This window comes from Coturnix japonica, chromosome 1, assembly GCF_001577835.2.
Source record: "Coturnix japonica isolate 7356 chromosome 1, Coturnix japonica 2.1, whole genome shotgun sequence".
NCBI lineage: Eukaryota > Metazoa > Chordata > Aves > Galliformes > Phasianidae > Coturnix > Coturnix japonica.
In genome coordinates, this window is record NC_029516.1 from 150281929 (window position 1) to 150354017 (window position 72089).

General features: G+C 42.9%; 2 protein-coding genes across 11 annotated transcripts in view; both read right to left on the reverse strand.

Annotated features, from left to right (window-relative positions):
* Window positions 1–479: 479 nt before the first annotated feature.
* Window positions 480–32754, reverse strand: SIAH3 (siah E3 ubiquitin protein ligase family member 3). The gene is made up of 2 exons (XM_015851761.2): window positions 32041–32754; window positions 480–1279 (listed from the first exon to the last, which is right to left on the reverse strand). Exons 1-2 carry the CDS (start codon window positions 32173–32175, stop codon window positions 686–688), a joined length of 729 nt encoding a protein of 242 aa, XP_015707247.1. The 5' UTR covers window positions 32176–32754; the 3' UTR covers window positions 480–685.
* Window positions 32755–54286: 21532 nt separating this feature from the next.
* ZC3H13 (zinc finger CCCH-type containing 13) overlaps window positions 54287–72089 on the reverse strand; it is a 45079-nt gene continuing 27276 nt past the window's right edge. For 7 of the 10 annotated variants that reach the window (XM_015851766.2, XM_015851765.2, XM_015851767.2 and 4 more), the window contains 11 exons: window positions 69841–70151; window positions 67905–68369; window positions 67138–67317; window positions 64873–65416; window positions 63674–63780; window positions 62323–63336; window positions 60778–61293; window positions 58211–58366; window positions 57091–57291; window positions 55362–55525; window positions 54287–54772 (listed from right to left, as the gene is read on the reverse strand). In XM_015851766.2, coding sequence (XP_015707252.1) covers window positions 54602–54772; window positions 55362–55525; window positions 57091–57291; window positions 58211–58366; window positions 60778–61293; window positions 62323–63336; window positions 63674–63780; window positions 64873–65416; window positions 67138–67317; window positions 67905–68369; window positions 69841–70151 — 3829 coding nt within the window. In that variant the 3' untranslated portion in view covers window positions 54287–54601. The remainder of the gene's footprint in view (window positions 54773–55361; window positions 55526–57090; window positions 57292–58210; window positions 58367–60777; window positions 61294–62322; window positions 63337–63673; window positions 63781–64872; window positions 65417–67137; window positions 67318–67904; window positions 68370–69840; window positions 70152–72089) is intronic. The other 3 variants (XM_015851771.2, XM_015851763.2, XM_015851764.2) reach the window with 3 other exon arrangements.

The window sequence follows — 72089 nt, forward strand, 5'->3', positions numbered from 1 at the left end:
GAGCTGAAGGAAGCTATGAAACCACAGACTCCCTGGGGTTTGGTTGTGACCACAATATAAAAGTTAAATCTCTGTTGCTGATGAGGAAAATAACACAGAGAGTTAAGTAAACATTTCAAAAGAAAGGTGGGAGGGAAGGCACAGGCTTCCTCTGTTAGTCTGAAGCCTTCTGCAAACCAGCCCACTTGCAGCCAGCTCACTGCAGCCCATCAGTTTCTCTGAAGCTGCTCTTGAATCAGTGATAAAGGAATCTGTTGCAAATTGAGTGGTCTTGTACCTTAGCAGAATACTTTACTTTTACCAGACATGCAGGCCTCCTTAATACCTGGTAATCAGGCAAGCAATGGGGAAAGCATGTTTTCATGGCATTCTCAAACCAAAGGATTTTGTGAGTCATCCCTGGTGCACTTTCCAGGAGAGCAGTATCATGCCAAAAGGTGCCAGTGTTGCTGAAAGGCGACAATAAATTGATCAGCCTCTTTAAAATTTCTCATAAAATTGTATTAACAAAACAGTAAATACATAACACAGAGACCGTAACCACGGGATGTTTACATAATGCCCACTGTGGACCAGTACTAAATACCATAAAAGACCTGAGACCCCCCCAGAAAGTCTGCAAGTTCTGGCTCTCACAAAGCAGTTAGAGCACCATTATTCCTCCTCCTTCTCTTCCTCGTCGCCCTCAGATTTCAGCTTCGCTGTTGTGAACTTTGCTGGTGGTTATTGCAATTCCTATTGCTAGGCTCCCATTATCAGCAAAGAGCTGAGCCAGGGAAGTGTTCAGCACAAGGCAGTCCCCATCTGAAATGACAGAGTCAATGCACTCCAACACCGATCTTGGAGTAGCCTCCCACTTGAGGCGCCTCTGGTTCCTGTTGAGCTCGAGCCGATAGGTAAAGTTTTCAGCCTGGGTTTGCGTGCCGATCAGCATCATGGTGGCAAAGAACTGGGGATGGCCTTTGTACTTCTCCTGCTTCCTGAGAACCAGCAAAAACTGGTGGCCAAGGCAAGAGTGCATGATGATCCAGTCCGTGGGTGCGGGCAGGTGCATGTCCGTGGCCAGGAAGACAATCTCTGCCCCCTGAAGGATGTTGATGCGGTGAGTTTGCCTTAGGTGAGACACCACCACCTCCAGGTGCCCTTCCCATGGGCAGGAGAAGAGTGGACACGTGCAGGGCACCAGCTGGGGGTCGTGCACTGCTTCATGGTGTTGGCAGGGAGGGAGGCCGCCTTGCTCCGTGGATGTCTGTGCAACTGCACAACGGGTTGGTGCATACTACAAAAAGGGAGAAATCATAGAATCAGTAAGACTGGAAAAGACCTCTAAGATCACCTTGTTTGACCATCAACCCATTACCCTATGCCCACTGACCCCTGTCCCTCTGTGACACATCTACGTGCTTTTTTGAGCACCTCCAGGGACAGTGACTCTACCACCTCCCTGGGCAGCCTGTGCCAGTGTCTCACCACTCTTTCTCAGAAGTTTTGCCTAATGTCCAACTTGAACCTCCCCTCGTACAACTTAAGGCCATTCACTATCATCCTATCGGTAGTCACCTGGGAAAAGAGACTGACTTCAACCTCATTACAAGCTCATTTCAAGGAGTTGCAGAGAGTGATAAACTGTAAACAATAGTAGGTGGACAAGGAACCATTGCAGATATGTAAGGTGCAGACCCCACAAACACCAATCACCTGATATCCCAACTGAAACAGCATCAGAGGGAGCCCCAAGAACTCAACACTACTGAAACCAGATTGAGATCAGAGGTGATACAAGCCTGGATTTGCACAGCAAAATATGCTGGCAGATGCCTTGTTCTCCAGGAGAAGAGAGAAACCATTCAAGCCCTGATAAGTCACCTTAAATGAAAGTGATGTATGTGTTTAAAGAGCAATTTCATTAGTTCAGGGGGGGGGGAAATCTGATTAAAAAGAAAAAAAAGCCCAACGAAACAAGGACAGCATGGGGCATTTTATATGGTTACAGCTCTTGCAGCCCAGAACAAGGAAATGAAATATGTATGGCTTTATTATGCTTTAATGAAACACACTGGCAAATACAGGCATTTCTTCTGAAATGATATGCTTTATAACACCCATAATTCGTGAAATAAAAGTCAGTTTTTATTGTATACGGTTCCTTCATTTTTTTTTCCTGGTCAGTGTATTTGTGCTTAACTGATGCACTTTCCTCCATAAATCCTAAACGGCTCTCAAGGGTGGATAGATGGTAAATTTAGAACACTTCCATGCTAAAGTTAATTTGAATTAAAGTACGACAGCTAACTGGGAAGGCAGAGGCTCTAGCAGAATGACAGCACGTGACAACTATGAAGCAAACTGCACTGCTTCTGTCAAGCAGACATTGGTGAATAGAAATGAGTAAGTTTTGTCCAACCAAAAGTGTGTCCACATGTAATGGTATTTGGGAAGAGTAATGGCTCTGCTGCAATAACTCCATGCATAGGCAAACCCTCAGGCATCTGTGTGATGGTCATGATTCACCCAGCCTAATTTTAAGCATTTACTTCATCCTTCTGAGACAGAAACCTGGTTACCTTAGACTGTCTCTTCAGTCAATAGAGGGATGCAGCCCCTTCCACCAGCTGATTCAGACCTTAGCTGGAGTAATTCACCTCTTAAATGTGGCAGTGGCTGCTGCCAGAGAGACTAAGGCTGAGATCCAGTTTGCCTGGTCAGACCTCAATTTTAGATGCTTCCCTGTAGAGGGGAGATTGTCTCCTGAGCTGTTTTGGAGATGCTTGTAAGGTGCATAAGAATTAAGAGTGTATATATAAATGCATAAATTTTGTTTCAGTGTATGTTTTCTAAAGGTTCTTATAATTCCCAATACTCGAGTCACAGTGACAACAGTCTGCTATGGGTTTATAACTTAGCGTGGTTAGGTGGGATAAGTCAAGGTTTCTATTGCCCATGCATACGTTCTACTGCTTGAAACTCTGTAATTTTGCCACCATCTTTCTTTAAAAACTAAAGAGGTTTTCTACACAGGGACAGGTGAGGGAAAGCTTAGAAATACAAAGAAATACATCTGAGGCTGGCAGGGCCCTCTGGGTCTCTCTGCTCCAAACCATGCTACAGCAGGAACTCTCAGAGCAGGATACCCAGGGCCACGTCTGGATAGTGCATAGCTCTTCTCGAGACCCTGAGCATCACAGCGAGGCGTTTCTACATGCTCTGACATCTGATATGAAGAATGATGTACTATTTAAATTCTATTATTGAACTTTCCAGCTTTTTTCTTTGGAGAGTTATTACTTTAATAGCACTGTTCTACTTTCTTCTTTCCTCATTTTTTATTTGTTTTGCTGTATAAAATTCAGGAATATAAACTTTTCAACAAGATAATGAATTGAGGACAGATAAATGACTATCATTGTCTGGGAAATAAAGCAGGTCATTATAAACTAATCGAGGTTTGTGGCTTTAGCTGCCTACTTATCGCTCTGGGATTGCTGCAGAGGACTGGTTCACACTTAATTCTACATTAATTTTTGCATCCCATTAAGATGAAAGTTATGGTTAATTTAAACTCTTTTGGTGAAGGAAGCTCTGCAATGGCAGATCGTAAGAGCCTTTTAAAAAATCCCTGAAATGCTAATTGCCTCATAAAATGAATTCTAATCTCCCAATCTAATACAGTGGGTGTGAGCAATTACTTTCTCTCACCAAACTGTTAATGCAACATTAGTGATTATACTAATTAAAACTAATGAACTCATACTCACATGCTGATAAACCTCTCAACCACTCAACAAGTTCCAGCCTTCTATCAGTTTTATTTAACTCCTCTTTTGGAAGATGAATCTTAAATTAACCTCTTGAATAACATTCAAAATTGGGTTTTGAAATGTGAAGCTTTATAGACTGTGTATAATTCCTCTCCAAAGACTACCAGAGTCAGAGAAACCATTTCCACTGAGGCTGTAATTGAATTTAGAAATGCATTCTCCTAATTTGATAAGCATGGAGTGCATTGGTAGCTCATTGGTCTAAACTGTATGCAAGGTAAGAAAGTTGAGGTCTCTCCAAAATCATGCTGTGGCAGTCAGGTTTTTATGACACAGGAACAAGAAAAATACATTTCAGTGAGGAATTTATTCATTGTATATTGCTCCTTTCCTTCATTTATGATTTCTTGATGTGAAAATAAATGAGAATTCCCTTCAGCATGTTCCATTCCTGATAAGTTCTTACAAATGTTTTCTGCAGTTCATTTGTTGGTCCAGCCTCATTCAGCTCAAGTTTGTTGAAAAGTCTAGAATTCCTGTGCCAACCACACAATCTGCTTTTATTCCCTGACTGCGCTGAGAAGAATCTTCAATATCTGATTTTTGAATTATTCAACGTTCTTGCTTCTAACTTGTGAGTTCTGTAATATTTTGATGGAAATCTTAAAAAAATAAATCCAGTCTGTGAAAAACATTTCACAGAAAAACTGGTTTTTAATGTACATTTTTGGGGATAGAACTGTAACTGCAGGGGTGTCTCTGCACTTGTTTGTCTTTCATATGGCTGTGAATTGAGCCTCTAAAACTAAAAGGTGGAACAGACATAAAACGTCTTAAAAATCTCATTGTAAATAAATAGTCTTTTATCTTCCTGGTCAATTCCAGACAAATTTAACCATGAAGTTCAAGGACTGATTTTTCACTACCTTTCTGGGCAGGTTGAGAGGTATAACCCTTTCACGTCCCCATAGAAGAGTATTTTGCCACATGGACAAGTAACATTTTCAGATAGGAGAACCTAAAGAACTGCAGTTTGAGTCCAAATATAATATCAGGCACCAGAAAGTCCACATGAGAGATTGTCTTTAGGAACAGGAGAAAAGCCTTTAGTCAGAGTGCTCTTCATTAGACAGGAGATAATCCAGTCATGAAATGCAAGCCACAGGAAAGCAGGCTCTGCTACTTACAGAACAATGTCTTTTTAATGATGTGGCTTATTACTGTGTAATTCTCTGTACATTTGGCAAAGAGCAATTTACAAATACATGGTGCTTTTCTGTTCATGGAAAATACATAAATCTGAAACTGAGACACAGTGTTTCTGAGTCCTGTCCCAGCATTTCTATAGACTTTCTGCTAAAAATTCAACAAGTCGCTCCTGGTATGACTCATCTGTTCTAACTTTGACATATGAGGAGTAGGTGTCTAAGTCTGGAGTGTATCAGCTCCTTTTACAACCCAAGGAGAACTCAGGAGCGCCATTCACTTCATCTTGAGAGAGACTAAAGCAATGCTTTATACATAAAAGTGGGATCATCCATCCTTAGGGCAAATTTGTATGGTTTTTTCCTTTTGATGCAGCCCAGGATACAACTGGCCTTTTGGGCTGCAAAAGCACACTGCTGGCTCATGTCCAGTTTTTCATCCACCAGGACCCCCAAGTCCTTCTCTGCAGAGTGGTTCTCAAGTTCTTCTCCCAGTCTGGAATTGCTTCAACCCAAGGGCAAACTGGCCTTGTTGAAGCTTATTAGGTTCTTATGGGCCCACTTTTCAAGCCTGTCCAGGTCCCTTTGGAAGGCATCCTTTCCTTCTGTTGTGTCAACTGTATCGCTCAGACCGGTGTCATCAGCAGCTTTGCTGAGGGTGTTCTCAATGCCACTGTCTGCATGCCCGTGTCATTGATAAAGATGTTGAAGAGCATCAGCCCCAAGATGGAATCCTGGGGACCCCACTCATCAGGGGCCTTCACCTGGGCACAGTGCCATTTACCACTTCCCTCTGGCTATGACCATCCAATCAGTTCTTTACCCACTGAATACTCCAGCCTTCAAACTCACATCTTGGGTATGCAGATTTTTGGGGATTGTGTCCAAGAAAGGGATGTAGCTCCCCTAGCTCTCCATGCTCTTAACCACAGCAAATGCTCTTGGTGGGAGCTTCATGATTCTCTTGCAACAAATTAGTAGCGAAATGTACTATTTCTTCAATTTTCTTACCATCTTCCTTATTTTCCCTAGCTTCTGGGGGCTCTGTCTCTTCTTCTCATCTGTATGGAAAATGCTTCAATAACTTCCTAGCTCTCAGCTTCTTTCTGCCTCATAAAAGCTTCGCCACCCACTAATATCCACCTCCATGCTACTTACACCCACCACGAAGGACAGATGTTCCAAAGAACTATAAAGGTGACATGAAGAGACCAGTCAGCCTTTAATCCTCATCTTCATTTAATTTCTCTTTTGCTGGTGTTTTTTTTTTTTTATTATGCTAATGAGATTTTGTAAATCTCCCAGATGAAAGAAAAGAGAAGGAAGGAAAAAAGCCCCTCAACCTATTTTGTAAAAAGCTCTACTTCTATATCTGAAATTAAGAAGCCCAAACCAGGGCTCATGTTGAGGATTTATTTAAAATTTTAATTACATAAAATCCTATTAATTATGAATGCATCAGTTGAATTTCTTAAGCGCTGAATATTAGTTGCGGCTTTGGCAGTGGATATAGCTGTTTTCCCCTCTATCAAATGGCAGCGAGAAGACAACTTCAAGCTCATTCTGCTAATCTCACTTCACAACATTACCAAGCATGACTTGGTGACACGGCAAATGGTATGTGCTAATGGCTCTTCTCATGCTAATGACACACCTCTGAACATGCAGAAGATGCTGCTTTAGTCCACATCTGCTCTGCAGCACCACAATTCCTGGCATCAGAGGACCCTGAATTTTAGACAAAGTCACACATCTTCAGAGGTATTTTGTAAAAAAATAAAATAAAATAAAACAAAATAAATTGCTTTTAGTGGTCGTTATATATGTACAAAAAGGAATTACAGCATTTTAAATGTGTCCTGGATGTAAAGACAGACTGTTGGCTTCTTTTTCAAAAATCAAGGTTTTCAGAATAAACTATCTGGCAGTTTTGAAGTGTAAGCAAAATAAATAAATGTCATTATAATGTCATTATAATGAAATAGAGACAGGATCCAGTAAAGCTTCTTAGCTGAGTATACACTTTTTTAGGGACATCTAAGCATAGACATGAGCCAGGTGGAACGAGGTCATGATCTCCACCTCTCCTGCTTCAAAAAACAACTTCGGTGAACCACTCATGTGGGATGATAACAAAATTTCCCATGTTTCAGGGTGAAGAGAGATGAACCACCTCACTAGCCCTTAGCCAGGCTGCAAATGGGTTGTGGCCATACAGATGAATGATACCAATTTAGTTCATTTTCTGGTTGGTTCTTATTCTGCATCTACTCTGAGATCATCTTCTGTGCTTTCTTTGAGGAATAAAATATCTTCAGTACATACAAGAACAATCAGGCATGAGTGATTCCTATGGAGTATCTGTCACAGATATTTGCTAACCAAAATATATGAAAAACGTGGAGATGAAAAAGAAGCATCTTGAGCTGTGGATGTCCGGAAGGTTGGCCAGTTCATGGAATCATAGAATCATTAAAGTTGGGGAAGACTTCTAAGATCATCTAGTCCGACCATCAACTCATCCCCACCATGACCACTAACCATGTCCCTCAGTGCTACAGCTACACATTCTTGAATGCCTTCAGGAACAGTCACTCCACCATCTCCTTGGGCAACCTGTCCCANGATGCTGACTCCATCACCTCCCTGGGCAGCCAGTTCCAATGCATTGCCACTCCTAAGAATAAATTTTTCCTAATATCCAACCTGACCCTTCCCTGGTGCAACTTAAGGCCATTACCCCATGTCCTATCACTGTTATCTGAGATAACTCGTAGGTATATATCACCTGCTTTGGAGTAATTGTGTTGTGCAGACTCTAAGGGCTTAATAAAGCATCAGTCTTAGATTTAAGATCTGTAATAACATAGGCATCCTGGCTTTGAATTGAAGAAAGGACCAGATGTGCTCACAGCATCCATATAGCTGCTCTCTTCTTACACTCTGTTACTTGTGTTTAGGAACCCTTCAGAGAAACCCTTGAGAGCAGTTTCCTGAAAATTCTGAAGAGTTTTTGAAACTAAGAGGAAAACTGCTCTTGTTCCTCAAGAAAGAGCCAGCAAGGCCATATGGCCTGTACCATCTAAGCCTTTTAGAAAGGTATCCATGCAAGGAGCTGAGATGTTGTTTTGGTCAAGAGCACTCTTCTGCAGGAGCTGCTCTAACATTGTGAGCATGCAAGGAGTGGGGAAAGGCTCTGACTCCAGGCTGGGGAACTTCCCTCAGCTGCAGTTGGCTTCTCATAGAATCATAGAATTGCTCAGGTTGGAAAAGACCTTAAAGATCATCAAGTCCAAACACAACCTGGCCATACTACCCTAACAACCCTCCACTAAATCATGTCCCTGAGCACCACATCCAAATGGTTTTTAAAAATGTTCAAGGATAGTGACTCAACTACCTCCATGGGGAGCCTGTTCCAGTGCTTAACAACCCTTTCCGTAAATAAGTTTTTCTGGATATCCAAACTTGGTTCAAATTGAGGCCATCTGATCCTCGTCCTTTCATCTGTCACCAGTAAGAAGTGACCAACCCCACTCTCGCTGTGATCACTTTTCAGGCATTTGAAGAGAGAAATAAGGTATCTCCTTTGAGAGCTCCTCCCACTTAAATTCCCATTGTGGTATTTTAGGACTTGTACACAATGTTGGGACAATGGAACCACAGTACAGAGTACTTGATGTTGCATTGCAGTGCTACTGGATTGGGCCACGGGGTTACCTACCCTCCTCTCTGTGGACTTGATGAATATTTTATACCTTGTTCAAAGTAGAAGTGATGCACCTAAACACTATCCCACTGGCCAGACAGGAAAAGAATTAGAAGCCAAGGCAGGTGTTATCAGCTCTTGCTCCAAAAAAGTGGCTTGTAACTGCTTCTTATTACTAGATTTCTCACAATGCAGTGCTGTGTGTGTCTGTGGGTGATGTAGTGAGTGGTCTGCATATATAAGAAGAGATAATCCAAAATGTACCATATCTGAAGATTCAATTCATCCTTTATCCACTTTGCATTTTGTATAATGCCTGTTAACAAAGTGCAAAACCATTAAAGGCTTTAATTAAAAGCAGAGTGATAAAGTAGTTCTGGGCTGCATCTGCTGTGTCTGATAGGGAAAGCAGAGTTCACAGAAGCCCTATATATGACCTGTTGATTTTTTGTTTTACATTTGCACTGAGAAAGATATTAATATGGAAAAGAGTATTAGAAAAAAGAAGAAATGATTGCCCACTGTGCTCATAAACTTGCCAGTTCAGACTGGCTCTATTAACTCATCATCCAATATTCATTTACAAGTTACTACAGTAACAGCAGGTCTCCAAGAAGAGCAGATTTGCTGCTGTCATCTTAGATAATTAGACCAAATCTACCCCTAGACAATCAAAATGCTTCCCTTCCATCAGACAACCTCCAGCTTTCACAATTATATGACATTTAAATTCACTCAATTCTCTCTCAGCAACACAGCCAAGAGCACCAAAGGATGGCACATACATTGCTGGTCTGCTGTAAGGAGATGAGGGGCAGTTGCTGAGCAAACATGCAGCCCCTCATGGTTGGGTGGGAGGGATGTGTCCAAGCCCATCCCATCCACAGAGATATGCTGGCTGAGGATTTACTCTATGGACCAAGTCACACTGTTGATGGGATCGTGCACAAAATGCCTAGACCAGGTTGGTCACGGTTGGGTTCAGACCCTTCCCATTTGCAGTAAGGAAAGAGACATTTCTGTGGGAACATTTGGTTTTATATCACACATACTTCTTTTAATTTTGCACAAATCGAAGCCTGTTCCTTCTTCTTCCTCCCCCTCTAATTCTCAGATAATTGTTCTAGAAGTTTTCTTTACACAGAGAGAACGCAGGTGGAGAGAAAGAACAGAAAGGGAGGCTCAGCTCAGCCAGAAAAGACAATGTTCCACCTACAGAAAGAAAATTATCTCTATTAATAGATCAGTTTAAAGGGTTTTGAGATAATCTTAATAAAAAATCCTTCTAAAATAACATGCATGCTTAATGAAAAGGTACCAGCTCAACATCTCTTGGATTTGGAATGCTTTGCCTACAGAAGTAGCAGAGCAGAGAAGAACTGTGCTTGGTTCTTTTCACCTTGCCCTGTCAAAATGCCTCAAATCTGAGACAAAAATTCTCCCCTGGCTTTGTGTTTCTCCTCCTGAAGCACTGTCTTTTTGTAGAATGAAACCCCTGGTATCCCTTTGATTCACCAGCACCTCAGCTCTGGCCTCTGTTGTTCACAGGGAAATTGTGAATGACCTAGATGTGAGAAACCCATCACTCATCAGGGCTACAGCTCTTGGAGGCTCCTTAATTTTTGTTGATGGAAATCCCATGGCGTAGCCTGTCCAGTCTACCCTCCCTTTCTTGGCTTTTGTCTCTTTGGTTCTCCATCCTATACTTAATGTCTTCAACAATTTGAAGTTGCGCTAGTCAGTGAGTGGCCAGAGGTGCCCCAACAACAGCACTGGGCTGGGTTAGAGAAATAGTAGGGCAGGCAGAATTCATTTGCTTTAGTGAAGGCTGTTGTGCACCAACAAGTCTTTGTGCTCTGTCTTCACAGCTTGCATCTGTCCTTAAAACTCTTTATTTCCCTCCTTTTGCCCTAAGGGCATGCAGTGATAACTCATCCTGCAGTTCCCAAATTCACAGTAAATCCATGCTAACTCAGTGTAGCATCTTTTATACACACCAGACTTCCAAGTCCTTCAAGAAGGACAGCATTTCTTATCAGAAGAAACAACGGTAACAAGACACATTTTTATATGGGATTTATCTTACCTAAATGTATATGCATAATGTGAAGTAATTAATCATCCCTGTGTCGAACACCCACATCTTCAGGAAAAGATGAAACTTCTGTGTGGTACCTATAGAAGGCACTCACTTCTTTTCCTTGTCCTGAAGCAGAGCTGGGGTCATGGCCATGAAGTTGGACATTAGCCTCAGAAAGTTTCACCAAATTCAGCACAGCAGGAACACCATGAATAGGAGCTTCAGTGGTGGCAGGAGACAGCCACAGTGACTGTTTAATGGGTGATTACGAGCTGCCTATTTGCCTAATGCAGAAAATCCCTTGAGAAGACACATTTTCTTCCCGGCTAAAGGCTGAGAATCCTAATTTTCAGGCTTCTAGATTTAACAGTGAAATAAAATTAATTTATAGCTCTTGCCATTAGGAGGACAAATTTTCATCTCCATCCTCTGGGTGAGAGGCACTATAACAAATGAATGATTACTGACCCATGATACCTATTAGAGATTACAGTTGGGTCATCTCATTTGTTGTTTTAACACAAGAAATTAAGAGCCCTAGCAGAGTTGTCACGAAAATTGAATCAATAATGAGATGAGCACAGCCTTTACCAGAGGCTATGCCTGGAATTACCTGCGGGAAAAGCTCAGAGGTAACAGGACCTTGAGTTGCGGGTCTGAATTGCAGGAGCCCAGCAGGACATTCCATTTTCACTGTCTTCTTTCCATTACTACCTAGAAGTGCAATCTACCCACCATGAATTACAGTTCATACGGACAAAGGAGCAGTTAACCACGTCCTTGCTTGGCTCTTTTGCCTCCATCACTACCTGTGGTTAAATTGCCCACCAAAGAGATTTTGAATCAAAAGGAGGTAAATAGATAGGCCTAACACCAGCTGCCTCGCTAGAACCTGCACACTTAGCATGATGCTGATTGCAGACTGGCTCCTGCTACCGGGTAAGGTAGCTGATCTGCTTCAAATGCATCCTCAGTGCTGGGAAACTGTTTCAAGTTTTAAGGGAAATACCTGTACATCATACACATAGTTTGCGCTCTCATCGTCTGAGACTTGGCTCCAGCTGTACCATGGACCCTGCAGCCTGCTGGCCAGCTCTGATCCAGCAGCATCACTCCTCCCTGCAACATAGCCCAGCGCACCAGGCATCTCTCAGTGTGAAACACTGTGCCCTGGCACTGCCCCTTGTATCAAAGAAAAAAGAAGTTGTCAGAATTGTCAGAATTAGTGTCAACTTAATCAAATACTAGCTAGTCATTTGCTATTTGTTTTATTTCTAATCTAACATTACACAAAAAACCTGTCCAAATGCCCCTAATTCATAGATGTCTCATTAGTACTTCAATGGACAATCATAGAATCACAGGATTGTATAACATCCAAATTGGAAAGGACCCACATCATTGAGTCCAACCCCTGGCTCCTCACTGGACCACCCGGAATTCATGCCCTATGTCTGAAAGCATAGTCCAAAAGCTCATTGATTTCAAGGTGTCTGGGGCTGTGCCCACTACCCTGGGCAACCTGTCCCATGCCCACCCCCCTCTGATGAAGGAGCTTTTCCTGATATCCAGCACTCAGAACAATATTCTATCCTTACTTTGTAGTGCTGGGTTATACCTTCCTCTCTCTGCTGAGGTTTCATCTTAGCTCTGTGATGGAAGAAAATCAGTGCTATAACCTTGCGCTGGTTTGCCTTTCTTCTGTAGAAGATCAGTAAATCTGCCTGTTCTGTCTTCATGGGTTCAGGAAAGCACAAACAAAAGACTCTGAAAGGCTGCAATGTGAAGTTGTGTGGCAAGATCAGATTCAGATTTAATCATAATCTGGATATTAAGCGATCAGTGCCTTAAGGAGTTTGTATCCCCACTGTTTCCTCCATGCATAGCTTCTTAGGCCAGTGTACTCCAGCACATAGGAACACAACTTCTCTGCTACTGTAAACTGGAGCAGCCCCAGTTGTTACCAGCTTAGGATGTAGATTGCTAACCTCACACCTGGTTGGACTCATGTCAACACTTGCGTGAGCAGTTAACTTCAGGGCAGGCAATGGAGAACCTGATTTCACAGCAAATGCTGATGCAGTTACAAAAGGAAACTTCCCACTCCCTTCTTGCAGTCCCTGCAGTCTTGTCTCATCCATCACAAAACACTGTTTCCCCAGAGCTGCTTTGTCTCTCTGGAGGACTCAAGACTGTGAGGTCAGCATTGCAAAATCAGACTAGCAAGTCACATCTCCATTTTGCTTCCCACATGCGATTTCTCTTAATTTATTCTCTCTTTATTTAGTTATTTATTTATTTTTACATGAAGATCTGCTTGAGTTTTTGGGTTAGCTCCAGCACCATTCACTGAGATTATACAACATATTGACTGATAACAAATACATTAAATGGGCAATGCTATTGAGAATACATTAAGTAAATGAGGAACAAACCCATGCTGTTTATTCCTTTTGCTCTGTTGCTGTTTATCAGAATGGCAATGAGCTGCAGAAGGGATGTACAAGATCTAAGCCAGCCATGACTCAAACTGGCCAGACATCATCTAAATTAGTAGGTTATGGAGAAGTCTTGTGTCAAATAGTCGTGGGTCTGGTAGTGCCCTGGGTTGTACAGTGGTTGTATAGATGACCTTGTGAGTGGGGAATGGTTTGAGGGAAAAACCCTTGTAATCTAAGAACCTCAACATTGTGTTCATCTGCCATACTGCTCTGTGTTTCATTTTCATATATCCTTACACAGGTCACTGTAATTAGTGTGTGCTAGAAAGTTAGAGATACATGAAATAATACCAGGATTAAGTTAGATCATTGGAAGCTGTAAAGTGATAGAGTCATAGTTAAACCTTTCTCCCACTTCAGCATGGCATCACCTGGATATTTCTCTCCACTGACTGTGATAGGTGCTGAGTGAGACTAAGAGCTCAGATGTAGACAGCTGGCTCAGAGCTTATGTGTAAGGCCTAAAATGCCAAAGAAAAGAGACCTAGGGACAGATCTCTCAAGCTTGGGTGACACATCCTGACTTAGGTCCTTTCCCTGGATGGAACACAGAGCAGACCAAACATGATCAAGTGGTGTAGGGGTTAAAGTCCAGACCTCAACCTAAGATCTTATCTCTGATTTATGAGACTGGCTAGCTGGCCACTGTGCATGATGGAATGGCCTGCTCCAGTTTGATGCGTATTGTCATATCCAAATTTCCTGCACTCAGAGGAGGCTCTGATTTGCACAAGCATATCAGGAGAGTTCATGTGCTATTTGAGGGCTATTCAGGGTTGTATTCTGACACCTTTCCTAAGCACTTAGTCATTTGAAAAGGAAAAATTTTAAAACCTTTCCTATATTTCCTTTGGCATCTCACATCAAGATGCATCTACTTGTCAGATACATGTGTGTTTTTATAAGAACCTATGCAAAAAACATCCCATCCTTTAAGCATACAATGTCAACAGCTCTTCTGGAACAGTCTCAGCTCCTCAGCCATACCACAGCTCTTCTGCAGCTGGAGAAGGGCACTCAGGCATTACCTTCCCTGTCAGCTGAAGAGCACTGCTCTGCAAACTGCCCTTGAAATCAATGTGGCTGCTATATTAGAAATACTTAGCACATAAATTGTAGGACATGGAGGCAGTGCACGTTGTAAGGCATGATGAGCATGCGGTGAACCTGCTGTACAAGCTCATTTCAAAACCCAGCATGGACTCTTCTCTCACCCTCTGACTTGGTTCAGAGCTTTAAGGGTGGATGTGCTTGTGAAGGTAGATGGCTAACCCCATACAAACTCTACCTGGGCAGAAATGGGGCTGAACTTCCTCATGCATCATATGATCATGTACCCATACTGTAGATTTAACATCAAAATGAGTTTTAGCTTTAATCTGAGGATGTCAGTGGGTGTGCAGTACTGGGAGAATAATAAAACAAGAATGAAAACACAGTAACTATATGTGGGCACTTTACTGTGGAATATTCGGATGGGTTGGAAAAAATGAGAGTTATCTGGGCAGGTTTTCATATGTTAGAGCATCTGAAAACCAAAGAGAGCACTGTAAGGTTGTATTCAGATGCCCACTGAGGAGAGCTATGTGTGTAACTGTTAGAGCCATATCCTCTGTGTTCGCAAACCTGAGCCTATAAAAAGACAAGCTCATTTACCAAGGAAAGGATTTCTCTGAAAAACCTAGAGGCTCTTTCGATGTGCCAAATTGATTTCTTTGTCTTCTCTTCAAGCACGAACATAAATTAAGCTGAGGTTATGTCCTAGCTTAAAAGCAGGGTGAAATTTGTGTTAACGATCAGTTTCAGTTACAGGGAATTAATCTTAAGTGTATAGTACAGGCATAGGAGTGCATTACTTTCCTTTTATGTCATTTGTTTCCTGATACTGGCACTTGGGAGCAAGGGTATCTCATGTTAAATTGGCTTCTCATTATACATCCAAATCCCACCAGGACAACTACAGACACCTGGCAGAAGGGTCACATTCAGCTGAACATGTTGTATGTGGGGGACGTCATACTTCACTAGAGGCACCTCAAGGTTTTGTAGACATTGCTGGGGAAGGAGCTGCATCTCTGGGGGAAAACAGCAGATGCTGAGCAGCCAGAACAGGTCTCCTTTGCACTGGAGTGGTACATTTTTCACATGGCTGCACTACTGTTGTGCCACATTCATTAATGCCGTTATTATTACTCTGAGCAGAAGAGATGCCTTGTAAAAGGATTGTTCAGAAAGGGTGAACCACCACAAACCCAAATTCTTGGCTGAACAAAGAAAGCTACCTCTGAAACTATTGCTTCTACTCTAACTGTGCTGCTATGAGCTCATGACCATGAAGGCTTTCACAGTTTGGGTGCTCATGTGAGAGGAGATAAATTTGGGACCCAGCTGTAATTTCTGTGGATTGTGTTTTACAGGAGACAGTGAGAATCTAAAAAATTCAGGTGGCGGCGCACTGTTTCTACAAGAGACATAGACATGGACTCTCATCTCTTCTAGCCTCAGGATGGCTCTGTTTTAGGCAGTCTGTTGGTCTCTCTTCAACAGGAATGATCCCTCCCATGTTCAAGGCCCTACTATGGCATGCAGGAGGTGTGGTGTCCTTCCCATGAGAGGGGCTTCAAGATTTCTCTGTAAGTGGTGAATGGGAACACGGAATGCTGTTGCCAGATCAACAGCACTGACAGGACCTGTCACAGCTGTAGCAGAAACAAACCCTGGCTCATCTGATAGCCCACTGTCTGGACATTGAGGGCACTTCACATGTCTTTTGGGGGACACAGAGCATAGTAATGTTTAGTCTGGTAGCACATAAAATCCCTGCTGTCTCTTGTCTGTATTAGCCAGTAAATACTTCAAAGTTTTGTGCATCCTGCTTTTAGAGTCTCTTTATGCCTAGCAAGACATGAAAGATGACCTAGAAAAGAAGGGTTACATCTTCTTTCCAGCATAGAAAGTCAGCATGACCAGTAGATGAAAATGCAATTGCATTGTTCATGGGTTCCTTCTTCATCTTCATCCTCCCTCAAGCCAATGAAAAGACTTGTGTTGTGATTGCTGGAGTATGGGGTTAACCAGAAAGACAAAGGTGTACAAAATGCAGTTAGGGTTGTATTTCTGTTTGCACACAAGTGGCAAGTGCTGCATAGTCTGGTGCTGACAATTTTTAAGTAGGGCAAAATTCAGATTTTACTAAGAGAGTCACAGAGTAAAATACCTTTGAAGACCTAGACCATGTTGTTAGCAGAATGTGACAGTCTGCTGAGCTGGAGTATCTACAATCTCAAAAAGAGAGATCTGGTTAAATTTTTATGCTTTATGTTTCAAAGTTAGGAGATCACAGAAAGGTTTCCAAAACAACTCAAAGAAAAAGCATGATTCATCTTACTTAACATCACCAGTTCACAGATGTCTGCATATGAGCTAGTCAGTATAGGCACTCCTATAGAAGTAATTGAAATTACAGTCCTCTGGGAGTCACTTCTGATCTGCTTTCACTTAGGTGTGTCCACTTGGTAAAATGGGACCCTGTGTTTAATGGAATCATAGAGTCTTAAAATTGCTTGGATTGGAAGGATCCTTAAAGCCCAGCTCCAGCTCCCTACTGTAGGACATGCCACACACTGGATCAGGCTGCCCAGGGCCCATCCAACCTTAACCCCATTTAACCAGATATTTCACATAAGAAAAGAGCAGTAGGCAAGAAAAGAGGAGTCACCAAGACTGTGGAGTAAAATCACAGTAAGTGTACACTGGTTCCAGCTGGAAATGAATTAGTTTTCTTCACAGTAGGCTCTATGGTGCTGCACTTGGAATTTATGACCAACACACGGCATCAAGGCTTTCTCTGTTCCTCACTCAGCCCTGCAGCAAGTGGGCTGTGGGTGGGCAAGGACACAGCTGGGCACAGTGACCCCAGCTGAGCAAAGGGATGTTCCTTGCCATGGGTATTTCATACTCAGAAATACAACTGGGGTAAATCTTGCTAAAGCAGCCTTTGCTTGGGGTGTGGCTGCATGTGAATAAGTGCTCCCACTGCATGTAAAGTCTCAGCAACATTTCTATCTTAAACCTGAAAATCCTCTGTGAACTGTGCTGGCTGTGGGGGCTCTCACATTCACTGGAAGAGCAATCTGGCAAACAATGCTGCAACATGACCCAAAGCTAAGACTGAAAAGTGAAGAATGTGATCATTTTTGAAATGCTGAGAATGACATGTTTGGAAACAAACTCATGTTTGAACCATTTATGGAAGAGACAGCTAAGAGCGCTAAGACATTTCTGCACTCAGCTCAGTGGAGGGAACAGACCTTGCCATACAACACTGACACAAGGCAGAAATGACAAACAGCAAATGAGACAATCCCCTCTATCCACCACCATGGCATGGAGACGATACCAGGTGTGCAGTCAGCCCAATCCCAGACCTACAGTGGAAACGCCTACAGGGAAAAGATAGTAGGAAATGTGAAGAGTTGATGCACACCAATGGACTGCAGCAGAGGAAAGAAATGAGCAGCAAGTGGTGTTGAACACCAACAGCTGGAACTGCCAGGCTTGCAAATCAAGAAGGAATGGCTAACTTAGTTCAGTTACCCCTGCTTTTGGATGTACGGAAGGAGGCTGTACTTAGAAGTCCCCTGGCCACAGTGTTAGCATCTATGAGCATGCATGCATTCACTGGTACCCTCAGTGCCTCCTTTCCCTGCCTTCTCTGGGACAAATTGACCCTGCCTAAGTAATAAATGACTTTCCCAATCACATTAGGATCAGCTTGGATGATGGAGAGGGTAACAGAATTAGAGCTTTTAAACCATTATCTCTTCTCCATAAATGTCTGCATTGATACAACGTCCACAGAGAGGTAAGGGAAGCTGAGATATGACTGATCTTGTTATAGCTTTCTAAAGAAAACAAACTATGTGATGGAAAGCTGGTCTACGGCTGTAAGAAAACCCTCAGACTTTCTGTAGGAGTCAAGAAAGGGCTGAGGATAGTTATATTCTGATTCTTGATTTAAAAAACAAAATAACATTCCATCTCTCATATATTTTCTTAAGCCCCTTATATAAACTACTATATACACATATACTGAGGCAGTGTGCCTCTGATTTCATATTATATGTGTCATGCCCTGGTGTTTTAATCCTGTTGTCTGCATCCTGCTTAATGCAATAATTTATTGTAATATTTTACATAACCACAGTTGATATATCGTATAGAGAAGCCAGGGAGCGTGTCTGATCTCCTTGCTATGACAGGCAATAACTGAAGTGACATGGTTATTGTACTCGGAGAGAAACATGAACTCTGCAGAAAAACTGGACTGGATTGAAGTAGCAGAAAGGGTTTTTGGATATTGCAAAACAGACACAGTATGGCTGGTGATATTGTGCTCAGGAATTAAATTTATCATTCAACTGGTTTTTTTCTTTCCCTAAACGCACTGATTTCTTACATAGGAACTGCTCACATATTTATTAACATAAATGAGGAAAAGCTTATAATCAGGCTTCACTGTTGGCACATTCAAAGTGTAACTTACTACAGAAAAAAAACCCACCACTTTATTTATTTATAAATTTCAATGAAATTAAGGTCAAAAGCAAAATCAAAATATTCTGAAAATTTCTGTCAAATTCTAGAATCATTGAATCATTAAGATTGGAAAAGAATCTAGTCCATGAAGACTGGAATCATCTAGTGCAACCACCAACCCATCACTACCATGTCCACCACCAATGTCCCTCAGTGCCACTTCTACCCTTCTGATTGGCTTGATTATATCACCTATGGGCCGAAAGCCGGCACTTAAAGCTCTGCATGTTCAGTGCAGAGGGTTATATGTCTATGTGCAGCAAAAGAAGACCCGTGGGGTCCTGATCATCCATGTGACTGAGTCTCTCAGACATAGGGTTTGAATTTTGAGTGGTCCTGTGTGGGGCCAGCTTGGGATATCCTATGGATCTGTGGTTCAATGAAGTTCCTACAGCAGAAGTTATCTCTAACCAGGTGAAAAAGTCAGTGATATTCAGCTTAAGGCAAGAGATTGCTCCCTGCCCCTCTTTTAATTAGCTTCTCAGGCATAACCAGTGAATCTTGGACTTCAGCGCTGCACTTCCTATGTGCAAGCATCACTTCTGCATTGCATCTACAGAGATGTGAATGAATGCACACGTGCACACTCGACACATACACAGCTTCATCACTCCAGCTTGGCAGGAACCTGAGCCTACTCTTGAAATGCCACAGCTCAAATATAATCTCCTGAAAGAGTTTGCAATGCAAATCATTCCATCAATCTGGTTTACAGCACAGCTGCCAGCACGGTAGTACTGGTAACAGACTGCAACACAGTGGTAGGAGTTCCTAAGCCAACCTTACCACTTGAAGTCTATTATGAAAACTACCCTCTCTATCTACAGAGATTTAATTGCTACCTGACTTTTGGCCTCATTAAATTCCAGAAAATTAATCCCCAAGTGCTAGGTTTTCACTCTGCCCCAAGACACTTCAACAGGTTTGCTTTGCAGTGGCCCTGAAATGATCGTTTCCTGCTCTTGGCTCTGAACATGCTGTGGCAAGCAGTTTAATGCATGCCCATTAATAGCACTTTGCTGTATTATTGGGGGGGGGGGGGAGGTAAAAAGTACAAGACCTGCACTGTTGTCAGTTTTGTTGTGAATTTGAATGATCAGAATAATGCAGATTTGACCACCTGTAGGAGCATCACTCTATTGCTTTGCATGGAGCTCAGTATGCAAGAGGGCTGACAGAAGCAGAGGCAGAGCTGTAAGGCAGCATCCTGCAGGTGATGCCCAGGCACTTGCCTCAGGGACAAACAGAAGGCATCTTGCATGAAATTTGCACTTTTGCTCCTGGAGACACAACAGCATCTCTATTTTCTCTATGAGCCGAGTCACAAGTTCAATGTACTGCTGGGGGCAGTGCCACAAAGACATGGAAGTAACTTTCACATTTATTCTCCGGTCTTTTAGGTCTGGCAGGAGCTCTCCATCATGAAATGACCTTACACAGCTCACAGTTTGTACACTTTGATGTGGGATAGAGAGTAGGGTTTTTCTTCCAGTACTACCAGCTTGTATTTATTTGTCATTTACTTTAGCACAGCATCTCAGCTTGTTGTATGTAGCAGGTGTCTGGACTGATTATCTCACAAAACAGCATAATTAATGGGTTTCTGTTCCTTCAAAATCAAATCTATTTTGAGCAGCCTCAAGAAAAACCTTCTTTCTTCTCACACGAGATGTGAACCTGCAAGTGTGGAGCCCCTGAGACTTTCCTTGACATCAGAAGAGGTTTCTTGGCTCATTCCACAGAATTACTGAGGACGCTTCCTTCATTAAAAGGGAGGAGAACAAGACCTTCTCCTCTTTGCAGAGCAGACCTTGCTTTAATCTCTGAAAGGCTTTGGATTTCCCATCGCTAAAAGGAAGGCAACAGTATTTATAAGTGGTCTGGGAATTTCTACTTGATGAAGATTTTATGAAAACCGGGAAGTTCACCAAAGACAAGCAGGATATTTTCCAGACCAATGAACCATGGCCTCCCTTCTGCAGAATTAAACGTAAAAATAAAATAAAATAAAATAAAATAAAATAAAATAAAATAAAATAAAATAATAAAATAAAATAAAATAAAATAAAATAAAATAAAATAAATAAAATAAAATAAAATAAAAGCACAAGGGGAACCAGGCCCTGGATCAGGGCTCTGATACTCAATGTGAAGTGGGGTACTAAGGCTGGCAGCAGGCTGATACCCCCAGATGTGGAAGCAGAGAGCTCACAGCTAACCCCACTGGTGGTCCCAAGGAGCAGCACCAAGGATGCTCCAGGAGCTGATATTCTACAGTGAGACGTGCTCTCTGCCTGGAGAAACTAGGCAGGAATCTACCGGAGTGAAAAGTGACAAAATGTGCATAAGACTGGGATGCTGGTGTACAGGTGGGGTAAGGGGTGACTTTCAGACTTTGCTGCCTTTTACAGAGTGATAAAGCACTGCTGAAGATGATGGTTTTGCAAGCCAGGGGTGACATTCACAAAGCCTCAGAGGACAAGAAGTGCTGATCCAGCAGCTGAAATGGGCTGTAGCTGCACCTGCAGAGCTGGAAGGGAGAGGGGCACAGGGACAGCCTCTGGGGAGGGAGGAGGTTGATGTGGTGAGCTCAGAGGGAACATAAGACTGTTGCAAGTTATCCCTATGAAGGGAAATCTCATGGAATCAATACAAACCTCTACTGCCTATCAGCTGTGATTGATTTTCTTTTTCTTCCCTGGCGTTATTTCATTGCTTCACCCCACTCCTAGCAAAGTTACTTTGGGTTCTATGACAGACACAGCATTTTGGGATACTGAAGTGTGTGTGTGGATGGCTGGAATGCAGCTTGTCTTTCATGTTGCTGTTGCCATTGCTGAAACACACCACCCACTGCCTCACTGTGCTCATATCCACTAGCTGGTCTCCATAAATGTTCAGCAAGTGTTGACAAATATCAATGGGTGCCATTTATTCATCATGGAGGAATTCAGTAACACACCTTTGCTCCATCTACACTTCCATGTCAGATGCCATTCTGTCAGAGTGCCCCTCTGCTGCCATCTGTCACATGGCAACAAAACATAATGGGATATTGGTGGGAAGGCTCAACTGCTACTGCCATGTCAACATCCTGATGCATTTTGGGCTGCGTGGAAATGTGTTGCTCCTGATAACAGTGCCCTCTTCTTTGGCCATGACAATTCAGGAACTTTATGAAAGTCATTGGTATCTACTGAATCAACATAAGGGCTGATTTATGGTCTACTTAACGAACGTTGTTCTATTGCATATTGATATGCTACTTGATTAATAGCTGAACTTTAAAACGATGTGATGGCCACGACTATGTTAGGACTACATGAGTAGCAGAACGCCTCAACATAATAAAGCAAAACAATGTTACTGGCCTGCAGCTGATGCATCCTTTTCCTCAGACCTTGCAAAGCACCGTAGCTAAAGCATTCTCTGAGGTAATTTCTCTCAGAGGTGAGCTCATAAACTAGCTAATTAAATACCAAATTGGTTATTGTGGGTGCATTTACTGAGCTTGAGAAAATGATGCATTTCTGACATTCCCCTCCGTAAATATATTTTAAATAAGTTTTTGGTAGTTAATTACCATGCTGTAAAATTAAGGCAAATAGAAGCATTTCAGATATATAAGGCAGCTGCTTCGTGGTAATTAAACAACATCGATGGATTATGCTTAGATAAAAAATCCTGGAAGATCAGGAGTCTCGTATCATGGCATGGCATTTATTGCTTCCCAAGGCATTTCTTCTGGCTTAGAAGTGGAAGGATATGCCCTCTGCACTGTCAGCTGGTCCCTGGGATCCAAGTACCAGATCACTCATCGCTGAGAGCAGCCCAGGTTGCTGAGCTTGGTTTTATCCAGGATTCAGGAATATGGTGGGAGGATCTTGGAGGAGTCTGGTGATGAGACCATCCCAAAGAGGTAAAGACACCCACCAAGAGAATCAGAATCATAGAACCATTAAGGTTGGAAAAGATCTACGATCAACTATTCCAATCATCATCTCATCCCAACCATGCCCACTATCCATGTCCCTCAGTGACACATCTACATGGTTCTTGATCATATCCAGGGATGGTGACTCCATCGTCTGGGTTAGGGTTGAGGTAAAAGCAGTTTGTCTGCAAGACTGGATTTATGCCTTGCCCTTTTGCATGAAAGCCAACACAGAAGCTACCTGACCTACAAGTTTCTTTTGTGCTGTATAAGTCGCAGAGCAAAAGTTACAACCACAAAAAATGCTGAAAGGCAGCTTTCAGCATCAATCAGTTTTCCCTTTGAGTGAGTAAATAAAAGGTCTTCCATTCTTCAGCATCTGCTTCATCAGAGCAAGTTCTCGTTGCTATAGGCTGTTGATTGGTCTCTGGCAAATTAAAGTTGCTTCAATTAAAGCAGCAAAATATCAAAATACCCAAATTACAGTCCAGATTTGTTTGTAAACTGGGATCATTTTTCCTAATCACTGATTTATTATTAAAAAAAAACCCCACAACATTAAAAGTTTAAAAATTATTAGGAGACCTCCCTAGTAAGCTCATGTGTACCTGCAACACTAAATTATCTCCAACTGCCTTGTGAAGCAACTAGAGATTAAGCTAGCTTCAGATCTGTCTTCTGATAGTGCTTTCATCTTCTACCAACAGCCTGAAAGGAAATTCAGCCTGTATAATCAGTTATTTACAAGCCATCGGTTACATTTGCCCAACCTTGCATGACCTCAGTATTTTTGAGTCTCCCTTCTGAAATATTTTCTGTGACAGAAGAAACCCAGGAAAAGCTTTGCTTATTTTTAAAGTTTCATCATTTCCTGTATGGATTGGACCCCTGAGATTCAGTGGAGGGACTGCATCTGGAATAAAGATTCCTGTATGTGTCTTAGGAAAGCTACTTACATAGGATACTGTTTGATGCACTGGGAGTAGAGCTGTCCCCCAAAAGTATTTGCCAGAAGGATGGCAGAGAGGAAATTCGATGAGCCAGATAAGCCTCTGGGCACAGCATGGATACACTGTAGGAATTTGCAGGGAGGAAGTGAAGTACAAACATTTCCCCTTGGCCACCAAGCCTTAAGAATCAGCAAAGCATGACTGAAGGAGAGATGCTTTGGGCTTGTGTCAGATACCCTTTGATGAAGCTTGCTGCAGTGGCCTGAGATATTTCCCATCCCATTGCCTTCACCACTGAAAGCTCCATTCCTACAGCAAGAAAAGGAAACACGAGTCCTCATTACAGCTGCCTCTGCAATCTGGCATACCAGTGCCAGCAATTTTATTCAACCCACCAAGGCCTGTGAAATGGGTAGGGGTCGAGTGAGGAGCAGAGTTAGTTATGTTCCTCCCTGCTGCACCTGCACCAGCACTGTGGCAGCTCTTAAGGACCAAGAAAGTCATAGAATCATAGGATTACTTGAGTTGGAAGAGATCAGGTTCTCAGAGCCCTGCCTAGTTTGATCTCAAATGTCTCCAGGGATGGGACAACCACCACCTCTCTGAGCAATCAATTTCAGTTCTTCACTAGCCTAGAGTCATGTAAGGCGACAGTATTTTAAGATGTCCTAGAAAAACACAGGTCATCCATACACCTTCATGATCTACAAACCATGAACTAGCCTAAAAAAGTCCAATAAGTCATCAGTTTTTCACCTTAAGTGATGCCATTTCATCCTAATTCCAGAATCTGGGCAGCATCCATGGCTTTCATTGATCAAGAAGAAAACACACTCCACTGAGCCTGGGAAGACCAGGAGCATTTCCATGCTATGCAGTGACAGAGCACTGGCACAGGCTGCCCAGGGGCTGTGGGATCTCCTCTCTTGAGATCTCCCAGAGCTGCCAGGACGTGGCCCTGGGCACCCTGCTCTGGGTGTCCCTACTGGAGCAGGGGCTGGAGCAGAGGGACCCAGTGGGTCCTGCCAGCCTCAGCTGTGCCGTATTTCAATGCACAAAACCAGAACCCAGGAAGGGAAGGGAAATGATGTTAATAGTGTCGCCTCTTTGCTTTGTACCTCTATGCATAGCTAATTAACACAGCGCACGCATCGAAAACCAGTTCTGAAGCATTAGGGATCCTGCTGGAGGGGGAATGTAATCAAGAAGCAGTTAATTGAATAAACTGAGTGTAAGTTTGTTCTGCTGGCAGCTATCCCATAAGGAGCATGAAAGGCAGAGCTAGTGATGGGGATTATTTGCTTCACAGAAGTCACTCAGTACTCTTTACAAAGATGTTCAGTGTTGTCCTGGGGTGAAAAGTCTTCGCAGATGGATGTCAAACAGTCTGTCCTTTCAGATTGCTTTTTTGTATTGCTTGTGATCACCAATGAGGGTGCTTATCCCACAGCATATTTTGAAATACCTCACTCTCTTCTGACATATTTCACTTAACACAGTCTTTCAGTTCAGACTCATTTTATTAGCTCCTACTAACCTAGGGCTGTGGACTACCATAAAGACTTGTATTTCTGATAAGTTTAAATCATCAGATACTATTGGTACTAGCATTACTCCATCCTTTTTTTAACCAATGTCAATCTTTTGTACTGATCCTTGGATTGCTGAGTGCCTCTCTTGTATAGGTTCACCTCTCATCTTCATTCAGGTATTTTCCATGCTTGCCTGGCAATGGTGGCAGCATCCATGGTTTATTTGCTTGCTTTGCCTGAAACGGGCCGGTTTGACTGCCATGAGAATACGTGTGTCTGAATAATTGATGTGACCCTACAGAATAGATAGATTTTGGAATCTGTGCATATGTTTCACCCTGCAACCCTGGGTGTTCCTGCTGTGCTGAGGACGATACTGACTGTCACTGCCTTATATGATCCTCATGTGATGGCGATTCCCTCTGTTATCTCTTTCACTTCTTGGCTTATTTGCCACATGACAATTCCTGAGAGCAGAAGAACATTTTCACCCTTTACTGATGTGGTTTTCTGCTCCATAGCAGCCGCCTCCTTGTTTGTCTCAAGTGCTTATTTGTTTTCTGCACAAGGGGAGGTTACTGATTTCATCTTTTTCTGTCTCATTTGTGCTCCATTTCTCTGTTTCTCTTTCCAGTTCGTCTGACACTTGATGTGAGACACTGTGTGATCTTGTGTTTGAGAAGCTCACAAGGAGCTGTGTCTCATCTCTGCCATGCAGTGCCCAGAGGTTGATGGGCAATTCACTCTGGAGTTCAGTGTTTGCATGTGTACAGTACAAGTTACAACACCAAAGTTGAGCACATGATATATTTTCTATTGGATAGGCCAAGCTGGAAGGAAAACACACATCAAAATAAACACGCAAAGCACTTGGTGGTCCCTGACATTCTCTTATGATATTTCTTTTGGTCGTCGTTGAAAGTAACAAGTCAAGCTAGAGATAAATCTACTAATGTTATATGTGATGCTCTGAAATGCCTCTAAATAAATAAAACCACTATGACTTGTACATGCAAATGTGCTGGGCAATTCATCTGCTGCGCCTGAGTGCTCTTCCCTTCCTAGATGAGAACACTGGGAGAGCTGAGCAGTGCTGAAGGTGGCTGTGGGCAGCAGTTCACTCCAGAGTTGGAACTGGATTGGCTTTAAGGTCCCTCCCAATGGTACATCATCCTGTGGTATAACTCTGTGAATCTATGGTTCACCAGCACTGGTGAATGAATAGTGGTCATGGCTCCCTTGCACTGTGTGATGACATGTAGCCATGATCTCACCAGCAGAATCTGGTTGCTGGGACTTCTGTCCAGTGCCTAAGAGCAACAGCACTTTGCAAGCATATAAAGTATGGTTTTAAACTGTGACAGGGGAGGTTTAGGTTAGATATTAGGAGGACGTTTTTCACACAGGGTGGTGACGCACTGGAACACGTTACCCAAGGAGGCTGTGGATGCCCCATCCCTGGAGGCATTCAAGGCCAGGCTGGATGTGGCTCTGGGCAGCCTGGTCTGGTGGTTGGTGACCCTACACATAGCAGGGGGTTGAAACTAATGATCATTGTGATCCTTTTCAACCCAGGCCATGCTATGATTCTATGATTCCTTATCAGTATGAAAGCGGTGATAGCAGCCTTTCCCTTAATTTGGAAGCTCTCCATATCTTGCTGGTGACTGTTTTAAAACAGGACTTCTACAGTCAATGTGGAAATCTGTGCCACCAAACATACTGAGGTCCGAATGGCTGCGGTTTCTTCTGAAGGAGCTTAAAGGCACAGAAGAGACCCAAAGTTGCAGTAAAGTTAGTGATGCTTTCCTTCCTCAGGATTAAAAAAGGAGGAAAAAAAGGCAAAATTAGCTTCTTGAATGACAGACAAGGAGAATATTTTGCCTTAAGGGTTTTGTATAGGCAGCAGTGTGCAGCGTGAGGACAGCTCAGAAGAAATGGCACCTAATGAAAAGAGACAAGCTATGAAGAAAAAGAAAAAGAAAGCAGCCTGATGAGGTGTTTAACTTCCCAACATCCCTGCTTCTCACTGCCAAATAAAGCACATACATACAGAGATGAGAAGTTACTCCCCTGTTCAGAGAGCAGGAGAAGGAGAGATGAGGGCAGGAAACAAGCTGGCATTGCAGGGGAGCAGAACTCCTCATTACCACCAGAAAAGCACATCTTTGTTTCCCACTGCCTCACTCATTCCTGGGTAAAGCTGGGCAAAGGCTTCTGCAGGATTCACTGATTTTCTCTGTTCTGCACCAAGCCAAGAGATGCTGACAGAAGAAGACAGGGCTACTCAAAGTCTAAGCTCTGAGCCAGGCAGGACAAGAATGAGGGATTCCATATGTGTAGGGAGTGCCAAGGTCCTGGGGAAGCAGTGTGCAGCAACATCTGTGTTTAATGGAGTTTAATGATGCTCAAGGACCTGGGCCTGGACTTTTTGATGTCTGAGTCTTGCAGGACCATGCTCAGTGTTTGGCTTCTCTCCATAGAGCACTGTCAAATCACGCAGATTTGTGTTAATGATGGAAAATCTCTGGGTGTAACTTAGATCTGTTTGAAAGCACGCTGAGACCTCACGACTTATTTCACAGAATCAAGGCTTTTATTAAAACATCTTGATTTCTTTTGCACCCCATGAGTCCTCAACAGCAATAGCTTTGGGGCAGCATTATTCCTGAGGGAGGTGTCAGGACTGTCATGTATGGCTCATGTATATGCATGTCTATACTGAGCCAGCTCAGAGCAGGAGGATTAGAGCACAGTATGATGTGTCTGATAGTTGCTCCTAATCCCTGCTGCTAAACACCCTATGGGATGGGAGAGGGGGGTTTCTCTAACATTACCATGACTGCACCATCTCCCATGGATGGCAACTGACCCGATGAATCCTGTGGTCAGGTGGGGTTCAATATTAAAATTCACACCTGCAGTTCTAACCTCAAACCAAACTCTCTATCCAGGTGCAGGGATGAAGCTGAGTCCCTCTGTCCCCCTATCCCTCTATCCAGAGCTATAGCACTGGTCAGCATGGGCAATGAGCATATTTGCACAGAAACTTCAGAGATAGTGGGTTTTCCCCTCACTCCCCATCCTCCCAGAGGATACTGTGATTTCTGATAATGGAGCTCAAAGATGCTCTGCTTTCCTATGCTACTCTGCTCTCCCATGCTGTGGACCCATGTGATACATATGCATGGGTCTGCAAGGTCTGTGAGTTATGGGATGGGTGAACTACTAGTTCCCAATATTAGCTGCTTGCTGCAAAAGGATTTTGGAGCTTAGCCTGCCCAATGTTCATGCAGCCTTGTCCCCATCATGGGACAGGAGCCTGAGTTTGCAGGCAGCAGGGGGCTGACAAAGCCTCTCTTACCCTGGCTGTTGGGGGTCCTGTTGCTTCAGGTGGGAAAACACCATTTGAGTTCCCCAGACTCCAGCCTTGCACTGGTACTTGCACTGAGATGGTGGTGGGGGCTGGCCAGAGGCTGTGAGCTGCATGTTGCAGAGCCCATATCCTTGCTTACACTGACTCTAAGAGTATGTCTCATGGGGTATCATGCACCATAGGATTTAAATCTTGCTGGGGATAAAGCAGATTACAAAGCCATTTGGCTGCCACTCTGCACAGAACCAAGCAGTTAGAACAGTATTCAAAGGCACTCACTAGCAGTGCAGATTTGCTTCTTGCTTTAAATAAGTCTAGGATGCAGACTGGTCCAATAAACAGCACTGAGACCCTTGCTGAATGTAAGGTTAAACTATTTATGCCCTCCTTCACATGTGCATCTTCTCTTAACTTAATGAGCTCTTTAAGTCCTACAGAGATAGGAGAGAGTGTTTTTCACAAGAATGTTACATTTCTTTCCAGCACTCAGGAGAGTTAAAACTGCTTCCCAAGGCAGGAGGGTTAGAACTTGATGATCCAACCAAAGTCATTCTATAATTTCATAAGCTCATAACTCCTGGAATGAAGAGGATGTGTTTAACAGAGCCATACACAGCACCTGGCTGAGCACAGGTGCTGTGACCTCAGTGCTGTGCAAGATGGGCCCTAGTGGATGCCTATCCTCTGCCTCCCACTGAGATCCATGGTGCCAAATCTCTGGTGCACACTGTGGTGGCCAACTGCCATCACAACCAGTGGCACACAGCGGGGGTTGGATACCAGCCACGTCACTGAGCCTCCTGTGGGTTTTGCCAAGGTTGGACTTTAGTGGAGTTATGCATATTGCTGGGGGACCTGAGCTGTGTGAGGGATGTCAAGGTGCACAATCACAGCAGAACACAATGCCCATCATTCATCATTTGCAGTCTGCCAGCAACCCCCACACACACCAGCGCTGCAGAAATACAGGAGATAATCCCTTTGCAAAGAGCTTACAATTGTGGGGTAAGCACAATCATTAAAGCTTTGAAGGAATGACTTTGCTCCCGGCCCTTGTTTCTTAGCAGGCTCGTATTCATCAACTGTGAACCTTAATACAGTTTTCACTCCGTTTGTCAATTGTTAAGGTAGATGTGGGGGCTGTCAGCAAAATGTTACAGATGCAGTGACCCAGCTGGAAGTAATAGACTCCAAAACATCAAGTAGCCGTAATACCACAAACCACCACGGAGGAACAGGTTCAGCCCCAGGGCAGAAGCAGGTTCCTCTGCCCAGTATTTGGCACTAGCATTTGGACAAGATGCCCTGCCTATGGGAGGTGACCATTCTGCATGCTAGGAGGGAGGATGAGCTGACTGCTTGGGGTGTACCACTTCTTTTTTCTTTTTCTATCCACCCTGCTTTTGTGTCAGCTTGATTCCATTTGCCTGCTGGCACAAGGGGGATGTATGGGGAGCAGGAAATTGCAGCCTGATCACTGTGCTTCACTTACACCTTGCACCTTTCCTAGAAGCTCCTGCTTGTTACCAAGGGAGCTTTGCGCCCAAGCAAGACTGTACTGAGATTACTCACCTCTCTGCTGGGCTCTGAGTCCCAGCAGTGGGGAGCTTGGCTATGAGGGATTTTAATGTGCTGAAATACCCCATGTGTTTAATGGAGAGGAATGGAAGCATCAGGAGTTGAAGTCTGTGATCCTTATAGGTCCTTTCCAAATCAGGGTATTCTGTGATTCTAACTTTTCTTCTGGCACTTTTAAAGGCAAGTGAAGTGAATCTGCAGCTTGGGAGGAGGTGAACTGACAAAATCAGGTTCTGTCCCAATTACCGCAGGGGAGGGAAGTGGACCATGTGCCTGTGGGGTGTCTCGTCAGACTGTGCCATTGTAATATGACCTTCAAAAACTATTTGATGACAAGGGCTTCTACTTCTTCTTCTTCTTTTTTTTTTTTTCCCATAATTCAAATTGCAGACAAAAGTAGCAGGAGGCACTCATTTAAAAGGGGTCAGAAACAGAAGCACTCGTTTACCAGATCTCCCCATACACTCACAGAGGCGGCTGTTTCTTCCAGCAATGTGCTTTGCCCATCTGCATGGGCAGATCCCTTTGAGAGAAAGAGAGGGTTGTGGGGTGTCTGAGTAGTGCCAACAATAGTGGAGGATGCAATGACACAAGGGGCAAGCTGTCCCCAAAACATCCCCTGGCAGCCCTGCAGGAGAATCCTCCTCGAGCTGCTGCTGTGCTGGGAAACACCTCTGCCTGCCTCACACTGCAAACCCAGCTCCAGAAATCTTCTTTCTTGGAGTGCTGCTGTTCTCATCAGGGGGATGCTGCTCTAAGTGGGGGGGAAGGGGAGCTCACCCTACCAGCAGACCTCTTGTTGTGGGAAAGCAGAGCCAGAAATACTAGAATTATAGAATCATAGATTGGCCTGTGTTGAAAGGGACCTCAAAGGTCATTGAGTTTCAACCCCCCCCTGCTATGTGCAGGGTCACCAACCACCAGCCCAAGCTGCCCAGAGCCACATCCAGCCTGGATGAGTTGTCCTGAATTAAATTCCCTTCTGAGTCTGCTCTGCAGGTCGGGTCTGTGAGGGACTTTCAGCACAACAGGAGTCACTGTGTTAAAGGTGGTTCCTCGCTGCTGCCATATAGTCCCTAAAGCCCCCCCAGCCGCCTCCTTACCCACTGCTCTGGCTCTGCATGAAAGCATCAGGGCTTTAGTGTAGATGGAACTGTTGACACTTTGTCAGTGTAAATCCAGAACCACATTCACGAGAGAAGTGTTTTATGGGCTCTATAAATAGTTTTGCATTAAGGCAAATGTATTCTCCCTCCTTAAAATAGCTTCACCTTGCAGAGGGCGAAGGAGGCTTTTGGTGCCCAAAGAACGCCTTCAGGCTCCCCCTGGGAGGCAGAAACTGCTTTTTTTCTGCCCAAAAGAAAGAATGGTTAACAGGCAGAGACCCCTGGGCTGTGGGGGAGCCCCCTCACCCTTCTCCCCAGCACCACATTGTCACACACCAGCAGCACACTCTCACACACCAGCAGCACTAGCCACACCAAAGCCCTTTAAAAGAAAACATGCTAATTCATCAAACTAACTTTTTACCCCCCTTAGACGCTCACAGCATGCCTTATTGTCTCATGGATGAATGAGAAACTTTGGCAATGTGGGGACCGGTGACTGCCCACAGCCGCTCTGGCTGCGGGATGCTCTCCATCCTTCACCCCCAAAGTGCTCCTGCAGTGCTGTGAGCATCCATCCCTCTGCCGTGGCAGTAACCACACTCTCCCCATGCTATCGGAGCATCATGCTTCCCCGGGGAGAAATGCCAGCAGGAGGAAGGAAGGGGTAAGGGAGCTGAGAAATGGGGAGAGAGTAAATCTCTTTGGCTCACCTTCAGGCTGTGAGTTGGGTTGACGACGCAGACGAGTTGCCCGGCGGCTGAGAAAACCCTCTTGGCTTTGTAGTGTTGAAATCGTAGGTGAATGAGATCTAAGACAGCCCCAAAGCACTGGGTGAAGAAAAGCATCCCAACTTCGGGGGTTGCTGCTGCCAGCGGCGGGCGGGGGAGGCAGCGAGGCAGCCCCGCAGTCCTTGAGGCCAGGAGGGAGTGCAGTCGGTGAGCGCTGCGCTCCAGCACGGCTCAGCATGCCTTCATATTCATCATCAAAATAAGACGGGAAGAGGCTTGCAGCAGCGGGTCGGCCAATGGAAAGGACAGAACTGTTATCCTTGAGGTCCGGAGACAGCCAATAACGAATGCCTCCCCTCCAGAAAGTCCCTGATGAATCGAGCCTGGCGGAGAATGTATTATTGAACATTACCATACATCAGCACATCACATTTATCTTGCGATTACAGCCGGGAGTACGCAGGGCTGGGGAGATGGGCAGGCACAATTGATTGCTTAACGTCTCCATTTATTAATTGGCTTCATTTAGCAAAGGGTGCCCTAATACCGGAGATAAATGGAACGGGTAGGAGAGAAGCCCACCAACAAAACTGTAGGAAAGTGGCAAGAATAGGTGAAGCTGGGCTGCATTGTGCAGCCTGGGAGGAAAATCACATATGCAGAGGGAGCTACAGCTCCTCGCAGGGTGAAGCAGAAGTAGCGCTCGCTGTATAAATAGATTCACGCCTGTGCGGCTGTGGGCTTTGCTTTCAGTTTTTGTCACTCTCTGATGCTTTGTTAATGTTATATTCTGCTTCTTTACAGGGGAGACATTCGCAGCTCACAAATAATGTGCCCTCCCCCCAGCAAACAAATAACCTAATAAATAAAAAACAGCAAGACATAGGCAGACTTGGGGTCTGCTGTAACTTGGGGTAACTCCTTTTCAAGTCAGCAGTGTGTCTGGGTTGGATGCAGGACGCTGTAGGTGCGGGATGCTGGAGCTGCAAGAGCATGCAAAGGTACAGAGCGTGCTCCTGAAAATAATGAAATGTGTGATGCATGGGAGCACATGCACAGGGAGAGACTGCTCTGGGAAAAAAAGTGGCTTCTAAATCAACAGAATAATTAAACACGCTGAAGGCTTTTGCTTCTCATTCATCCGCGTATCGGTGGGCAGGAAATTACTAATTAGCCATTAGGTTGTCTTAGGCATTAAAAAGAAGGAATTAGGGAGGCATAAGTAAATAAGTAAATAAATAAATAAGATGCTGTTGTTTATCATTACTGGCATGTATCTGTACTGGTGGGCAGGGAGATCTGCTGAGCCACTGGGGCTCGTCAAAGCAGAGTTCCCACCACCGGGTTATCTGGGAGGCAAATGCACTGAAGCAGCCAAGGGAATAGGAAAGCACGTTCATTCTGCGGGACGATCCTGTGTGTTGTGCTGCTCTGCTTGTTAATAAATCAAAGAGGGCTAATTTAATTAGCTCTCTGCCAGAACTTCCTATCAGGGTGCTCTTTAGGATTGCTCGCTAAGTACTCAGATGGCTCGTTTAGCCTTCATAATCCTTCCCCCCTTCAAAACAGATGAAAGTAGCTTTTCTTTCTTCTTTTACCTCATTTTAAAAGCGATTCAGCTCTGGGGGTGAGAGATGGAGCAGTCCATGTACAGCGTCTGCATCAACCTGGGACCGGGTGGTCACTGTTGTGAGCTCCTGAATCAATACTGCAATACAGGCTCTGCCAGGCTGCAGAGAGCTGTGCATAAAAATAGATAAATAAGTGGAATTTTGCAAACACTGGAACAGCTGATGACACAACCCACCCAGAAAACATCAAAGATGGGAGGAATATGTATCTCTCAGTTCTTTGCATTCACTTGCAGATGAGGAGATAATTTTTGCAGCATGTAAAGAGATTTGGAGAGTATTTTCAGACAAGCTTAAGGACAAGTGAGTGAATTGATTTGCTTAAATGCCTCCTTTTCTCTGTTCCCAAAGTAACGGCAGGCATCCAACTATTCATTATTTATTTACTGCCAGTTTGCAGTTGGTAGCTGCACCGATGCTTCAAAACAGCAAATCTCACACTACAGGACATCGGTGCAAGGACTCTCAGGTTGGGTGTTAGGAAAAACTTATTTGAAAGAGTGGTTGGGCAGTGGAATGGGCTGAATGGAGAGGTGGTGGAGTCACCATCCCTGGAGGTGCTCAAGAACCGTGTGGATGTGGAACTAAGGGACACGGTTAGTGGGCAAGGTTGGGATAGGGTTGACGATTGGACTGGATAGTCTTAGTGGTCATGTCCAATCTTCATGATTCTATGATTTGAAGACTCTTCCATCAAAGCCTTAAATAAGCAAAAGGTGCCCAGACTCTGTACTCGTTACTGCCACTGGACTGGTTCACTCAAAACTGAACAACAAATTGGAAGGCCTGGGCTTCAATCTAATGTCTTTCTGGCTGGACACTTTTGGAGAATGATGTTCCTATAAACAACTCTTGCTCCATTCACATAGTAAAGCCAGACACCTTCCCATCCTTACATCTGTTCACACCACCAGCATCCATGAGATGACTTCATGCTGGTTCAGATGGCACCAGGGGCAGCCCACATGGTGCCCTGAGGATGGAAAGACCCCAGTTACATCCTCAGGCCTACCTTTGAGGGATGTTATTTGGCCACTCAAAAAATCCCTCCCCTCTTTTAGCCAAGTTCATTTTCTGCCTGGTAAGAGGCTGCAGGAAAAGGATTCAAGCCACCTTGGCACCTCTCCTGTGAGTGTCTACACCTGAGTGTGTCAGTCCAGATCCCTTTATAGTTTTGGATGAATGGGGCATTTGAGGATGTATTTCCCCTGAGCCAGCTGGAGCATCAGGCAGCAGCTTTGGATATCATCCTTTGGATTTAAGATTGCTGTATGAAGTTCTGTCTGCTCTCTTGGGTCTCACAGCAGGTTTAAGGAGAGGTATTTGCACTGCCAGTTCACATTTTCCTCTGACGTTGACCTGAAATTTTAAGTAAGAACAGAGGAGATGTCCTGCCGGCTCAGAGCAGTGTCCCCTCCAGCTCAGCACTTTGTCCCCAGCAGTGAATACAGGAGACAGCATCATTTTGGGATGGCACATAAGCCAGGGTCAGCACCTGCCATCCACTCTCCTGGTATTCTCCTAGTATTCACTGCTGTCCAGTTGGGGCACTGCATAATATCAGCAGAGAAAAGTCAATAGTTTTTGAAGCTGGATGGAGTGTTATAGCCCTCCAGTCTGTCCTCAGTAAAGCATTTGTCCCAGCATGCAAACTACTGCATGCCCATCCTTTCTGAACAGCCTGGGTTCGAGGTTTCCCATGAAGGATATGCTAAGGTCGTTCATCTTTGCCACTAACAATTTGCAACATACTTCTAGTTTGAATTATTTTACTGCATAGGCTTCTGTGTATAGAAAGTCATTCTATAAAGTGTTTTCTCTTGCTGGGCTGGTTTCTGATGTTGCAGACCTTCTCTATGTGTAGATACAGCTTTGCCTGAACTGTCCTCCAGCAAAACAAGCAGACCGATAGTGTTTCCCTTGCAAAGCAATTTTAGCTTGAGATCAGATCACTCTTGCAGCTTCTCTATGCATTTTCTCTGCAGCCTTATCACCGCTTCCTGGGCCTGATCCACTCCTCCTAGCTGATGTGTGCAGAAGTAAAATGGCCCATCCAGCTCACAGACTCATGGTGTGTAATTGATAGGCACTAAATGTCCTGCCCCATTGCCGTACCTCCCCTTGTTTTCACACCTTCAACACAACTACGTGGGAGACAGAGTTGCTGGCTGGGATTGAGGGCAGCTGCAACCCCCCCTGCAAAATGCCAGAATGGGGCAGCACAGAAGAGTATCCTCCTATCACCGTCCCCAGTATCTACTCAGTGAAGTGAAAGAGAACATCAACCAGACTATTTCCTTTTTATAAAATGATTTGTTTTGGTGGTGGTGGTGGTGTCTTTTCCAAAGTGAATTAATATCAAAAGTTGTTGTCTCTACCAAAATCTTTGTTATTTTACCCAATACATTTTCAGTGTTTAGATGCCATGCAAAGATATCAAGAGTAGCCACACTGCAACTGCATGAATCTCTTCATGGAATCACAGCATGGTTGAGATTGGAAGATACCTCTGGAGGTCATCTGTTCAACCCCTGAGCTCAAGCAGGGACACCCAGAGCAGGTTGACAAGATTTAGTCAGGATGTGATCTTAAACATCTCAGCAATTTTCATTTTCTCAAAAGGCCACGTTTTGTCAGGCAAGAAGTATCAGAAGCAGCCTTTAATGCAATTAAATAACATGTCAATTAAAATACCCATGATAAATGCCACCGGTAATTCTACTGAACGAGGGAGGAAGCTGGAGTTGGTGAACTGGAACCAATTTCACAAAGACGTGGTTCTTCACATTTCTTTCCCCTCAGCCACATGTAGTCATCACCCTCAGAGCTGGATACAATAGCAGAGGATGCATGTAAGCTTGGCCATGTGTCCCCCATCTATCATAGGGTAGAAGTCCTTCCTGCACCTCATAGCTGCCCACAGAGTGTGGTCACCACACAGCTGAACCTTCCACATTAACCTTCCTCCTGCAGAGATGGACACTTCCCTCTGGCACTGAGGACACTATTAGGACAAGAGTCTTTTTTATTATCATTATTATTCCTTTCAAATATGTCCTTATGATTAGGCATACATGAGTTTCCTAGTCCCTGGGTCAAGAGGGGAGCTCTTCATTTCTCCCTGGGGTACATCTGCTGCCTAAGGAAGGAGGCTGCTGCCTCCATTTTCTTATTCTTTTCCTTCACCCTGCTGCAGTTGGTATGCTCTCCCTTCCTCTGCTTGCTTATTAACTGGGGAGCTTGTGGCAATATCTCATGCTGCTTCTCTCTGCAAATGTTGTACTCGAGGCTGCATCTCCTTCAGCTCCCACCAGCAAGCCAGTGGCTCAATAAAGACACATTACACTTTCATGCTGTTATTAGATAAAGTAACTGCCATCACTTCCCATTCAGAGTGGCTGCCTAGTGCCCGTATTACCATAAGGATGTATTGCTTTCCACTGGCAGCCTAGTGCAGTGCCCAGTGGAGGATCCCAGTGCTCCCACCCATGGCAGCACAGAGGAGGGATGAGCCATAGCCACCTCCATTGCTTGGTACTGAAGAGACAAAGCACCAGCAGGCAGCAGTGAGGGATGGAGGAGGCTCCTTCTCCTGCTGACTGCATAAGCAGCAGCTTGTTCAGATGCACCCTCTCTGAGTAGGTTTTGAGAGATGGAGTGTTTCTCATTTTCCAGGTCATGAGAATAATGAATAATTCAGGCTCGCTTCAGAGCTTCGGGTCCTATGTTCATGTTTTCCTTGCCTTGGATTTCCTGTCCTCACAATCTAGTCCAGGCAAACTGAGGAGAAGTTCACTGAGGATTTTCCAGCTACCAGAGGCACATGCCAAGGTCAGAGTTACCTGGCTGTGTTTCCATTAAATACCAGGAAGAAGCTGATCAGGGCATTCCAGGTTAAAGCAGATACATAAAATGGGTTGGATGATTCTCTACCAAATCACCTCTGCTCACTGCACATTTGCAGCCTTCACAGGCCACAGTCTTGTGTAACCAGATGAGATGAAGCCCACCTACGTTCCAGATTGTTCCTGTCGCCTCTCCTGGCACTGGGCACCACTGAATAGAGCATCCCCCTTGCTTTCCCCTAGAGAAGGCTCCAGAGCCTTGGTGACCCCAAATCACTCTGGGCACAGTGGGTGCATCCCATTGCAAGTACCTTTGTGCCCACTCCAGATAAGAATCTCCAGGACAAGTTTGTGGGGAGCTCAACAGCCCCTTCCATGACCTGAAAATCTCACCAGCTCCTGTGATCCCAGGGCTTGTGGGTTCCACTGACAACCACCACCCAGGCAAGACACGTAGCTTTTCTGAATCTATACTTATTTGAAAAACATGTCTGACAATGCCAGTGCTGCCGAGGCACTGCTGTGCAACTCAATTAGCTAATGGCATGGAGACACAGAGAGAGATGTGGACGGGAGGCAGTGAACAGTGCCAAGTTCCATTATAATGATTACCACATCTCAGTGTACCTCCAGAAGCAGCCATCCCTTATGGTGTGCACCAGCTACCAGCTTGCCTGGATCATGTGCCTTCACCTCTGAATATGGCATCCCAGAAGCCATCAGTGTTTTCTCAAACCTTAGGTAGTTAAGGTTGAGCCCACATAGGGCAGCGGTAGTGCAAAAGGTCTTGTCTGCCCACAAGCATGAACAAGAAGGATGTTTAATAAGGAAGATTTCACCCAAAGCACCAAATCTTCTTCTCATGCTTGCACATAGTACTCCAATCACACTAGCTGCATGTGTAGACAGCTGAAATGGCAAGTGTAGATGACAACATTTCACTCTTAGGCAACAGTGTTGACAATGTTTTGAGGCAAGCCACAGAAATATGCATTGTTGCTTTTTCTTCCCTTCAGGAATTTAATCAAATTTATTTGATCTGTATAGGCAATAAACAGGAGTTTCTTTCCTCTGCTCTGATACCGTCATCTGGGAAGGAGAGGAGAGGAGAGGAGAGGAGAGGAGAGGAGAAGTTGTTTCGACAAAGATCAGAAAGTGCAACTGTAGATGCCTTAAATGAGTTAAATGCCTTGCGATGAAAACATCCCCCTGCCAGCAGTAACAGCTTAGGAAGAGTTCCCAGAGTGGTGTGTGCACATAATAGCACTGGGACTGAAAATGTGTGTGCTATTAATCATGGTCCATCACAGGGTCAGGCAGTAATTCAATGTTTGATTTCTCTCTTTTTTTTTCCTTCTTGTTTTTGTTTTTAATGAGGGGATGGGGGCAGGGATGGGAAGACTGGAGTGGGGGGTTGGCACTCAGTATTTCAATTTAACAAAAATATCCTGAGCCTTTGCTGTCTGGTAAACTGAGCACACAATGTAAGCTCAACACAAAGCATCAAAACTGGTTATTTGAGTGGTGTGCAAAGACTTCATTCTGGGGTATTTTACATTTTAAATGGCATTTTATAAAACCACGATACAGACAACACTGGAAACCTGACTTGTTTGAAAGTAATTTCTGTGTGACAATGGCACGCCTCAGGGTTTGCCTTTTTTTTTCTTTTAATGTAAAGATAGCAAATCATCAAATGAATAACCCCATGTTATTTCACCTCTCTGTATGAAGCGAGCCCATCAGAGATACTTTTCTTAATTACTCAGCAATCCCACTGAGATTAATTTATCTCCAGGGTTAAAATATGCCAGGCATTTAAAGTGCAAACCAGATGATTGTATTAAAAGTTTACCAGGACTATTGACATTTTATGTGTGTAACATCCCTGTTCGAATGATTTGGAAAGGTGGTTGTGATATATTCCATTTAATTATTTCTTTCAATAGTTTTATAAATATGCTCTCTATGGTCTGCAAGCAGCGTACGTCTTGATTATATATGACATGTTTGTTTTTAACTAAAGGAAAATCAATAAAGAGACTCCTCTTTTTATTTAATGTCGCTGTTGGATTGATGCTCACAATGAAAAAAAACCTGCACAAATATTAGTTGAATCATAAAAATCCTAACAGGCTACTTAACAAAGCATAAAGAATAGATGCTTTGTTTTGGAGTTGAATTAGAAATGCAAGAGCTAGAGGAAAAGGCACTGAGCAGAGCTTTAGCCCTACTGCCGTAGTCATGGTGCCTTGGTGCCAAGTGCGCAAAGAGCCATCTCCTCTGGAGTCCATCACAATAAAGGACTTTTAAGGGTCCCTTCCAACTCAGATAACTCTACAACTCTATGAACGGTGACAGCTTGCCATCCTGAGGTGCAGGTTTGGTGTTGGAATTGAAGTTTCTGGCTCCAAACCTCACTCACTCCTTGGTGTGCAGGTCATAGGTTACCACCTAATTTGTGCTCCTGCTGGATGTGTGCTGAGGAGGAGATGCTCCAAGGGCAGTTCTTGGACATATGGTCTGATTTTTGGGTGGTGTCGTTTGGAGCCAGGGGTTGGACTAGAAGATCCTTATGAGTCCCTCTAGAAGATTCTTAGGGGTCCCATCCAACCTGGGATATTCCATAATGCTGTGCTTCTCTGAAATGCTGCTGTTAAACCAAACTGGAGAAATCTGGTAAGAAGGCATAGCTATGTATATACAAATTGAAGCATCAAGCTGTTATTTCTCTGCTGATTCATGGTGCTCAGTTTGGTCCTGTATGAGACATAAGGGGAGAAGACAGTTCTTTTTCACTGCTGGGGTTCGTGTGTCAGAGCCATCCCAAAGGATAAGGGCAATAGTGAAGAGAGCAACAAAGGAGAGAAGCAGCACCCAGATGAATTCACATTTAGCAGTTATTGTTAATATTACTGATTTACCTCATGAGGAGGCATGAACAAAGAGGACTTCAGTGTTGTTTGCTTCTTATGCCACGGTCTTTTCCACTGTTTGCAGACCCCTCTGATTAACTTCTCCTGGAAGAGAGGGAGCCCTTCTAGATGTTTTTTTAAGGCTTTGTAATTAATGTACGCAGAGCCCTGAGGGTGTTTGATTTGTGTTAGAGTGTCAGTCTCATTTACAGTTAATTTGGGATGGATCCACTCCACTTTGCTTTGCAGGACTGTAGTATAGAGTCAGATGTGCTTATGAGATGCACTTTATTACCAGCAGAGATACCCTCAGGCCACTACATTAATTTACAAGTACTTAGTTCTCTTAACCCTCTGCCGGCCGGCATATTTGCATTTTGTATATTTGACAGGCAGTAGTCCTTTGCTGACTGTGTCAAATAGCAGTTTCTTCAGCTAGTGGATCCTAATTAATGAGACACAAGCAAGGAAGCCACCTGTATCCTCATCATTCTGTCATGGCACCGTGGCATTTCAGCTGAGCATCCCAGAGATCTTTGTGTGATGATGCAGGGGGGGAAATGGCAGTGGGGATGGCTTAGTGGTAAGCACACAAGCTATCTGAGCACTCATATGGAATCACTGAATCACAGAACCATAGGATGGTTTGGGTTGGAAGGGATCTTAAAGCCCACCTGGTTCCATTTTCCTACCACAAGCAGTGTCACCCACCAGCTCAGGCCACCCCCCTATCCAACCAGCCTTGAGTGCCTCCAAGGATGCAGACAGTTCCATTGCAGCATTGTCACCCATACTGGGAGAGGGACCTCTGAGAGGAAAGCAGACAAAACCAACAGAAACAAAGCTGTAAAAAGGGAGCTCAGGCTCAGGTGTGGCTTGACTCGCTAGAGTGGAGAAGAAAATTGATCCTGATGTTTTCCATTGAAAAACAGCATTTCCACTCAATAAAAATTTTGAAGAACATGCTATTCTCAACGATTTTTCAAGATCTGAAAAAGCTTTCATTGCCAATGAGTTCCAAAATGTTTCCGTTTCTCAGGGAGGAACTTTAACAACATCAGCACAGACTGTGATTGCTCCTAATTCTGTGGAGAAAAGGGTTTTGCCACCAGCTCTGACTGGAATCTGCAGACAGAACCCAGGAACACATTCCCACCCTGCCCTTTAACTTTATTGGCAAGGAAAGCTTTCCTTTAGTTTAAGTCTGCAGAGCAGTTTCCTTCCTGCTTTGTCATGAGAGAAAAGCAACGGTGACATTGCGTGGCACTGGGCACAGGAGATGACTCAATGCTCTACATTAAAGTAAGTCTTCTAGGCTCTTTGCAGAAAATAAAGGAGATAGATAGGTCAGCAGCTTTTGGACCATTTTTTTCTGCTCCCAACACATTTAGGTCAAAGTTGGGTCAAGTTTAGTCTTGAAGAGAAGGCAATAAAATGCAGATCTGCAGGAAACACCATGAGAGTGAATGTGTCAAAAGAGCTTAAATGGAGAGCTTACATCGGATGGAAGAATAAATACGGTTAGCACAAAGCATTTTAAACCAATGGCAAATGACAGCTATGTTCCTTTGCTCTTTACTATTAAATCGTGTCGAGTTAATCTGGCATTAAGTGGTATTTCTGTCTCTTTTCTCTGTCGCACAGATGCATCATTCCTGGGAAGTACTGGCCTTGATAGGTTTCATGGGAGTTTTGGGGCCAGCAGAGTGGGATCAGCCTCCATCTGCAGAGGTTGGAAACATTCCTTTTCCCTTCCAGTCTCCACACCTTTCTTTCTAGACACCGTGTGTCTAGAGAAAAGATGTTTGCAAGACTGGAGCACATCCTGGCTAGATTCACCTTGGCTTCTTCTTCCTAATCAAAAGATATCTATCTTGAAGGAACTTTCTCCTTGTGAAAATTGCACTGTGCCATCCCTGACCCAGACAAAACTGCAATGTCCCATTTTGGAGAAGGCAGTAATGAAGAGGGATCTATCAGAACGTACTTTCTCAAATGCCTTGTATTGTCTTGAGAAATGAGGAGTGATGGGCCTCAGATACATGCAGAAACAAGATAATCTCTTAAAAATGCCCACTTTTCTCTGCAGCCACCTTGGATATTGGAAGGAACAGTCCCAAAGATTGCAAGTGAAAAGCTGCATGCGCTCTGCAAGATTTTCCACCCAGCTCTCCTGTCATTTGGACAGCTTTCAATTATTTCCATCTTGACCTCGAAGCTGAACTAAAATAGCAGCAATTCCTGGAAATCCTCCTGAGCTTTCTGGTGTGGTCCCAGTAGTATGTGTCCGAAAGTGGAGAATGACTGCGTTCAGTAATTCAGCCTTGATTGAATATATGGATTGGTCACGCATCAACTTTTGTTTTAATCTTTCCATAACCTGTGGTTTTTTGTTGTTTGTGGTTTTTTTTTAATAGGGGAAGCCTTATTATTTCGAAAACAGTTTCCATCAACCTTGGAATAGACGAGAGGCTGCAAAGTCCTAATGGAAGGTAAATTACTGGGGTTTTCACAGCCATTGCCTCTCCGTGGCCTGACAGAAAGGTTAACCATTTAGCACCTTCTCAGTCTGAATTGAGAATTCTGAATGTTGTTTTCCAAGTGAATGAGAATCTGACAGGACTTGTCATGGTATATTAAACAGCAGGACAGGCTTCTCCACATTGCTTTGGCAGCTCTGTTCTGTTGCAGCTGAAATGATCCTCTGGCGGGGCGGGAAGATAGAGCAGGTTTCCTGCTTACCTGTACACTCTCCTCTTTGGAGCTATATGGCAGATTTTCAGACAGAGCCTGTATGGACACCATCTCTTGCTCCTCTTTCATGTGTTTGGTGGTTGATGTGTATATCTGTACTTGTGCCCTTACAGTGGGACATTTCCATGGACATCCACATTACTCCCACAGCAGGGCAATAGGAGAGCATCTGCTGCAAGGGACGGTTATTCCATGCCATTGAAGGATGCATTTTTAGGAGTGAGGTAATCCCATATAAGAAGAGTATCTGGCAGGTGATTGATCTGTAGTAGACCAACCCATCAGTAGTCAGCCCATCCATCTGTGCCAACACCACAAGATGTGACAGGCTTTGACACTACAGGACTGAGGGCTTCTTCCCATCACCCAGGTCATGGCCATCCCTTGGCTGTTGGGCAGGGGCTCGGGGCCACTGAGGCAATCTGTCCTCTGAAGCAAATGAGAAATTTCACTTGTGCACTGAAATCGGATTCCCACTGAGGTGTCTTGATGGCAAAGCCAATTGCTTTAATCCATTAAGCTACTTTAGCTCCCTGTCTTTATCTGAAACTCACAGACAGAAAGTGTCACTGGAAACTTGATGGACTTAAACTACTTAGTGCAATCAGCCTTCCTGGGTGCAAGCTGTATTTTCTTGGTTATATTTTTTAAAGAGGAAATGGGGGGGGAGAAACCTCTCTATTGCAACACTGGATACATCAGTTCAGAACTGAATCTTCTTCAAACAACCCATGCCAGCCAAAAAGCATTTTGGAAGAGCAAGGGGACAGAAGTGGCATATAGTACTTGGTTTGAAAGTGGTTGTAGCCAGAGAATTCATTTACTTTCAAAAGCAAAACTCTTCCAACACGTGCACTAAAAAGTGTAGAGCCTGTTAAATCAGTCTGACTACCAGTAGACACTCGTGTGACATGTTGATTTTCCTGTCTCTCCCTGTTATTTGGGATAGGAAGCTTCCTACATCTATGTGCTGAATCCAGCCATCACAGATGTGTAATTTGAGGCATGCACTGGCACTGCTCCTTTTTGATGGCTGTGAGCGGGGTGATACATAATGAAAGCCGCTTTTGGTGTCTGGCATTTAAAGACCCCAAGGCTATTATTATGCTGAGACTTTGACTAGGGGGAAAGCTAAAATGCGACCCTCAGATGACCCCCTCCATTTCTGCCTCTCACTGCTTCAGCTCCAAATTTCCACAGGCTCGCTATGGATTGCTGAAAAGTCATGAATGAGTCTAGGAAGGAGGATGTGGGAAAGGTCATGGAGCTGGCAGTGATTACGAGGGCAGCTCCCAGGCTCCAAGTCAAGTCTTGCAGCAGCAGGACCCTGCCCCACAGCTGAGATGTGGGAGCCCATACCCTCCACGGGCTCCTATTCAAAGGCACCTTGAAACCTTGACCATGTTCTTGGTGGCCAATGTGTTAGTGTTAGAGGTGAGCTATTTCCAACACCACTAAATCAGGGAGGGGTGCAACATCTGCATAAGGTGCTCTCTTAAAAGTCTTTGACAGATGAAGGCAGAGGTAGCAGGAAAATTTATCCTTACACTGTCCTTTGTGAGTCACTCAGGCATTTTATTCCATCTCTATCCCTTTTTATAGACATTTTTCTCAACAAAAAGCCCTTTTTTTGCCATCTGACCACAGCATGGAACACTGGATCTGTAGCTCTGTAGTAGAGACTTCCAGACCTCGCCCTGGGTTTTATGAGACAAAACTAGAGAGGTCAATATTTAATCCATACAAGGAGGGGGGCAAGAGGTGGGTGCAAGATTATATTATATATATGTGAGCACAATGCCCAAATGTGCAGGGATGGGGTAAAGAAAACCAAAACTCACTTGGGTATCAGTCTGGCAAGGAATAGTGAAGGGCAACAAGAAAGGCTTCTCCAGACACATGAGCAGCAGAAGGAAGACTAGGGCAGATATAGGTCTGTTGCTGACTGGGACAGAGTCCTCAGTGACAAAGAATATGGAAAAGGTTGAAGTCTATGCCTTCTCCTAAGTCTTTACTGTTAAGATTTTCATTCAGAAACCTCAGGTCCTGGACATCAGCAGATCCAGTATCAAAGAAGACCTGCTCTCAGGAAAGGTTCAGATTAGGGAACATTTGAACATACAGGGTACAAACAAGTCCATAGCAAATTGCATACGTGAGTGCTGCAAGAAATGGTCAATGGCTTTCTGAGGCCACTCTCAATGATCTTTGAAATGTCACAGCAAATGGGAGAGTTTCCCAAGGGCTAAAAGGGAGTAAATGTCACTCCTATCTTCAGGATGTGCATTAAGGAAGTTCTGGGGACCTACATCCCAGTCAGCTCACATTGATCCCTGGGAGCGTGATGGAGCAACTGGTCCTGGAAGCAAAGGCAACTGGAAGTAGTTAGCATGGATATAATTAGAGAGGTGAAATCATGACTGATTGACACAATCCAGAGCAGCAGATGTTGTTTATCTCAATATCATTAAGGTCATAGACACTGTCTCCCATAATATCCCCATAGACTAACTGATGGAGTATGGGATGTATAAGCAGGGTAGTAGGGTGGACTGAAAACTGGATAAACAGATGGGTCTAGAGGGCTGTGGTTGGTGGCGTGAAGTCCAGTTGGTGGCAGGTTATAGCACTGGATAAAATCTTTATAAAATTAGCTAAATGATGGGAAGGACCATACCCTCAGCAGTTTTGTAATAGGTGCTGCTTTCTGGGCTCTCTGGCCCTTCCTCCCCTGCCAGCCTTTAACTAAAGTGGGCTGGCAGCAGAGGCAGACCAGAAGTGTGCTGGGGGAGAGACCACAGCCCCTAGCAGAACAGCTCCTCATGACGTTCCCCTGAGTCCAGCTCCAGGCCTGAGGACAGCACAGCTTTCCCCAAGCTTATTCCAATGCCTGTAAGAAGCTCTCCAACATTTCCTAACACTGTGGCTGTTACAATTGTCCCCCCACTCTTCAAAACTGAATCCTAAGGTGATTGAGAGGCTTTTATTCCACAGCCCAGACTCTGTTCCCCAGACCCAGGACAGCACTAGCTGATGGTTAATGGTGATAGCTGCATGGATGAGAACCAGGAGTAAATTGAAGGCCCCCTTGAAAACAGGGGAAACAGATGTTCATAAGGCTCACACTCCTCATCATTAACTTCAGAATGTAAATGTCTGCTAATTCCTTGTTTTATTGCACAGCCTCATGCTCAATGTCAGAGAGAACAATCCTGCAGGGATGCTCCATATATCAGCTCTGAAGGTCGCGGCAACGTACCTAAACAGGAAAGAGGGAAGGGGATGGGGGAAGGTGGCTGGGAACAAAAGGGTCTTCTGAGGGACTACATGAGAAAATGACACACAGGGTGTTACAGCAGGGAGGGGAAGGGGGAGCCCCGCGCCAGCCAAACTGCATTAATGATGATCATCTTCAGCTGGGTTCCCAACTTCTTGTGACCATTTCTTAGAATTATAGAACTGTAGAATGGCCTGGGCTGGAAAGGACCTCAAAGAGTCCTTTATCCATGCAAACAGATGTCAGTGCATGTATGTGTGGCAAAGTAGAGGCATGGAAGAGCAGAGCAGAGCTAGGACAGGGAGATGTGTGCAGTGCAAGCAATTTGTTGTGTTACTTTTGAGACCAGTAGAACCTCCTCTCGTGTTCTCTTAATGTCTTAAGTTTCCCTTAATAAGCAGAGAAAACATGCATATTTATTCTAACCTTTAGCAGTGTGTATGAAGTATAGGTCAAATGCATGTTTGAAGACAGAATGATCACAGTGGCATCCCTTGGATATCTGAGTAATAAAAAGACACCTGAAAGTTTTCCACTTAAAATGGCTCCATTTATCACTGTGGACACTTGTCTGCACACGAAATGTGACAGTTTAATAACTACGAAGCAACTGGAAATAATAATTGAAAACATGGCCAACTAGAGCAATATTAATTATCTGTAACAAATACATCAAGTCGATATGTTGTTGTACCCATAATATTAGCTTCGGCTAGTACATTAAAAGGTCAGCAGGAAATGAGGGATGGGAGAACAACACATCTGATTTGTGGATGTGTGCTGTAGACAGTCACAAGTGAGGTATTCCAGCCCTCATCCTGATGTTTGTAAAAGCACAGGAGAATGTTATTCTAATCAATCACTCCCCGTTCATGAATTCCAACTCATACTCACCAAACACAAATCACCTGCGCTTGTGCAAAGACTTTTTTGATTAGCAGCTAAGACCTCATCCTGAAAAAGGCCACAGGCACAGAGAGACTCCACAGCTGTGCCTATAAGGGTGATAAAAATCTTGGCTGGGAACAAACCTTCATTATCCTTGAGGAATAAAAAAATGCACAGTAATCAGGCGAGGGAGACGTCCAAAGTACTGTTAATTTTGGCGAAGCATATTGATCATTGTGCAGTAGTAATGAAGTGAGGCGATATTTAGAGGTCTCCGAGGGCATGCTAAACATGAAGGTTTTGCCCTGGTGCTTTGTTGTGATGTGTTAGAGACAACGTGGACAACACAGAGAAAACAGTCAACAGTCAAGTGGTGGTGATCTGTATGTACCATGACCACATCCTCTAAGTGCAAGACTTTCATCAGTATTCAAGCGTGCATGGCAAAAGGCTAAAAAGCAAACCTGTAAGATATCAAAGGCGAGTGACAAGGCAGCCGGGCACACAAGGATTTAACCTCATTGAGACAGCCCCAAGCTTTGGTGAGAGGAGGGGATTGCAGTATACTAAACATGAAGCCAGCAAGAATTCAGGCAAGATAAAACCCTAACATGTACTTAATGGTACTAAATGTGTACTAAATGCTTTGTTTGGTCTTTTTGAGATCATTTAAAATGAAATAATGCCATCGCAAATTGAGTATAATATTCAGACCATGGGATACACAGAGTAGAAACCTCTGTGTCAGGTGTGAGGAAGGAAGCTGGTGTCATGGGGAACAAGGAGAGACATGGACCAATATCCCTCCTGAATTACCAGCACCAGACACTCAAGGGTGAATTATCCCCATCTAACCTTTCTTTTTATGGAATCTTTCTCTTTTCCTGACAGATGTAATGCATGAGTTAAAAGGCAGTTGAAGACAGCAGATAGCTTCTCATATCCCTCATACTGGGATTATAATGCCTTTCAAAACAAAGGCTTTGTATTAGCTATGGACGCCCTATCTTATGGCTAAATCCTGAGCTCTCTCTACTAAGAATGCCACGTCACACTGAGGCAATCTGTTCACTGCCTTTTACCATTGCTTCAGGTTGTACAGAGTAAAAGGTTTATTTGACTCATTAGTATGAAGAGACTTTTGATCTTGTCTGTCTCTTTCGGATAAGCAGACGGCATTCATTTGCCTCAGCTCCTGCCTTCCTGATGCTGCTTACTGTAGATGTGTGACAGCTTTAATTGATGCCACAACAGAACAGTGATGAAAAGCACTGAATCTAAATCAGACTTTTGATGGAGCTTCCTTACCAGGAGGGGAAGGAAAGCGGTAATTCATAAACACACGCTATGTTCTCTCGTAGACTCACAGCCACTGAATCTTGTGACGTTATAAATGAAGATGCTCAGCTTTGTTATTTTTAATGCCAAAAATATCTTCTTTGCTGGATTGACTAAGTTTAATGTCATACGGGTCCCAGATTTCCCCCTGAGGGAACTTGCAATCTGTATTAACAACCCAGTGCAACAGAGAAGCCCATTTAACACTCTTATTAGCTCAGTACAAAGATTAATTAAGCAATAATCTCTTCTGAGCAGCTCCTCATCAGTGGTTAATAACATGTTTGCTAGTTGACTTCCTAAGGCTAGGCCTGAGATGGGGTATGTTCGAGTGAGCTGGTTTATCCCTTCAGCAACTGTTAAAGGCTTTATTGCTGATGCAAATTGTACTTCAGGATTTGTAGCAGGAGCACTGTTCATAAAAAGCCACCCGCAGAAGGCAGCCATTTAACCAGCAGGGTTCTGGGGCAACAGAAAGAAATCCATGTTTAAGGTAACTGTATCTCTACAACGGCCTTTAAAAAATTCTTCAAGACATATTTATAATTGTATCTATGACTTCTATTGGCTTTTCCTAATGTGTTTACTTGAAGCAGCTCCCCACTGACACAGAAATACAGAATGGCTTGTGTTGGAAGGGACCTGAAGGCCCATCCTGTCCCATCATGGGCAGGGTTGACGCTTCCATGAGTCCTTTCTCCAAGGGACAGTGTGGGCTGGGGGACAGCTCATCCATCATGAGCTGGTCACACACTGCTCTGCCCACCATTTGACCAGGTCAAAACCTACGTACAATTTAACTTTCCTAAGCCTGGAGAATTTTCCCCAGCTCTCGATTAGTAGTGCGTGATGAATCACAAAGCTACTTGAGGCTTGCAGAAAGGAGAGGGGAAAATTACCCAGCAATTCAATTTAGTTCAGGTTTACATCGATTTCTTCTCCATCCCTTTATGGGACACAGTGCCAGAACGTATCATGGTAAAGTACATTGCAATGTCTTGAGGTCAGATATCTCATTCAGTGCTGAACACCTCATGAGTTCACATCAAGCCCACCGGCTTCATGGGGGTACCCAGCTCTGGGCACACTTCCACTGTGTGCTCAGAATCATAGAATGGCCTGGGTTGAAAAGGACCACAATGATCATCCAGTTTCAACCCCCTGCTATGTGCAGGGTCAGCAACCACCAGACCAGGCTGCCCAGAGCCACATCCATCAGGAGAGCTTCGGGCAGGTGTCTGCCCACTTAAGGCTCCGTTCTGCAACCATACAGATCAATCACCCAGTGCAAACTGTGGCAAAAGCACAGGAAGGTGAGTCAGTAGCCATCAGGGGCAGAAGCTAAGAGAGCTCCAGCTGTTCCTTCTTTAATACACAAATAAGCATGACAGCGATTAAGTGCTTTTAGAGATACACGAAATATTCAACCCCCCAGAACCAACACCTGGCAAATCCTCCTCTGCTATTCTCTGCTGAAAAGCTGAAAACCAATTTCTACGGTTCAGAAGTAAGCCGGGAAGGGAAACATCTTTCCAGATACTGAATGTATCACTTTGGGAGTATATCAATTTAATCATGTCATTCTCTTCACACTTCACATTGGTTTAGATGGGTGAAAATTGGAGTTGAATCTCCCATCCATAGCTGCGTTTTTTTCCTTTCTATCCAGAAGTGCACAGCAAAGCTGAGACTGGAACTGATATATGCCTGTTGCCAGATGGAAAAAAAAACCCCTCCAGTTCCAAATTTCTCCACCCTCTCACCTTATTTATTATCTATGCAGCAGTTTTTATTACAGGCTCCACCGATTTGATGTAAAATCAGACCTTTTTATTCTACTATGGTGGATTGCACTCTACAACTTCCTGAAGGGAGGTTGGGATGAGGAGGGGCTTGGCCTCTTCTTCCAAGCAACAAACAGAACCCAAGGAAATGGCCTCAAGTTGTATCAGAAGAGGTTTAGATTGGACATAGAAGGAACTTTTTCTCTCAGAGAGTGGTCAGGCACTGGAATGGCTGCCCAGGGAGGTGATGGAGTCGCCATCCCTGGCAGCATTCAAGAGGTGTCTGGATAGGGAGCTAGGAGATATGGGTTAGCTGTTTTCTGTAGGTAAGGTAAAGGGAGGACAGTTGGATGAGATGATCCTGTAGGTCCTTTCCAATCTTGTGATTCTATGATTCTACGAATAGTATTAAACTGTGCTGTGAAGGTGCTGAAGTAGGACCCAGCGCCCAGTGTTCCCTATGAGCGGACCTTGAGGCCATGCAATGCTGCTGTGACGTTTCCATTGGGGCTGAACTCCAGAAAAGCACTTGTGTGAAACACACAGGATTCTATGCTCTTACCTGGGACAGAGGAAGCCATGATTTATGTTAAGATATCATCAGGAGTTGCTCCCCATCTTTTATGTGTGGTTATGAATGTGGTGTGAACAAGATCAAACAATGGGATCGAAGCACGCGTCACACACCGCACACGCTTTGAGGCCACTGATGAATGGATGAGGCTATTTTTGTAATTTGTGAGCCAAAAAAGAAAGGAAGAGAGGGTTAGATTGTAGCAATAAAAATGTAAATTAAAGAAATGAGCAGAGCTAACAGATTATGCTATCATTCCAGAGCAGACAGCGGAGAAGCCACCGCTGCCCATTTATGTCTTGACAGTTCATGTATCAGATGAGACATGCAAAGAGGGGCATCACATTTTGGGGGAAGCAGAGGACAGAACAGGTGCTGCTAAGCGTGAATTTAACAGCGCAGTTGTTACATGGGGAGTGTGGTTTTGGTGAGTCGGCAAGAAAGCCCTTTGAATAAACAGCCCCAGCTCCCTCAGCCTCTCCTCATAGAGCATATTCTCCAAGCCCTTCACAAGCCTCATTGCCCTTCTCTGGACCTGCTCCAGCACATCCATGTCCTTTCTGTACTGAGGTGCCCAAAACTGAATACGTTACTCAAGATGAGGCCTCACCAATGCCGAGTACAGGGGCAGGATGACTTCCCTAGTCCTGCTCATGTTTTTTTATACCAGTTCAAAGTTTTCTGTGTACTCATTTCCATGTAGCAGACACTGCCATCAGGGCAGCGTAAGGCCTGGAAGGTGGGTAAAACATCTCCCCCTTCTGCAGCATCGGTTTGCACAATTTAATGTTGACCAGCAGAGGGACTCGAGAAGAGGCCAATCAATGCACAGCAGCAACCATAGGCTTCGTGCTGATTCGAAGCGTCTTTGCAGCTCAAATTGAAAGTATATTTTGGCTGCAGTCAGATTAGATGACCCTAGTGGTCTTTTCCAACCTTACTGATTCCATGCAGGTTCTTCAGGTGTTTCCATCATCCACCTTTAAGGTACATATAAGCAGCTTATGCTTCCCTGGCCTTTTGCTGATGTTCTTCAGTTTTTAATGCACACTTTTCACCTGCCCAGTTCTTTTCATAGAACCACAGCTTGCCTGAGCCTGCAAGGCACCTCTGGGTCTATCTAGTCCATCTCCTGCTCAAGGGACATCCAGAGCACAGTGTCCAAAAAGACAAAAATCCTACTCCATGCTTCTCTTCACTTTCAGGGATCCCTGTGTCTTTAAACACAACTTCTGAAAGAACAGATGAGCAGGGCAGGATGGGACATTTGAGAAGTCATAGGGACTACATGCAGTATCCAAACCATTCATTTCTGATGTGTTAGATGCCCCATCCCTGCAGACACCCAAGGTCAGGCTGGACGGGGCCTTGAGCACCTGATGGAGCTGTAGGTGCCCCTGTTCATTGCAGGAAGGTTGGGCCAGTTGACCTTTAAGATCACTTTCAACTCAAAAGATTCTATGGTTTCTCTGCTGGGAACATCAATCTGGAGCTTACAAATACCTTCTGGTAGCAAATCTAATCATAAAAGTAAATTAAAAAAAACCCCCAATCTCTAAGTTTTCCTAAAAGCCACATCCAATGCCTTCAGAATCCCAACAATCCCTCTCGTTCCTGAGCTGCACATTTGCCACTTACGCAACCCTTTCACACATGAGCACACGCTGAAGATCTGGCAGCACATTGCATATTGCTCTAGCAGTAAGCTCTGGTGTATCTTCCAGCACTTCAGTCTTTCAAAATAATAACTTCATTACTAAGGAAAAAGCCATTCTGTTGTTACCGCGTCCCTGACAGTGAAAGCTGGCATCAAGGAATAAAATTTCCCTGGAAATACACGTATTTCCCTTCTTCAATTGCCTACTGATAGGACAGAAGTAATTAAACTGTCTTTCTATCACAAGCCTGCCTTCTTCCAGAAAACATCAGCTTCTTGCTTTCTGAATGCCTTTTCAACACTCCTGCTGGACATCCCTACAGAGCAGAGGGGAGACCACAACTGGACAAAGGCAGTTTAAACCAACCTTTAATTTAACAAAACTCTCTGAACTCCATCACTGCCTTTACATGGTACAGATGGCCCACTGTCATACTATAGAATCGCAGAATCATAGAATGGTCTGGGTTGAAAGGGACCTCAATGATCATCCAGTTTCAACCCCCCTGCTATGTGCAGGGTCACCAGCCACCAGACCAGGCTACCCAGAGCCACATCCACCTCCCTCTCCCTGCTGGCCACCCCTTTTTTAATGCAGCCCAGAACACAGTTGGTCTTCTGCATCTCTCTCCATCAGCTGGAAATAGCCTAAAAGTACAAACTGAGATAACAAATGTTTTGGACCTAATGCTGGAGCACCTGTAGACACAAGTGCATCCCTCTCCTTATGTTGCTCCAGGTTACAGGCTCCGCCACTGCTCCACTGCTGGAGCCCTATGAAAGGAAATCTGGACAACAAGCCTTTCAGCTACTCTCCTTCCACGTAAAATCAAGCCAAGAGAGAACTGGGTGCATACATCCACCTTGACAGTTTTACAGGAAGAGTGTTTAAAGCAAGCACGGCGTAATTAAATACCAAACAGTGAATCTAGTTTGTGTACTGCAGTCTTAGACAAGGCCGTTTCTTGCTATCAAACATTTTTATGTCTTTTAGGGAAGGAGATTAAAACAGGCCTTAACGTAATTGGAAGCAATGATCTAATACTTCCAGCTTAAAGGCAGCCTTAATGCAGCTATAAAATAGGTAAGAATGAATTTAAGCACTGAATAGCTTTGTTAACTCTTGCTTGGTTTAAGCTACTATATGTCTAAGAACATATATATTTTTAAGACTATTTAACATCCACTGTGGTATTAAAAGCCAACACAACTGTCATTAAGCACAAGACAGATGCAAGACAAGCTCACAACGCTGAACTGTGCAGTCAACATCCCGTATTAGCATGCTGGTTCTAAGCAAAAAAAAAAAGGATAACAAACCAATACCAACCAACCACCAAACCAACCACCAGTAGCTCATAACTCCTTTTTAACCCCCCGTGAAATCTCTCCCTAGAAGGTTTTTCTTCTTAAGTAACTCTTGACGAGCGTTGTCCAAATCCAGATCCACACCAGACTGCTGGAATAAGGATAGGGATTTGGAAAGCAGAAGTAGACAGGCACTTCAGAAACCCCATACATGTATGAAGAGTATGGGGTGGTTCATAATACGGAAAAGATTCATGCACAGTTTTCTTCAGTTTATTATCAGGCAGGGTTATAAACTGCTAAAACCAGACATCTTCACATTATTACACCTGATGCTCCATAAAACAGGATTTTGTTAGCGTGAGATGCATCCTATAAAGCTTGCAGAGAACTTCACACAGAAGTCTTTCTTTTTTACCACATTTATTCACATCCAAAATTATGAATTCTGCATACAAATGGAGTCTTTTCTTCCATCTTCTACAGCTGCTTTCCAACCCATCAGTTCTAAAACATCAATACCAACACTGGTAGTGGGATATCAACTAGAAAGAGCCACTGTTGCCATTTGCTTAAGACACACACAGTTCCTGCTGGATCGCTGGCTGTGGAATTTTACTGTCTTCTGTCTTTTCCTGCCCAGGAACTTGGCACACAGTCTTGCGTTTGAATAACCGTAGACTCAAACGTAACAAGTCGCTGTCCATTGCTGCAGGATTTGTGTAAGTTTGTTTTGTTGCTCCCTGTTGAGATTGAGAAAAAAATAAAAATAGAAAATAGTTGCTTTTAACATGCACGCTGAGAAACTGACCTGAAGAGCTCTCTGTGGCTACAAGTTTAATCACATACATATTCATAAGAAATATCTGGACAACTATAGATTTTTCTATTAGCGCGCAAGATCACAAAACATACCATGGAGTTGGAAATGAATCAGTATTTCCTTTTAAAATTATCCAGGTTCTTTTTCATTTGGAAGAACAGAATCGAATAATTCATTTAAGAGCATGGACTCTCAAGCAGGAAAATAATTCAACCACTGCCTTTGAAATTATATTTTAACCCATTACCTTCAATACTCACTCTCTAAATGCAGAAAGTGCCTCCTCAGAAGTTAAATGCCAAAATAAGAAACAATTTAAGTCTCCAACCTAAAGTAATCTGGCAGCATTATTAAAACATTGACATCTTATGACTTCTCAATAAAAGTCTGTTATTTCCTGCACTAAGTCTGCTCCAGAACAACCAACAGCAACTAGAAAAACCCCCTCCCTAGAGAAACAGTACTACCTGCTTCCACATTTTAGCCACACGCTGTAAAATATCACTTGCCTTTTCATTCTTCATGAGCTGCTTACGAATGGCAGAATCCCTTCTAAAGCACAGAGCTTTACAGCAAGGACCCAGATTGCTGAGAAGACCTGCTCTCTCCTCTTTTCGTAGAAGCGCAGCCATGTTCAAGGCTCCCAGCTCATGTTCAAAGAGGTTTTCTGCATCTACAAAGAATTGGCATTTGCAAAGATGAACAAACACATGGTATTTTTAAATGGTAACATACAATAATATAAATTGACTGGAGTTAAAAAACAATATTGAAGGAGATTTAACAACTATCTTGAAGTTATTCTGTTGGTATTTCTGCCTTCTAAAAAATACCAAGCTACTACTGCAATTTGTAGAAAAAGATTTGTAGAAATCTTTAACCAACCGGTTACAGATTAAATGTAGGTGTACTTCTATGTAGCTTCAGCACTGCAAAGCAGGACTGGCACAGCAATCACAGAGAAGCCTAAAAATTAAGTGACAGCTGTGGGACAGAACATTCAGACTGTGAACATTCATGGTCAGAAATGTGTGACGAAAGGTGTTTCCTGCTAGTATTTATCAGAAGGTAGGTAAAGTTTCACTTCCCTGCAAAACATAGGATAATTGTACCACTGTCAACTCAGGGTTTCAATGGCTAAGTATGAGTGAAATATGGCTATTTATCTATGGCAGTTGAACCTGGAAAACAAGTCAACAAACAGTAGTGAACTGCACCCCACTTCAGGCCTACCTAAAGTAGGCTAATAGTACTCAAAGGCCCAACATAGTTCTTTACTACAGAAAACAGAGAAATGAAGTTAGAACATATCAACCAAAACTGCTTTTCCAGATGGCTCCTAACGCATACCTCTGTAATATCTTTTCTGTGAAATGCTGGCAAAGACAAAAAGAATACAAATGCCTGGACTGTAGTATATTTATTTATAAACCTTTCACAATAAATAGGAAGATACTGAAGATGTTATATAATTAAATATTCTATGTTCTGCCTTTTAATAGTCTGATGCAATCTTCACTATATAGCAAAACATGTGGTGTTTAGCTGAGAATCCTAACAGGAGAAAATGCATATGCTTGAAAGCACAGCGGCAGCTTCACTTGTGGTAACTTTGATGAACAGGAGACTGCACACATCAAAGGAAAAGTAATGGAGACACTTCAACCTCTTTCTCTCTAGAGTAAAGTCTCCTGCAGCCGGGTAGTCTCAAAACAACACAGAGGAACTGCTTGAGAGGCATCTACTATCACTGCTCTGCTGAACTTTATTTCTAGAGATGCATGCAAGGACTGCTGAGGTGGTTTCAGGTAATATTGTAAACAACCAAGTGAATTCTGCTCTGCAGTCCCTGTTGCAAGAAATGCGTGATAAGAGCTGGTGAAGGATAAAGCAAAATTAAAGCTTACAGAGAAAACAGCATTGTTTCTACTTTTATTGTATCAGACAGTTTGCAAGCTCAAGAAGATAAAGTAGTGTGTTATATCAGTTATGGAAATTCCTAGGCATAAGAGCTAGGATTGCTTTTTAAACTAGAGAAAAGCAAATACTGCAAAAAAAAGAACTGTAAGCATCACAGAATTGGAATGCTGGAATTAAGACACTAATCTGATTGATTGATATGCAGCTGTATTAGATTCCTGAAATACTTACACAGTGCTGAGGATACACTAGCAACCATTACATTAAACACTGTTACTAAGAACAAAAGGACAGTTTAATCCCCGAAGAAACAATTACCTTTAGGTTTTTCTAATGCTTTCTGGCACGTCTCTTTAATTTTGGTGAAGAGTTCTGGTCCAGCCAATCGCTTGGAAATGCCAACTCTCAACATAACAGCACCTGGTGTGAACTTTAAGAGCGCAGCCCCAGCCTCTCGTGGTTCTTTTGGCTGCTTTGGCATGAGACTGGACCAATCAACATCTATAACATCCACAGGATCTGCAAAAACATTGACAGAGAATGAGTTATCACAACATTGTCTCCTACCACAGCTGATTAATTTCACAGGCTACATACATTCATCTCCTAAGAGCAATATCTATCAGACAAACATTGCTCTGGAGTTCTCACTAAAGAGAGTTCCTTAGACACTTCAATTAAGAGCACTCAAACTCACTTAGATTGGTGAGAATAAGGTGTATACAATTCCTTAAAGAACATAAAGTTTACTGGCTTAAAATAAACACTCCTAAATTCTGCTTCATTTGGATCCTAACAACTTTGCGAAAGGCTGCTTGGACTCTGCTTAGCCAGCAGATACGGATGCATCACTCAGCCATTCATAGCCATGACAGCACCACTGATGTGCTACGATATATCCAAATTTCATGCTTAAAAACTAGTAACTCAACCCTGGATGCTTCTCTTCTGAAAAGAGAGATGTATTAGTTATCAAATAACCATACAACTATGGGTATAAATTTATTACAGATATGAATGCTGATCATATAACTCAGATGACCTAACTGAAATTATGACAAGTAGAAGACTCCGTGTTTTCCAGCGCATCTGAGAAGCATTCTAGCAATGATAAAATCTGTTCCTAAAAGTATCAGTTCCAAGTAACAACCAATACCAAATGAGACAAATAAAAGCACATTTATAAAACTAAACCCTATCCTCCTAGCTACGTAGAACATAACAAATATTACTTAAAAACATAGCTCTTCATACTCTATGCTTCACAGGCTTACCTGACAGCTACAGGACAAATGAGGAATACTGAGAAGCACACAAACAGCATTCTGAATTCAGAACTACTGTACATTGAAATATTATCTGGAAAGGACAAAGCAGCACCAAATGCAAACTGATCTAAACTTTATATTCAAATAATCACAAAGAGGTTTTGCTATACTTTTACCAGGCATCTTCTCATCTTCCTGTTGATCCTCCCTCTTTTCTGCATCACCTGCCAGGATTTCATCCAGTTCATCATCACTGATTGGCTCGTATTCTCCAGCACCAGATGCCAGTGACTGCACATCATCAATCTTTGCTTCATCTTCTCCTCCTACAGAGGCAGATACATACTGTAGCTTTAAAGGAGTCATTCTTGTTTTCCAAACATGCTTTAAGCAGGTTGAAGAAAAAGAAATTTGCTAAACTACCTTTTGAGTTCTTTGGGATGAATATATTCAAAATGAATATAGGTATTCACTCACAGAGGCAGAAAAACTTGTTTCTCCCACATCCAATATGGCAGTTTGAATTTGACGCATCTTGGTCAATTTGTTTTGTGCAATATTAGTCAAACTACATACTAAAGGCCATACTCAGAAGAAATATATGTTGATGATCTGGTATGCAGTTACAAACGTAAATCTAAGTTAGCACCAACACAAATTCTTCCCACGAATCCTATGATTTCCCACATGAATGCTAACTCAAATATTCCTTAAAGCCAGGAAACATAGGACACTCAAACTCTGCATTCGTGAAAGGCGCATCTGAAGGTACTCCCTCATCTCCAAGCCTGAGAGACCTGACCAAAGCATTCAAAAACCCAACTGTTCAAAATTCAGGCTTAAAGGTACTTGCCAGTCGTGCAGTGTAAAACAGACAGAATTTTTAAGGGTCCTTTCCTGTGGATGATTGTTCTACTATCTTCTATTTTCCTTCTGTGTTAATATGCAATTCCTCATTTCATTTTGTTCTGGGCTTTTTTCTGCCTTTGTAAAAGCTCAAGGAAATGCCACCTTAGCTAACCTAAATATCAGCATGGGCAAAGCAAGTAAAATACATGCTAAAAGAGTGTAAATTAACCATTCAGATCACCTGGTATTGCTTTGGAGGAAACATATACCATAGTGTCATAGAATGGCCTGGGTTGAAAAGGACCACAATGATCATCCAGTTTCAACCACAGTGCTATGTGCAGGGTCACCAACTATTAGACCAAGCTGCCCAGTGCATCACTTAAACCTACTCCTGCAGCAAACACATTAAGGTTCAACACACCACCATAATTAACTATATCCTCAAATATTTTGCTAGAAAATATATTACAGTAAATTCATTCAAATAAATTCCAGACAAATCACCAGAACCAGAAATTGCAATGTTAGCTTTCTATCATCTTTAAAATGAAAATATGGCAATCTCTAAAAGATTTTGTTTCTTATAACTGGGCTTCATGAAGAGAAAATTGTGCCTGACCAATCTGATGCCAGTTTACAATGGAGTGACAGCATCAATGGATAAAGGAGAGGCAACCGTCTACCTGGACTTGTGCAGAGTCTTTAACATGGTCTGGCACTACGTCCTTATCTCTAATTTGGAGAGGGATAGATTTGAAGGCTGGACTATGCATGGATAAAGAGCTGGTTGGATGGTTGCAGCCAGAAGGCTGCTGTCAATGGCTCTATGTCCAGACAGATGGCGGTCACGAGCGGTGTTTCCCTGGGGTATGTCTTGGAACTGGTGCCCTTTCAACATCTTTATCAATGACACAGACAGTGGGACTGCGTGTACCAAGTCTGCTGATGATACCAAGATGAGTGGTGCAGTTAATACAAGGAAAGGATGTCATCCAAATGGATCAACCTCAAAAGAAGGTCCTACGGAAGGCTTCCCATATAAGTTGTAGATGTCCCATCCCCAGACCAAGGTCAGGTTGGATGCAACTCTTGGCAATCTGATCTAGTGCCTGATTTAGTGGCTGGCAGCCCTGCCTGCAGCAGGGGGGCTGGAACCAGATGATCTTTAAAGCCCCTTCCAACCTAAGTAATTCTATGATGATTTACATGCCTTTCTCTGCATTTAGATTCTTGCTTCTTTTATGTTTTTATATAGGTTAGTTCTATTTCCCAAACTCTCTTCTGGTAAAGAAACTGTTTGCCCCTTACTTTACTGATGTTTTCCCCGGTACCACTGGGGATAGCAAACTGAAGCTGCACTTAGTGAGACTAATTCAGCAAAGTCATTTTTGGATCATTCCACCGAGCCATAAATACATTTAACCTACTAATTAGACAACCATTTCTATGATAATTGGACTATGCAGAAAAAAAATCCCAAATAACAGTTGCAAGTCAACACTCATTTTTTTCACTCATTACCTGTCAATTCCAAACTAACAAATAGATGTTAGAATAGTGTACTGAAGCAATTAAATTTTTGGCATTATTCTTCAGCAAACTGGCTATGCAGAAATGTTACACCTTGGCAAAATTACATCTCATATCATTTATGCTTCTTTGACTCAAGATTTCTTTAGAAAAAAACCAACACTAATATTCACATAATTAACACTAAGGAAATGCTCATTATAATTCACCCTCATCCTATTATGCCTACAGATAGAGAGGCTGGAGCCAATATCCCTTTCATTAACAAAGCTTTCTAACATAGCTCTGTTCAGCACTGTGCTAAAAGGCAAAGAATAAAGTATGACAGTCAAGGTGCTTTCCCAGAATATCTCACCTTCTAGACTCTCTACCTTTTCAGCCTCGTTGCCATCTTCAAAACCTTGCAACGGTCCTGAATCTTTGTCAGGTCTTTCCTTCTCCGAAGCTGCAGAATCTCGACAAACACCATCAAATTCTTTTTCATGATCTCTGTCCAGTTTTGTTTCACTGTGTTTTGTCGATTCTTTTTGAGAGGAAACATCAAGAGTTCTGTCCCTCTCTCTTTCAGCAGTATCAGGCAGCTGTCTGTCTCTCTCTCTGTCCAGCTCCCTTCTCTTTTCCCTCTCTCTCTCGCGTTCTCGGAGTCTCTCTCGCTCCCTGCTCCTTGGCCAGTCTTTGTCAATGTCTCGGTCTCGATCCCAGTCTCTCTGTCTTCCCTCTCTCCTGTCTCTGTCTCGCTCTCGATCGTGGTCATGCCGATCTCGCTCCTGAAGCCTTTCCCTGCTGTCAAAGGACCCAGATCTGGAGTGGACCTGACGATCCGATTCAGGAGAACTTCTTCTTGAACTGTGGCTTCTTGAATCTTGACGATCTGAATAAAATATTTTAAATACAGGCATGACAGCAGCTCACGAAACCATTTTAAAACAACAAACTATTTTAAGGAGCCTGGTATAAAAACTGACTTCTGAAAAGTATCATCTGGAAATTAATAATGATATTTCTCCAAGTACCCCCAAAAAGATTTTTGGTGGCTACTTTCCACTATTACAGAAGCAAAACTGAAGTATATAATTTACTCAGAAATTCGAACAAGAATAGGAAAAAAAATAAATAGGAATTATCTCTTAAAATTTATTTTCAAAACATGTTTGTTTTGTTTTTTAAAGCTAGAGATGTCTTGGTTAGCAAATGATAAATTCAGAGATATGTTCTGGCAAAAACCATTATAAGAGTCAAAGCTGATTTAGGAATAAGATATTTTTCTATTGATGTTGTTGATATTTTGCAGAAAATTTTCAGTCATTTCTTTATAGGAATTACAGAAATAAAATAAATCAATCGTGATTCCTTGGATTTGCAATAAAGATGATTTTCATATGCACTGAAAGTATCGCTGTGAAGAATCACAACAGATTTACCTCAGCAAAAGCAGCTCCTCAGATCAAAATGGATCCCTCTCCCTCTCCCAGAACAAAGGGACATTCTGCATAGATCTCAGAATTTCCACATGAAAATGAATGTTGATAATTCATTTAAAAACATTATTTCAATAAAACTAGTTCAGTGTTCTGTTAGCAGAAGGATTTTCTCTTTCAGTTTCATTTGTCCTAGAAATTACTTTATCCTCCAGACACCGCAAGCTGCCAAATCTGACTGAATGTTTTGATATGAACAAAGTGGTAATGATGCCCGATGAGGATAAACTTTTCAAACACAGCAACACTTCCAGGAATCTTGATTCACTCTAGTTTTACTATGAATGGCAGATAACTTCCCTCTCCCTTAATTCTGCTTACAAATTAAGAGAGTATACAGCCATACAAGAACAATTTGGGATTCGTACCTTTGCATTTCCGCAGAGAACAGCAGTCCAGACTCACTAAAAATAGATTCTTACCTGAAGATGTGCTGCGACTGGGCTCCCCTCTTTTCAACTGATCAATTCTGGACTTTCGTTCCCCAGTGATTTCTAAGCTTTTCTTCTCTCTGTCTCTATCCCTGTCCCTAGAGGTACTGTGCAGGATCCTCTTCCGTCCGGTCTGGTCATCGCCACTGCGATGAGCTGACTCATTGGAAGGGGATCGGAGTCTGCTTGAGGCATGGCTCCGATTACTACCAAGACTGCTGCTGCGCTTCTGATCCACGGGTTTACGATGTGGTCCATCATCTATTGTAACATGTGGGGCTTCCACCTTTTCTACTCTCATTCTGTGACTTTTTCTATGGGATTCCTCAGTGCTTCTTTCTGGAACGACAATGTCACCACGTTCTGGAACATCTTCATCAGACCAGTCACTAAATGTTGTCTCTTCTCTTTTCTGGGGGACTTCTGCCACAGCTTTCTCAGGTGGTGCTTCAACCAGTTCCTCTTTTGTCACAGGAGGGGTTCTCGGACCTTTCTTCTTTTTATGATGTGGAACAATTTCTTCATCGGAAACCTCAGAATCACCCTTGGACCTCTTCCGCTTTTTCTCTACGTTCTTCTTTTTTTGACCTTTCTTGGGAGAAAAGACCTGGCTTTCCTCAGTCGTTGATTCATTAGTGTACCTTTCCACCCCACTGTCATCATCTTTCTTTTTCTTTGTGGCCTTCTTCTGTATTTTAGACTTCTTCTTGCTGTCATCGTGCATTCTATCAGAAGCATCTCTTTCTTCAGAGGGACGGCGTCCAAGACTTTCCTGAACCCTGGACCGGGAGCTTTCCGAAGCATCTGGTTGCTCTCTCTGCTTATCTGATGAAGAAATTCTCTCTTTAAACTCTGGTTCTTCATAACGCCGGGAACTTTCCTTTCTGTCTGATTTTCGTTCCTCTTCTTTCCAGCGGCTCTGTCTTTCTTCTGTAATGTGAGAGGGACTCAGAGATCGGGATTCCTGGGGTCGCACAACCTGGCTCAGAAGTCTGTGCTTTTCATCTACAAAATGGTAAAAAAGAATGCATTTGTATAATCTAGAAAGGACAACAGGTGAATACGTGGTACCTTCTGCATGCTAAAAGGTTTCAATCACAACAAATAATCTATCATTTCAGTTACATGCTTTGTTTTCCTGTTGGCTTTTTTTTAACCTGCTGCAGCAGCAACAGACTACTTTTGTTTTTTGGTAAGCATGCATCTTAACAGACATGGAAGGGGAAGAGGAGACCTACAAAAGCTTTCTTCATGTTGTTTTTTTTCTGTTTAAGATTGCAAGTTATTTTCCTTAGGCAAAGGCTAATCCTGGTGCTGCAGCAGACAGCCTACTCCTACTTACTTTTATCATCTCCACTGTTATAAGCATCACTGTCAGGAGAGTGCTCACGGCGACGTTTGGGTGACTGACGAGGGCTTGGACTGCTTTCATTTCGGTGACGCTTCCTGCTGAGCAAATATTTGTAGTCAAATTTCTTGAGGATTCTTTCAAGAAAACATTTTCAATAATTGAGTTTATCATCGCTCTGATCTCTAAAGCATAAGCACCACAAACATAATACTTCTCACACAAGATATACACAAGCAAGAATGACAGAAAGTTTTGTAGCTTTCTAAGTTACATTAAAACCTGAAGTATTTTTTCCTGTCATAAATACGTAAATTATCTTAAACAACAACTCCAATACTTCAAACAACTGTTTGTTTGTTTTTTTACAAGAAGGTATGAAAAAATATTAAAATCACTTTTTTTTTCCTGCGGCAATGATCCTTGCAATGGGCTGACCTCAGCCAGCAGCTAAGCTCCGATTTAAATACTTGCTTTTCCCCCCAAAGGGATGGAGGAGAGCTACATTATTTACAGAGCTCCACAATTCTCTCACACAAAACCTACTATTATATCCAAGCAAAGCTGCAACTCAGGACAACATGGCTTTGCTCATTATTGCTGTCACAATGAGAATTTTATTGTACTAGCTGAAAAAAGAAAAAAAGAGAATCAGTGGCATTTACTTAAAAAACAGAAACATCACACATTTACTTGGGTACTGCTCATGTCTTCACTGTGTAGCCTTCTGGTGTTGAAAAGTCCACAGTGCAAAGGGTAATGTATGTTCACCAGAAACTTGATGAATAAAGTCATGATCTTTGGACCCACACAGCAGCTACCTGTCTCATGAAACTTCAAAAGGTACCACAGCCTGCACCAACAGTGCAATGCCTGCACTGTGAAACCAAGGCCACACAGGCACACTTAGAAGAGGAAATGATATGTTCTGATTCAGTTGTTAAATCCCGAGTTGTTCCATGATTCTGCCCTAGGAAAGCACCATACTAACTTAACCAACACAGCATACACACTGATTTTGTAGCCACTGCCACATGATACACAGATGCAGGGAAGACATGGGTCTAGATTGCACCTTTGCATAAACAGGGTACCCTCTCCTTCCTTATGATACCGTCCTGCTTACTAACTGATTGACATCAACACTAAAAGACATTTTCCTTTTGACTGAAGTAACATTCAGATCCACTTACTTGGACTTCCTTTCTTCGTGGACATCTCTTGAGCTTCTTTCTTCTCGAATATCTTCTCTCTTGTCCCTGCGGTCTTCCCTCCCTTTGTCTTTGTCATCCCAGTCTCTCTGGCGCTCTCTTTCTTTATCTCTGTCTCTACCTCGCTCCCTTTCTCGTTCCCGCTCACGATCTCTTTCACGCTCTCGCTCCCTCTCTCGTTCCTCCCTCTCTCGCTCTCGCTCCTTCTCTCTCTCTCTTTCTCTTTCCCTTTCTCTGTCATGGTCCCGGTCTCGATCACGCTCACGATCCCTATCTTTGTCCCGCTCTCGCTCCCTCTCTCGTTCCCGAGCACGATCTCGTTCCAACTCCCTTTCCTTCTCCCTCTCTCGTTCCCGGTCTCTTTCTCGCTCCCTCTCTCGGTCCCTCTCTCTTTCCCGCTCTCTCTCCCGGGCCCTTTCATCTCTCCTATCATCACTCCGATCTACCCTTCGTTCATCTCGTCTTTCATCCCGCTCAAGGTCATCACTTCGTCCCTGATGTCGTACCGGTGAGCTCGCTCTCTGATCTGTGAAAAGAGGAAAGTTTTGGTTACCAAGTGTTACAGAGATGACGTACACATCACTTCCACTACCCTAATAAAATACTGAGTTTTAGTTTTGACAATATAGATATTGGTTTGCATTAAAAGAGAAGTGACTCCCTGTAGAAACCTGGGTATTCTCTTGGGGATGAGAGGGACACAAAAGGCAGTACTAATTTGGATTTCATATATTTTTTAATCAGTATTTCAGGAGGGAGATTTCCTTACTTTAGAAAGAAGTCACTAGGAAAATTTTATCTTCTACTAGATGTTTCTGAAAGGCTTCAATAGGTAATTATATAACTCAGTCTAGACACTATTAACGCATGATTGTATCATTCAAAATCTTATATAAGATCCTGGAAAGCTCTGAATGACATATGCATGAAAATGAAGTATTATAACTTCCTTAAGAAAATGTTACCTCCAAAAACCAAGCGTCACAGGTTTACAAGAACTCACTACATTTATTTTGCTTCAATTTTTACTCTATATCTCCTGCATACCGCCTATCTCGTCCCAGAGGAGATCCCTGCACAGAAATACAAAACCAATCCAACTGAAAAGGAGAGATGATTTTGGATTACAGAACTCATACCTGTTCTATGTTTTCATATGTCTTCATAGCAGCTGTTTCTCAATGATCAGACAGTGGATCACGGTTATCAAGAAAACTACTCTCATGTATAAAATAACTGATCCAGAAGTCCAGCGAAGCTTGATTATCTAGAGGTATTTGCTCACTGGAGATCTATAGCTAAAGTGTAGCTGCACTTCATTACTTTTTAATATATTTTATTTGAGTATTTCTGTAAATTTTGATGACTTTGTAACAATTTTTGTGCTGATGTTAGAAGTATTTCAGCCATGAAAAACCAGTAAAACTCATTCCACTATACATACCCAAAGCATTATACAATAAACATGGACTGCAGAAATAGAGAGGTCCATCACATTGAGTATACTTCCCTGTACATTGAGACAATGTCCACCAGGGACAAGAAGGCAGAGTTTGAACAGGACTAAGTCAATAAAACATGCATTTCCACTGGTTTAATCAATTTTAATCTTGGAGTGAATTAATAATGATTTAATGCTCCCCCATTACCAGGCAAAATTAAAAGTCAACTTGAATGACATTTCTGCTATAGACGTTAATACTTGTTTTTACAGATCTTAAATCATCAGTTCATGCAATTGGTTCCATGAATAGGTTTCACATTCATCAAATGGTATCTGTAACTATATAGTATGATATATGGGGCATACCTAGCTCTAGGTTTTAGACAAGAGTTCTGTAATATTCATTATGTCAGGCTTTGTGACAAAACATCTACACAAAGCATTTACATTACTCATGATACCTACAAGTATATTAGACGTTTGAACATGGAGTGTCAGCACTTCTTAAATAATCTTATTATTTGAAGCAATGTTCCAATGGTTGGGTATGCCTACCTGGGTACTTTAGTTGAATAAAGAGAGAACAAATATACAGGCTTGCATTTTAAAATCACACTGAAATGTTTCTTTATATGTCACAGAATTAAGTACCAACAAGAATCTATCCTGATACTCCTCCAAATGACAAATTTTAAGACAGTCATCTAATCATGGGAACTACGTATTGTATCTCTGAAGAGGATTCAAAATACTGTGTGTGTGTAATACATATCTATGTGTGTGTAATATAAACATTAAAATACCTCTTTCTCTGTTGTCCCGCCTATCCCGTTCACTATGTCTTCTTTCAAAGGAGGAATCCCTTGCTTGGTCTCGACTATCATAGCGATCCCGATCAGGGTAGCTACTCCTTGATTCCCAACTGTCATGGTAGTTTCCACTACTGCTGTGGCCATCAACCTGGGATCCTCTAGTCCGACTTCCTAATAGTGATGTAACAATATAAAAGATGAGCTCTCACACATATGGAAATCCATTCATGTTTTACACTAACTACAGTATTCATCAAACTGTTCAGTGAAGTGCATCAAACTTTCAAAAATCCTGTCCAAATGTAGAAATCCCCCCCCTTTTTTTTCCTCTTCATCAAAGAAGAAATGGGGATGAGAAGGAAACAGGGTTTTTAAATGCCTACACAGTTGCTTTTGAGAAAATAAAATTGGTGTACAGAACTTGGAGATGTGCTGTACCATACTAATCTACTACACATCAGCCTCTTGCTGCTTGTGGTCCATAGGAAAACCCAGGGTTGGGTGAAAGAATCATTCAGATTGTTTCATGGACTTGAGTTTGTTTTAAACCGGTATGGCAGGATATCAGTGTCACGTCTCTTTTTATAGCAGAAGGGCTATAATTTTAATCAACCATTCTAATTTAATAACAATAAAATTGAACATAACTTAAAAGGATGAACCATTTGGCGTATGTCTTATCAAACAAGGTAATACAGATGTCAAGATTCAATCTCCAATGATAAAGATGTTTATTAGTGTTTTAAATCACGTCATACCTTTGTCAGATAATTCTGGACCTCTGCCTCGACTTCTGCCAGTTCGATCGCTTCTGCTCTCATTTCTGGAATCACTTCTGGAGTCATTCCTTGTTTCAGCACGAGAGCTCTCCTCTCTACCATGGGATCTCCCATAGCTGCGTGAGTCCTCCTGATACTGGTCATCCTTTTTATGGGCATCCCGACTTTCTCTGTCTCTATAGTCATGAGAATCTCGCGTGGAACGTGAGTCTCTTTGATCACGACTATCTTTGTTATCTCTGCTATAATCCCTTGTATCTCTGGAGTCTCGAGTGTCTCTGGATTCCCTCGTCTCCCTCCGATCTCTGTTATCTCTTGTGTCCCTCCGATCTCTTCCATCACGAGATTCTCTATCGTCTCTATGATCCCTGGAGGTACTCTGCTCCTGGTCATAATCACGATCATCTCTTGTTTCTCTTTCTTTTTCCCTTTTCCCTCTAGTTTCTGTAAAATATTTTAAAAAGTATTATATACCCTTCTTAATCAAAGCAAGCAAAAATTTAGAAGACAATATTAAATCAATATCATAAAAATATACTTTGACATACACACAGTAAAGTAGAATTAATATGGGAGAAGGAACATGTGATGCTGCGTAACCATTTAATACTCCATAAGCTCTAAAGATCTCTTTGTGAATTTGAATTTGTATCTTACAAATATTTAGCAATTCAGAAGAGAGCGAATATAGTACAAATAAATTTCTAAGACTTTAGAAAGAAAACACAGCTTAAAGACAGTTATCATTTTTCTTCTGATCATAGGTTCTCTTCTACACACATGCACTTTCTCTACTATAACTAGACCATCTGCTTTTAAGACCTCAATGCTCTGCTAAAATCTTTTTAAAAAATTGTTTGCAATGTTATTACTCCAGGAAAGTGAATTCACAGTAGGTCTAAAAAACGCTGGCAAATGCAATCTCTGTAATTTGTCTCTTGAGAGAAATGGCATGTTTGTCCACTACAACTTCACAGACTTCCAGAAGAAATGATTATTTCTTTGCATGCACCTCACTTAATGAAAAATACTTCAGATAAAGCTATCAGTGATGACTAGATTAGCATTTAGGTGCCTCACAGAAGTGAGCAATAATAGGTACAACTATCCTCCTGCCACCCACCTGATTCAATAGCAGAGAATCACAGAATGGCAACCTTGGGTTGGAAGGTACCTCAAAGATCACCTAGTTCCAACCCCCCTGATGTATACAGGGTTGCCAGCCGCTAGATCAGACTGCCCAGGAACCCATCAAGCCAGGTCTTGAATGCCTTCAAGGATGGGGCACAGACAGATTTAGAGATAACCCCATGACAGATGGGGCATTCACAGCTTCTCTGGGCAGCCTGCTCCAGCACCCTCTGAGTGAAGAATTTCTGATTGTTCAGAATTTCTGAAATTCTGATGATGAAACTTGTAACCTAAACCTCCCCATTTTCAGTTTAAATCCATTCCCCCTTGTCCTATCACTATCTACCTGCATAAAAAAGTCAGTCCCCCTCCTGCTTATAAGCTCCTTTCAAGTACTGGAAGATAACAGTGAGGTCTTCCTGGAGCCTTCTCTTCCTCAAACTACCTAACTCCCTCAACCTCTCATCACAGGAGAGGTCCTCCAGCTAGTGCTTCATAAGAAGGTAAGATCACTTACCTACTCTTACCATTACTGCTTCACACAAGGAACACCTAAACAGATGCCTACAAGATCTCCTGAATCAGCTGAGCCTACCTAAGCAGTGCCAACAAAGCAAAGCCATTACACAGCCCCCAGAACAGCAGAGAAAGAATAATACAGATTTCTGATTATTTTCTTCACCACCTTGGCCGCTGGGAAAACGCCATGAACTGAAAACCAAGGTACAAAATGCAACATGCAAACAAATAAAAAACTGTCCTAAAGTGCTATTTTTATTCATACCATCCCGCCTTTCGTGGCGCCTGTCATGAGACTGTGAAGTTCGGTCTCGATTGTGCCTTTCCTTTTCTCTTCCAGGAGATCGGTGTCTTGAAGGGCTTCGCTTCCTCTGAGGAGAAGAGGAAGAACGTGGGGGATAGGGGGAAGATGATCGCCTTGCAGGCGGAGAAGCTGTCCTTTGATAGGAGGGAGAAGGAGTTCTTTTGCGGTGCGGGGAAGGAGAATGTCTTTGAACAGAGGAACCTGACTGCGATGAAGAAGAGTGATGTCTAGAGGATATGGGAGAATGACGTTGGCCAGATGGAGAAGCAGACCTGCAAGAAAGGGTCACAAAAGTTAAATTACTAGACCCTACATAAAATTGAGGGATTAAAATAAACTGTGCATTCTCTATCCTCTGTCTGCTGGAAACAAGTCCTACTTCTTATTTCAAAGCACTGATCTTCAAACAGTTTAGACTTGTATCCTGGAAACTCATATGTATTTACTCAAAGGTTGAACAAACATGGACGTTATGAGCAGGGAAATCTTTTACTTTATAAAGTAAGAAAAAAATATACAGAAAGTTTCTCTCATCTTGGAAATCCTGTAGCTTAACTAAATATCATTTACACAACAGTAATCAGTTTTATTCAAAATATGTTACCACATGCAAATCCAACATAGACACATGAAGCCTTTGAGCTCAGCAGTAGCATTTATACTTTATCAGCATCTAAGCAACTTGCAAGTGCCTTTTCACATGAAATATGCATTGCTCTTAATTCCCAGCTCCCTTCCACTTCAAAAGATTTAAGAGACTCCAAACAAAAGAGGAGTCAGAATAACAATATATTTTCAAACAATTCACTTAAGTAATTTTCTTTTTGCTTTCAAATGTCCTTATAGTGTCAGTAACTTTAAACAAATCTCCAGATCTTACAGATGATTTTCTCATTTTCAGGTGACTGACAAAGGGAGGACTACTTCACCAAAGGCAAGATCTTCCCTACAATATTCCACAATAGCCCAGCAGGCTGTAGTTGGTACAGATACATATGTAATACAACTTTTGCTGAGTATCTTGAAAAGTATCTTGAAAATGTCACAGGAAATTATTCTCAGTGGGATAGCTGATGGACTCCGAATAGAACAAGTTCCAGAGTGCATCGGGTCAGCAGGCTTTCAGAATGTCAAGTTGCTATCGAGAATCACAGAATCACAGAATCACAGAAGCTAAATTAACAGCCAATCACAGAAGCTAAATTAACAGCCATCAATGCTGCTCAGCAATAGATCTCATGGCTAAGGCCATTTTTTCTAATAAACCAAGACTGAGCAGGTAAAAAGATACTCCTCACGTCAAGAATGGAGGAAGAATTCAGCTTCCAAGGAGCAAAGCTCTGGGAACAGAACACTAAGTGTAATCAGTGGTGATCTGAGACAGGAACCCAAGTTTGTATGGAAGTCCTATTTGGATAAAAGACAACATGGTGGGAATCTGCTCTTAACATCAGCATTTCATGCTCCTAATTAATGTCAATGACTCAAGAATTAACTGCCTTCAGAGCCTTTCATCATCAAAGGGTCGCAAAGATGGTGATTCCAGCTCTTGATTATCAACTACAGAACCAGATATACTCTCTAAAGGATGCTCCATGACTTTTCCTTGAAATCAAAGAAAATACTTTACAGAACAGGCTGAAACAAAACTTGAAGCGAGTCACGCATCTCTACTAGAAAAACACTCAGGAAGGTGACAGAAAGGAAGTGATGAGAAAGAAAAATAAATTCAGCCTTTGAACATATTTAACTTAAAAAGGCTGAAGAACAGGTTGCATCTGTTTTTTGATTTAATGCATACTGTGTCTCCAAGTCTATATGTTTGCAGAAAAATACTTCCAGGCCTGGAAATCATCCCACTAAGATGCATCTATAATGGTCAATGCCAGAGACTATTTGTAGTACTCAAGAGCAAACTAAGAATTTGCATCTCTTTATCTGAATATATAAAATAGTATGGGATCCAGCTGATGCATTTTTGTAGATTAGGGATGCCTGGAACACCTACAGACTGTCTAACCTCCAGGATGTTTAAGTGTAACCTCTTTTGTCTGAAAAATAAAAATTCTCAAGGTCTCCTGTGCACGCTACAGGTAAATCATCTTCATGGGTGGCAGGAAAGAGTAAACTCAAATTTCTCTGTCTCCATAAGTGCATATTTACACAGGATGCAGCTTGCTATCACAAGAGGGAAGGCCTGACTACTAAGG

What these genes read in the sequence shown, in the direction of transcription:
- SIAH3 (XM_015851761.2), bottom strand. Translation starts at nt 32,175, where the DNA reads ATGCTTTTCTTCACCCAGTGCTTTGGGGCTGTCTTAGATCTCATTCAC. An exon ending in ACCCAACTCACAGCCTGAAG is followed by an intron (nt 1,280 to 32,040) that starts GTGAGCCAAAGA and finishes CCCTTTTTGTAG; the next exon opens with TATGCACCAACCCGTTGTGC.